General features: G+C 38.6%; 4 protein-coding genes across 5 annotated transcripts; 3 read left to right on the plus strand and 1 right to left on the minus strand.

Moving 5' to 3' along the window:
• Window positions 1–3,399: 3,399 nt before the first annotated feature.
• LOC143860729 (protein DETOXIFICATION 29-like) lies at window positions 3,400–10,850 on the plus strand. 2 transcript variants are annotated; one of them, XM_077371533.1, is made up of 9 exons: window positions 3,400–3,853; window positions 4,381–4,922; window positions 8,246–8,332; window positions 8,434–8,490; window positions 8,617–8,855; window positions 9,812–9,930; window positions 10,175–10,261; window positions 10,413–10,506; window positions 10,582–10,850. In XM_077371533.1, exons 1-8 carry the CDS (start codon window positions 3,557–3,559, stop codon window positions 10,488–10,490), a joined length of 1,506 nt encoding a protein of 501 aa, XP_077227648.1. In that variant the 5' UTR covers window positions 3,400–3,556; the 3' UTR covers window positions 10,491–10,506; window positions 10,582–10,850. The 2 variants fall into 2 exon arrangements, with proteins under 2 accessions (XP_077227648.1, XP_077227647.1); XM_077371532.1 differs by having other exon boundaries at window positions 10,413–10,850.
• Window positions 10,851–18,174: 7,324 nt separating this feature from the next.
• Window positions 18,175–33,852, plus strand: LOC143860679 (DEAD-box ATP-dependent RNA helicase 20-like). Its single transcript, XM_077371454.1, has 10 exons — window positions 18,175–18,366; window positions 18,458–19,164; window positions 25,975–26,154; window positions 26,325–26,486; window positions 26,629–26,783; window positions 31,368–31,460; window positions 31,537–31,622; window positions 31,704–31,930; window positions 32,961–33,182; window positions 33,440–33,852. The coding sequence occupies exons 1-10, from the start codon at window positions 18,308–18,310 to the stop codon at window positions 33,544–33,546; spliced, it is 1,998 nt and encodes a 665-aa protein (XP_077227569.1). The 5' UTR covers window positions 18,175–18,307; the 3' UTR covers window positions 33,547–33,852.
• Window positions 33,853–39,318: 5,466 nt separating this feature from the next.
• On the plus strand, window positions 39,319–50,680 carry LOC143860297 (isopentenyl-diphosphate Delta-isomerase I-like). The gene is made up of 6 exons (XM_077370869.1): window positions 39,319–39,659; window positions 43,421–43,476; window positions 46,180–46,271; window positions 49,263–49,365; window positions 49,452–49,589; window positions 50,137–50,680. Exons 1-6 carry the CDS (start codon window positions 39,415–39,417, stop codon window positions 50,385–50,387), a joined length of 885 nt encoding a protein of 294 aa, XP_077226984.1. The 5' UTR covers window positions 39,319–39,414; the 3' UTR covers window positions 50,388–50,680.
• A 2,856-nt stretch (window positions 50,681–53,536) lies between these two features.
• On the minus strand, window positions 53,537–60,353 carry LOC143860743 (putative 4-hydroxy-4-methyl-2-oxoglutarate aldolase 2). Its single transcript, XM_077371556.1, has 2 exons — window positions 60,161–60,353; window positions 53,537–54,255 (listed from the first exon to the last, which is right to left on the minus strand). Exon 2 carries the CDS (start codon window positions 54,231–54,233, stop codon window positions 53,730–53,732), a length of 504 nt encoding a protein of 167 aa, XP_077227671.1. The 5' UTR covers window positions 54,234–54,255; window positions 60,161–60,353; the 3' UTR covers window positions 53,537–53,729.
• Between the last annotated feature and the right edge of the window lie 595 nt (window positions 60,354–60,948).

Consider the following 60,948-nt stretch of genomic DNA (forward strand, 5'->3'; position numbering starts at 1 on the left):
GGAATGTTTACCCAAACAGAAAAACTTATGATCCTTTTTTTCTTTGTGTCTTTTGCAAGGAATGTTTACCTATGCAGAAAACTAATGCCTTTTGCCTGTTAAGCAACCAGTTACTCCCAAAGCTTAAGCTGTTGGAGAAGGCGTTATTTAATCTTTTATACTTTAACACTCACCCAAACGTGTGGCCCCTCTTTTTAGAGTTGGCCTATACGTGGCACATATGGCTCCTCTTTTGGGTTTGGCCATTGCCTGTGGATTTTTACTATCAAGGAGGTTTGAACTCAGGACCTTCTGCTCAGCTACCATGTTAAACAAACAGTTACTCCAAAAGTTTAAGCTCTTGGAAAAGGCGTTATTTAATCTTTTATACTTTGGCATTGCCATCCTTCAGTTTTTACCTTTTGAGGGCATGCAGCATCCCATCTAGTACAATGAACAAAAGACTGTTCGTTTCTATTCCTACTATAACCTTTTAAATGCACTTCAATGAACTGTACAACTTTCCTCTCTGTTGTTTTTTTCTACAATTTTCTCCAAACAGATGCAGTACTGTCTCTATAAGCTTCAAATAGTTTGCAGCAAAACTACTCTCTACTAGTTCCAAAGATCTCAGTAAAACCCAATAGACCCTTGACAAGGCCTCCTTACTCTCTAACTATTCTTCCATTTGAAACCCACTTTGACACAATATTATGTGTTTCTTTTTCGTTTTTGTTGCACAAATATTTCCTAGTCTAGCTTCATGGAGATTTGCCAGCATCCATTGCAGAAGGCATTTCGCGGATGGCCTGTTGCATTTGAGAGCAGCCACCTCATGAATCAAGACAAAATCTGGGGAAAAGTGAGCCGGTGTGGCTACTCTCATATGCAACAGACTATCTGTGAAACGCCATCTGCCACGTTAGCAAATCCCCTAGCTATATGCTTAGCCGAGAGATTTTGATGTTGTTGAGGCTAAAGAGTTGCTAGCTTCGTACCACTCTCTCACTACGAATTCAGTGATTTTTCCCGAAAAATATGAAGAAATATGAAGAAAGGCCTTTTCTGATGAAGTTCACTCTCCTTAATCCTTGAGAGGAACGTGACATTCTCATTTATAGAATTTGTATGGATGAGAATACATGTGCTCTACATGGAGTTATCTTCAAGATCTTTCACAAGGAATGTTTACCCATGCAAAAAACGAAAGATCCTTCGTTTCACTCTGTCTTTTACAAGGAATGTTTACCCAAGCAGAAAACTAATAATCTTTTGTTTCTTTCTATCTTTTACAAGGAATGTTTACCCAAGTAGAAAATTAATGCATTTTGCCTGTTAAACAACCAGTTACTCCGAAAGCTTAAGCTGTTGGAGAAGGTGTTATTTAATCTTTTATACTTTAACATTGTATACTTTAACATTGCCCTCCTTCAGTTTTTAGCTTTTGAGGACATAGTACAATGAACAAAGACTCTTCGTTTCTATTCCTACTATAGTACTATACCCTTTTAAATGCAATTCAATGAACTGTACAACTTACCTCTCTGTTGTTTTTTTCTACATTTTTTTTTCCAAACAGATGCAGTACTGTCTATATAAGCTTCAAATAGATTGCAGCAAAACTATTCTTTACTTATTCAAAAGATCTCATTAAAACCCAATAGACCCTTGACAAGGCCTCTTTATTCTCTAACTACTCTTCCATCTGTTGGTTTTTTTCTCCTCTTTTGAATGGTAGTTCTTGTCATCTGTTACGTATTTTAGTGGGGGTAATGATATGAGCACATGCATGCTTTAATAAGTGCACTAACTCTTCTTTGTCTTTTATTATTTAAAGAGCTGTCAAAGCCTTATTTACAGTTCCTAAAAGCTCTCACAAGACCGGTGTTTGTGCAATTATGAAAAAAAGAAGTCGTGATGATATCATTTCCCTATATTGGGTCAAATTGTATGTCTATTAATTGGGTCCCACGGTCTCAAGTGGGAGACCCCACACACACTGATTCAACCCCCTCCTAAAATGCCTGTGGAACCCATTTCCCGTAGCTGTAATCCAATCTAGAACATATAGACAAAATCTTCTATAAAGTTAACTACTTCTCTCTCCTTCAAAAATGAACTGCGAAGCTTTCTCGATAGCTTGTGCCTTGTGGATTGTTGTCTTCATTTATTGGCCGTTGGTATTCTGGAATATGTAATAAATGTTTTCTAATGGGTACGAAGAAAATAATAATAATTTTTTTCTAAAAGGGATTTGCTAGGAACCATCTCAGAAGGTATAGTTCACAGGCCGGCTGTTGCATGAGAGAGCAGCCCACATAGGCTTAGATTTTGTCTTATGCATTTATTCATCTTAGGTGGTCGCTCTCTCATGCAACAGCTGGCTGCGAAATGACTTCTGCGAGGGTCCTTATAGGCTAAGATCATTTAATCCATCTTTGGTGCCTGCTCTCTCATGCAACATCGAAATGACTTGTGTGATGGTCCCTAGCAAATCCCACTTTCAGACTTTTACAGGTATTTTGAGATTTCAATCTTTATGAAAACATGTGTCAAATTTCTTTTCCACTGTTACCAAAACGCCAAAACCCTACCCAATAAGCCATTTCGCGGCCGGCTTTTGCATGTGAGAACAGCCACACAGGTTGACTTGTTTGGCTGATTTTATTTTTTCATTTAATTCATTTGAGCTGGCTGTTCTCACATGTGAAAAAGCCAGCCGCAATGAGTCTTTCCGCAAATTTGGCTAGCAAAACACATGGGGTCCTGATATTGTCCTCTGAAAGATGAACACCCAGTGCAGGAAAATCAATATAGAGATAAACTACTCAGATTGTCGGAAAGTAACCCTGAGCTGAGATTCTTTTGTCGTTTTCCATCCTTATCATTTTGTACTAAAACAAACTTTTCAAACACTCAAAATCTCATACTCTTGGAAGGTTATGGCTTCGACAGAGGTCTCCTATCAGGCCCACACCAGAAAATAACATTAAGAGAGGAAAAACTCAACCAGTAAACGATAATCTATCTACCAGTCTTCACTGAATAAACATTCTTTTCTACTAACAAACTAAAAACGAACGGTAGTTGAAATTTGCATCTTAAAGAGGATGAATGTGTGCTTACGTAGAACGATAAACATGGAATGGAATTAAGATAATTATAGAAGGAAATAATCTTAATCAAACCTGCTTTTTTAATCTCTCTTGCTTGTCTCTTCTAATCGCCTAATTTATCTAGTTTCCTTGTTTACCCAACTTACCTAATCTTCCCCGAGATGATCCAACGGTGAGATCTTAACCCAATCCATCCGTCGGATCCCACATATTCTAACAATTTTTTTGGATTCTTTTTGTACGTTTCATATTGTTTACAGACTTCCTTGTTTATAAAGCTGCGTATGCAGTTAGGACTCTTAAAAATAGTAATAAATCTATAAAAAATAAAATCAAAGAAAATTCAATTTCACTACTTGGAAGAATCTCACCCAAGAAAAAAAAAGACTTGTCTTTCTCTTAAAATGAAGGCCTGAGAGTCTAAAACCATCATCTTTTATCTCTTCTTCTTCAAACCAAGTATGGAGAGTAGAAACGAGCCACTACTTTCAAACTCAGAAAATGGAAATATTGCTCTTTCTTCATTTACAAGAGAAGGAGATATACAGTCCATAAAAGGGCCTAGAGATTTTTTTAAAGAGTTTTCTGTGGAATCTAAGAAGCTCTGGTTTTTGGCTGGCCCTGCAATCTTTACCTCTGTATGCCAATATTCCCTTGGAGCCATCACCCAACTCTTCGCCGGCCATGTCGGTACTCTCGAGCTCGCCGCCGTCTCCGTTGAGAATTCCGTCATCGCCGGCTTCTCCTTTGGTGTCATGGTAATCTAACTTATTGATTTTTTATTTTATTTTTTTGGTATTGATTTGAATGTTCTTAGATTGAACACAATTGAACCCAAGAAAAATCTCAATCCCTAGATTGATAATTTCTTTCTGTTTTAGGTGATTTTGTAATCATTTGACTGTCCTTTGATTGAATCCAAGTAAGATCTAAATCCCCAAATGAGTAATTTTTCTCTTTTGGGTATTTTTGTATAGATTTGACTGTTCTTTGATTGAACCCAATTGAACAAGGAACTAGTTAAGGCTGGTGATTATTGATTGGACTGTCTAGTTCACTCTGCATTTACCTTGTTCCAAATAAAGAATATTTTTTTGAATATAAGAAGGATCTAAATCATCAAATGAGTAATCAATATGATTAATTTTTCTCTTTCGCGTACTTTGTACTAATTTTTTATTGAAACCAAGAAGGACCTAGTTAAGTTTTGTGATTGTTTACTGGACTGTCTACCTCACTCTACATCTACCTTGTTTCAAATGAAGAATAATTTGTTTCTCCGCAGTTGGGGATGGGAAGTGCCCTAGAGACTCTATGTGGACAAGCATTTGGAGCAGGACAACTAGACATGTTAGGAGTCTACATGCAAAGATCTTGGGTTATACTCAATACAACAGCTCTCATCCTATGCTTTCTCTACATATTCGCCACGGATTTACTTAAACTTATTGGTCAAACTGATGCCATATCCAAAGCCGCGGGGACCTTCGCGATATGGATGATCCCTCAATTGTTCGCGTACTCCATGAATTTTCCTATAGCTAAGTTCTTGCAATCACAAAGCAAAATGATGGTTATGGCTATAATAGCGGCTGTGGTTCTTCTTCTCCACACCTTGTTCAGTTGGTTGCTTATGCTTAAGCTTGGGTGGGGCCTGGTGGGGGCCGCGGTGGTGCTGAACACTTCATGGTGGTTGATCGTGGTGACCCAGCTAGTGTACATTTTTAGTGGCACGTGTGGGAGGGCATGGTCTGGGTTCTCGTGGAAGGCTTTTCATAACTTGTGGGGATTTGTTAAGCTCTCCCTTGCCTCGGCTGTTATGTTATGGTGAGTTTTCTACTAATTTTAGCTGTTATTGGTAATTGATATGGGCACTCCACGTAAGATGCTGACTAAATTGGGAGATCCATGGTGAACGGCCTTTTTTTCTTTTTACAGAAGGGAATGATATTTCCACCTCGTTTTGGATTTTTTTTGGAAAGACAGAAAAGGGGAAATGGTGAGAATATAGGGTGGGATATCAATAAAAGGGGGTGGAAATGGGGAGAAAGGAGGTGGAAATATCATTTAGGGGCCGTTTGGATACGCGGCTGTCCTAACAGAGTTTCTTGGATTTTAAATAAAAAATTCAGGTTTTAAAAATCTCTCCTGCATCCTAAGATTTCTAAAACCCGGAAAAATGGGAAGTATGCTACTCTCTTGCTGTCGGAAAGGAGGAGTGAGAAGTCAAAAAAGACGGCTGGTACAACTTCTTCTCTTGTCTCTTAGCTACAATTTTGAAGAAATCCCGAATTCTAAAATCCGCATATCCAAATGGCCCCTTACCTTTTTGGTAATTGGACTATTTGAATCTAATCTTATTTGCAGATGGAATATTAAGTAGCAAATTGGGTCGGGCACAGCCAGAACCTGACTGGTTTAACTTGAATTTGGGTCGCGTTGGTTGCCATTTCTTCAAGTTACATTGGGTTAGGGTTGCGAAAAGTCTACCTAATTTAATTTTTAGAGTTGGGTTAGGGTTGAGCCATTGGGCAACCCAACCCAACCTCGCCCCTGCTCCATCCCCCTAATTTTATCAATTTAGTGCATTTTCAAATACTTCGGATTATGGATTTTTTTTTTTTCATTTTTTCACTTTTTACCTTGGGCCAACCCAAACCCAATTAGAGCCAACCTGGCCCAATTTGAAAAAAAAAAAAAAAAAAAAAGGTTAGATGGGTTGGGTACTTGGGGGTTGGAGCTGAGAGATCAAAGATAGGTGGGTTAGGGTTGACCCTTTTGATCCAAGGCTCAAGTTGGGTCGGGTCAGGGTTGAGGTTTTGGGACCTTGGGGTTGGGCTAGGATTGACCCAACCCAGCTCGAGTTGCATCCCTCATATTAATTCCTATTTTGAAACCATTTATATCTCAATAAAAATTACAAGAACCCCTATTAGAAAAGGCCACTAATATTGGGACTACCCTGTTTTGACAATTACACTAACTCATCTTGTATTTTATTATTTAAACTGCTGTCACAGTTCCCAAAATGCTATCACAACTCACAAGCCAGTTAAAACAGAAAAAACAAGTTGAGTTTGTGCAATTATTAGAACATGGTAGTGCCAATATTAATAGACATACAAAATTATTGCAACTAAGATTACACATGCAAATAATTTCAGAAGGTCTCCGACGAGACCCTATTTGTACTTTGTTCATTCAATTTCCTTCTACAAGTTTTTTTTAGTTGACCCAAGACACAAACGACAAACTAACATGCGTATAAATCCAAAGTTTGGGTGTCTATATAGTAAATACCAGTCCCCTCCGTTCTTCTTTCTTTTGGTCTCCTCCTCCATCCCCATCAAAGATTTGGCCCAGGTAAAAAATTTGAATAAAATTATATCTGCACTCTATTGTTTTGATAATTACACTCCTAACTTATTAAATAGTTCTACACAAGTATACTGCACTCCCTTGTTTTGATAGCTGCACTACTGTCCTATTGTTCCCCACCCAACATGTGATCGGTCAAAACTAAAGGTGTGGCTGCCGATTAAGACCAAATACCGCCTGATTTTGGGATTTTTGTATTGGATTTTGTTGAATGAGTCAATTATTTAAAACCTTATAATTACAAATTATCTGTCTATCTGTACTATAAAATTGGAAGAACTTTCTTGTTCTTGGAAAAGTCCCAAGTTAATTAAAACCTTAATTATAAATGTTAATTTCCCTTCAACTATTAATTAACTAAATAATGTAGATTTCTATGTAGCTAATTCAATTTAATTATGTTTCCACGTTGTGTGTGTTAGTTTCCTGTGTACTTTAAAACCTCTGCGTTTGGAATTTTGGGTTGCAGGAATCAGGAATAGGATTCAGCATCCTAGTCTGACTCCTATTCCGATTCCCCATAAAACATAACGCCAAAAAATTAAAATACAAAATTTAATTCAAAAAATCTAATAAAAAATTCATTCCGGCCGGAGTGGAATCAAATTACCAACTTTTGGAATGGGAAACAGATTCCGACATTTTCCCCCCTTTAACTCCGCCCTGGTGTCATTTTTTGCCTCCTTGATTTTGTTAATTTTTTTTTGAAACAAAATGGCAGAGTTAAGGGCCTGTTTGGATGCCGAGAAGATTTTGATTTGGACCTCTCACATTTGCAGCCCTTTTTGCGTAGACATTTGGGTCCCGATCAAATCCTTGAATTTCCAATTCAGCAACTGACAGTGAAAAAAATCAGATTCCAAATAAGCTGTGGAAATAAGAAATTGGAAATCCACAGATCTGGCAGTTTCCTTCATCCTCTTGGCTCCTCAACCTCTCCCCTGCAGCATGAATTACCCTCTCCCTTTCTGTCTCCCTCAATATGAGCTGGCAGATCTATTCATTTTGTACTGAAAACTCAATTCCAAATCCAAATACAAAATTTGAGGTATCCAGACAGGTCCTGGGGGGTGTGGAATGTCGGAATCTGTTTCAATGAAATCCATTTAAATGGATTATTTGAACCAAACTTTGGATGCATCGAAAGTTTTTTGCGGAAATCAATATCACTCTCGAGATTTTTTCTTTAAATTTATATGGTTTTAGATAACCTCTGACATGTTTTTTCTTTACATTTATAAGGTTTTAAATAACCACTTGTCCTTGGCCACCAAAATTTTCTTATTGTAGAATATAGATGTACCTTCTAAGGAAAACGGCATACAAAAAACTATACTCAAAATAAGATGAGGAATGATCGATGCAAGGGCTCTCTTTATGCAAGGGCTAAAGAAGGGCCCTTGAATAGATCCACGTCATTAAGTGCAACCAAATTCAGTTTCTCAACCGAATAACGAAATTCCAATTGAAATGAAATCTTTAGGAGGAATCAATGGAAACTTTAAAAATGACGTGATCTATTAAGGGCCCTTCTCCGGCCAATCCTCTCACCTTCTCCCACGGCTCTCCCCACTTTGAGTCACCGATTTATCATGAAAAAAAGGTCATGGCTACCCAACATAGCCTAAAGCTCTATTTCTGTCGACATAAAATGCGCTTAACGCCCCATGTATAAAATATGTGTTACGCCCATTTTACATCGAAGGAAGAAATAATGGGGCTTTAAGCAAAGTAATTAGTGTATTGATTGAAAAATATATTATTTTTTGCAGCCTCGAGGTGTGGTACTTCATGGCTTTGATCCTCTTTGCTGGATATCTCAAGAACGCAGAAATCGCAGTGGATGGCCTATCCATATGGTAAGACACAAAACTGAAAAAAACCTTATGCCATCTTCAATCCCTTCATTTTTTTTCGACAATATATGTACTGTTTCACTAATGACTAGTTGAATGGGCAGCATGAACATATTGGGTTGGGCAATAATGGTGGCCATAGGATCGAACGCAGCCACAAGGTTTGTTACACAGACACTAAAACACTCCTTATATGCACTCCCCACAAGCTTTGTATCTAACAAACAGTAATTCAATTGGATAAATCCTCATTGGAAGGAACTCTTTAACTGAATTTCTTCATACAGTGTGAGGGTATCAAATGAACTCGGAGCGGGGCATCCAAAGACTGCAAAGTTCTCAGTAGTGGTGGTAGTGATAACTTCATTCATGATTGGTCTTCTAATTTCTCTCGTTCTCATTATCTTCCGGAAGCAATACCCATCTCTATTCACAAGTAGTGAAGAAGTCATAGAGCTTGTCTATGAGCTCACACCATTGCTTGCAACCTCCATCATTATCAACAATGTACAACCAGTTCTCTCAGGTATCATCTGGTTCTCCAATATACGAAATTCTGTTCTTTGCCAATGAATAATATGATTTTAAATTTCCACTAGAACCGACACAAAACAACCAAATTTTTTTGGTTTCAATCCCATTGAAATGATCCGAAATCAATACCATGCGTACATTTGTGGAATAAAGTATGTGTTACATAATTATATTTATATATAGGGGACACTGTTCGTGCGTCAAGCACATATAAGCTTATATGCACTTGAGTGCCCCAACACATGGGTCCCACATTTTTTGTGGTGATCCAAACCATTCATGTGCAAGGCCCCATCATAGATAGGGTGCATACCAAAAATCAGGTTCATTGGATCATCCTTACCCCTTCAAAATTGGAGGGCAAAAATGGGCAGATTTGTCGACAAACAGTGTCTGTCCATCTTCCCCTCCACTCTTGGATGGGTTAGGATGATCCTATGGACCTGATTTTTTGTACCCACCTTATCTATGTAAAGGTCTTCCAAATGAATGCTTTGGAACACCCCAAAAAATGTAGGACCCATGTGTTTGTGGCACTCGAGCTAATATAAGCTATATGAGCTTGAGCTCACAAACCGGTTTCCCTTGCATGTAAAATGTCGTGTATCTATTATCTATAATTATTTATATGAATTACATGTGAAATGTAGTATTCAATGAATAATCAGACATGTGTGAGAGCACATGTCATGAGTTGTTCAATCTTGTTAAACCACCATGGATGGTTCGCTTGTTTATGTGATGGTTTTCAAGTGTGTGTTAGAATTTCCTGAAATTTTATCTTTAAACTCTATCATTGGCATATTTTTTAATGATTCAACCGGATTTCCACCGAAATTTTCAAACAAAAGCAAAATGTTTCTGTTTCCTTGGTGGTCAAAACAAAATTTTAAAACCTTGATGAAGAAGACTGTCTTGGTTATTGATGGATGTGTATTGTATTTGCAGGGGTAGCCATTGGAGCAGGTTGGCAAGCAGTAGTTGCTTATGTGAACATTGGATGCTATTACATATTTGGCATTCCCTTGGGTCTTGTTTTGGGTTACAAGATGAACATGGGTGTCAGGGTATAACTACACTTATTTTCTCTCTTTTATTTTTTCCAATATCCTATTGATTGAGTCCCAGTTGAATTATAAATTCTACAAACGAGCAACTATCTAACCATTAATCCAAAGAACTATAAAGACCAAGATGTTGATTATTGAATTAACATGGGAAGATTAAGTATACATGATTGTTGGTTATGCCATGAGGATCATGTTGATTCTACAGTGACATGACTTAGATTAATATTTGATTTATTTTCAGGGAATTTGGTATGGAATGCTTTCAGGCACTTTGCTGCAAACATTTGTCCTTTTCTGGATGATTTACAGGACAAACTGGAATAAAGAGGTAATTAGAATGAGATTAGTTGAGAAATTAGATTCTTTGGGAATGTTTGTCACTCAATGGAAGAAATATATATATTTTTTGAATGGTATTCATTGGAAGAAATATTGGACTAACATACTTAATTTTTACTGAAATTTGGATTCTTTTGCAGGCGTCTGTCGCTGAGGATAGGATAAGACTATGGGGAGGAGGATTGGGAGATAAAGGAAACGGTGATGCAGAGAAATAAATACTTCAAAATGCAGGCATGTATCCTTTACTATTCTCTGGTCATCTTTCCCTACAAATGTTGTGAATTTTATACATTTCAATCACAACAGGGAAAAGGAAGAGCTATCAAATATTTTCCCTTTGATCCCTCATCCGGGGCCGAAGTCATTAAAGGGAAGCTGTCCGTGAACTCGAATAAACCTTTTCATCGAGATTTATGTTGTTGTTTTGATAATCTCCTCCTAATGGATATTCCATTTTGATTGCTTACCAAAGAAACCAAACCTTTTAATGGTGACAATAAAGGAATGCTCTATTCCATTTTTGTTGATTATAAATATCATAAATATGATGAAACATTGAAAGCAGTCATGGAAAATTCATCAAGGCTTCCCTAGTTTGTATTGTAGTGGATGACATTTGAGTTATTTGTGGCTCCAATATCGCTTCAAGGGGAGTCGAAGGGTGCACCTTGGGTCTTCTAGGGTTGTTCTTCTGCTAAAATATGAATTGGATTTCACCCAAACCCCATTTCATTTCAAGGCCAGAGCTCCACTGTAATTCCCAATTTTCGATTTTGTAGTGTTAAACACCTAGGTCCAATCGCTGTCACTAATGGAAGTGGGCGGACTTCAGTCCCACTTACATTTTCCCAGAACAATGCTAAAAAGAAATTCAATTAAGCCATGTCTGGCAACCATGAATTTTTTTCATGATAAATTAATTTCTCCAAGTGGGTTTGGGGCGGACACCCCCCTCCCCCCGCCCCAGATTGGGTAAGCTATATTCTATGGAAAAAATTCATGGTAGCCAAATGTGCTCTTACACTCCTTCCTAAGGCGCTGTTCGATTTGGATTTTGAGAATCATTTTTTTTAACGCCAATGTGTCTTTAATGAAGGGGAAAGAATATACAAAGCTAATCGAGCAGGTCATCGAAAGAGAAAAAAGAAAGAAGAGAAGAAGGCAACAAGGAAAGCATACAACTCCCTCAGGAGGGAAGAAAATCAAAGAGTTCTAACTCCCTTCTAACGACTCCTCCTTTTGCCAACCTATCTACTTTTGAATTTGCTGATCTTTTTACATGATGGAATGAGACTCCTACTCCGCACCCTCTCCATGATCTCATTTATCCAAGGGGAAAACCGCCAAGGAGGTGAACTGCTACCCTTTAGCCATCTGATTACAATGAGGGAATCTCCCTCTACTATCACCCTCTCCAAGATGGACGACTCAATCAATTTTATGCCTTGGAGGGCCGCCCCGACCTCCGCTTCATTACAATTTTCAGTTTCTATAGGCCCAGAGAACGCCCACTTCATTACACCTTCCTTGTCTCTTAAAAGACCGCCCACCCTTAAAGACCGCCCACCCTTGCGGACAGGATTTTCCAAGCTCAATCCATCTAAGTTTAGCTTGAAAAAACCCCTAGGAGGAGGAACCCATTTTCGGATAATTTGCTCAAACTGGACTCCACCTAAGCACACCTCCCTACATCCGTGCCAAAGGTCATAAGCAGAAACAAATTGGATGGATTTTGAGAATCATTTCCGACCCCAAAACTGATTATTCGATTCAGAATTGCATAACCTTTTGCAATTTAGAAAGGAATCCGATTTTGTGGTGTTGCAAACTATGGATGCATGGTGGAATCACGAAAGTAGTTACTTTCGGCGGTCCCAAGTGATGCAGTATAAATTTGCAGGGCTTGTCCAAGTCTTTGAAGAGTAGGATTTGTCAAGGCTAGTCCAAAAATGGGTTCTACACTGGTTTTGGAATCAATTGAAGGGAGTTTCCGATGAATGTGAATGTCCACTAAGCACTAACAGTCAACTTCCAATTTATAGCAACATTCAACTTAACTATGCTCAAGAATCATGCTCTTAATTGGGTTTACAGGTTCTCAGTAATCCTAGGATCCTTCAAATTTATGGTTCTACTGTGAAAGTTCAGAATTCCAAGTAATTTTAGAAAGCCTCCACACAACAATTGTAACCAGCACCTGCAATTCAATGTCCTCTAAGCTGAACTAAGAACACTGAACTGTTTGAGTGCCTGACTTAGAAACTTAATTTTCACTTGATTCTTATGATAAGCATTTGTATCAGAATATACTTATGAATCCTGAAAACAAGTGAAATCCAATAACATATTAACTATCAGGGCCCGCTTGGATGCAGAGAAGAATTTGATTTGGATTTCTCACATTTGGAGCCCTTTTTGCGTTGTAAGTTGGATCTGGATCAAATTCTTGGATTTCCAATTCAGCGACTGACGGTGAAAAAAATCAGATTTCCAAATATGTTGTGCAAATAAGAAATTGGAAATCCATAGATCTGGCAGTTTCCTTCACCCTCTTTGCTCCTCAACCTCTCCCCTCCATTAGGAAGTAACCCCTTGCCTCTCTCTCCCCCTCAACATGAGCTGCCGGATCTATTCATTTTGTATTCGAAACTCAATTCCAAATCCAAATCCAATATATGAGGTATCCAAACGGGTCCTTAAGTCCATTAAATTCCGTCTCCCAAGGCATGCAATTTTTGCGGTTTCGTAATTCTTATGCCCAGTCACATCTACCAATGGGCAATTTTTAACGGTTGAAGTACATGGTTCAAATAACCAAGCACGCAAAAAGCTCTGAGTCTCAAAAGTCACATCCAGAAATTTAATTAATCTGAATTAAAGTGACTTGGTGTAGCATGCCAGCATGATGCACAAGAATAAAGCAAAATACCCCTTTAAGATCGGCTGGAACATAAGCATTTATCCCAAGCAGCATGTCTAGGAAGTTGATGGCCAAGCAAAAATGGTGAGCCTTTAGATAACAGCAAATTATTGGTATTAAATGTTTTGGAACAGAATCCCATTGAAACGATCAATTCTTTAAGACTCAGATCAGAGAATAAACACAGGGAATTCTACTTGCAAACCAGTGGACATAGAGGATGAAATTCTTTTCTTTTTTTTGGTAGGTAAATTGGGGTTAGGCAAGACCCCGACCAGATATAATTAAAAAAAATGGATTACAGAGGGAGGACTACACAAAGCAGACTGATGGAAGGGAACACACTCCCTTGAAGATACATTGAAATGAAACAATAAAAAGGCTAAAGGAGCACAAGATCAAGAGAGATACTAGTCGAGGGGGAGGCCCTGGCGACTTCAATATCTAGTATATATTTTCCCAGAGAAGTCTTCACTGCAGATAGATAAAAGGTCCTTTGGAAGGCTTTGCTTGGGGATGTCTTTTCCTTTGATCGGGCAGTCATGTTTGGATAGGAAATCGGCACCTCTATTCGCTTCCCTCCATATATGGGATATGCTCCAGTTCTGGAAACAAATTTAGCTCAGATATTATCTGGTGCAGGATGTGCTTTTTCTTCCAAATGCAGGGGATGAGGCCTCTAATGGTGTTAACTACAAGGAGAGAATCGGATTCGATCCAAAGATTTGTTATGTTTTTTGTCCTTGCCAGCTTAATACCATAGAATATTGCATCAATTTCTAACTCTTGGATTGTAGCAGCAGCACAGTTAATGGAGATGATAAAATTCAAAGATTTCTATTAATCTTGGATGTATTTACAAGAGGATCTGTGTGCTTATATAGAGCACTTACATGATAAAACATGGAATGGAATCAAGATAATTATAGTAGGAAATAATCCTCATAAAATCTACCTAATCAAATCTACTTTCCTAAACTCTCTTGCATGCCTCTTCTAATCCACTTGCCTAATTTATCTAGTTGCCTCGTTTACCCAACTTACCTAATCTACCTCCAAGATGATCTAACGGTGAGATCTTAACCCAATCCAACCGTTGGATCCCACATATTCTAACAGGAGAAGGCAGATAAGGTTACTCCATAATTATCTCTCAGAGGCCCTCCAATAGCAGCAAGGTCTCCAACCAAAGAAGCATTAGAATTAAGTTTACATCAGCCTGTATCTGGAGGGGACCAATGACAAAATTTTGGACCAATCACATTCACAAAAAGGGGGAGCTGAAGGTTCTAGGCTCTGGAAGAAGGGAGGTCATTTAGACCAAGATGGATACACCTAGTTCTGATAATAGAAGGAGAATCTCATTGAGGACAGATTTCTTGTGTTGGAATTTTTGTTCATGAATTCTCATGTTTCGTTCAGTCCAAATGTGGTAGATGGAGGCATTGAAAGCAATCCGAAGCCCAGTTGTTGATTGGTTTTTCCCCCTAGTGGTTTGCCTAATCCATTCCTCTTCCAATTGTAAAGAATGAAGGGGTTTTCTCTTGTAGTTGAATCTCCATAGAACGGATCTCCAGATCCAAGCGGAGTAGGCACATTTAAAAAACAGATGGTTTGTGTCTTCCTTTTCAACCAGACATAATGGGCAGTGAATATCTCTTGAGGGACCCTGGTAGGACAGTTTATCTCTAGTACTTAGCTTGTTAAGAATGGCTTGCCATCCTACGAAACTGTGCTTCGGGATATGGCCATGGAACCAGATGCTTCTGAACCATGGAACTCTAGGATGATGGGTTCGAAGGGATTCCCAAGCTGTTTTAATGGTGAAGGACCCATCGGGATTTGGCTTCCAGATAGCATGATTTCCTGATCCAGGAATGTGAACTACTTTTTCAAGCATAGGAAGAATCCCAGGCAGGCAATTTATGACAGCTCTGTTCCAATTCCCTGTTCATTTTAGAGGATGAAATTCGTTGCCTAACTGCCAAGGATTTTAGTTTCAGCTTCCATGATGAACAAAACTAGAAATGATTTAGCTCCTTCTTCTCTGATGTTCTCTTTGATGGAAACCTATTAGTGGGCTCAGAAATATGTTTAATTTAGAGCCTACTGATAGGTTTTGGGCCAGCAATCGTTTGTCATAATCTAAAATGAACAGGGCATAATTCACATTCCATTCAAAACTCCCTGAATAAATTTGCCCTGCAATGAGAAAATGACTAAAACACCCCTTAAGACAGAACTGTCTAGGTCATTGAACAATTGGACCCACGTACACTTTCAATTGTCGTGCATCCATTGCATAAGAATACCTATAATGTCCATGTTTGGCAATCATGAATTTTTTACATTGGATGTTAACTTAACCAATTATGAGAGAGTCTGGGGAGGGGGAGGGAGAGGAAGAGACATGAGAGGGAATGAGTGTGGAGAGGGTAAGAAAATGCTGAAAGCAAGGAAAAATCCATTCAAAGAAAAAAATTATAAAGAAGAATGTATTAGGGGTGAGGGGGTTAGGGCGTAGGTTCATAACCTTTTAAGCTAACTCTTTTTAGTAACCTTAATGAGCCACCACTACCATGGCCAGTAAGTGAATCTGAGACAGAATCCTCTTGATCATAATTATTGGGTTACTCCATTATTTCTTTCGGTAGGTTTCCTTAGTTGGGGAGCTCTCAATGACGGGGAAAGGATCATGCCCAAGAGTAGGATTTCTTTCTCAGGGTCATGGACCCATTTTGTAGGGAGATTCTTCATGGAAAAGGGATTGTTTCTTACAGTTATCACAAGTTCCCTCTCAAAGAATGTGGCATAAACAGTGAGTAGTTACAAACAAGAGCTATAGAAAGGAACATTGTCTCAGAAGAAGAGGTTCTAGAACCAACATAAAAAATGTCTTGGCATTTACATTGATCTTTACTTGTCGCACTGTACCTTTATTTTTCAGTAGTTGTAGTTTATCTTCTGAATTAAAGACTAGACGGAATGGGTTCATCTTCTCAGGTGAATATGTGTCGATCCTGAGTCGTCTGCTTTCTGCGTGCATTTTTTTTTTTTTAAATACGACAGAATTGTACTAGAGATCATACGAAGCTTACATAAGAAAGGGACCAGGAGTCCCCCCTTGTATTACAACATATAGGGGCCCAGGATATAACTTTCCGGATCATAAAGTAGAAAGGACAGAAAAATCAAAAAGGTATTCCATTTATCATTCCCCCTACACATCCATCCTCAAACCAGATGCGTTCTGAGTGCATTGATGCCTTCATTTTGTGTTCTGTGCGCATCCACGTTTAATGTGAGTTGTTCACGCCCTGCGTGTGTCGATGTGTCTTTCACATTCCATGTATTCGGCATTCAAAGCTACTACTTTGGCATAACGCCATTCTAGAAAAGTCTTTTTTGTCTAAGAGTGGTATTAGATCCTAAGGAAGAAGTGGCGTTCCTCTCTTCTTCTCAATCACCTGAAATCCAATCCCAGGGAATAGGAAGTCGGTCAACGACCCCCTATAAATGAATTTTAGACTGTTTATAAATTTGGCACGGGTGTGCATTCATCACTTACCACACATATCATTCTCATTGTCCGACCATGGCGATCACACCACTGTCCAAGAAACAGAAGTGACATATTCTTCAGATTCAATTTTGGTTGATCTACCGATCTCTTGATCTCTTAGATTATTGAATAAGTTTGGGTGTAAGTGGAGCCATTAGTTTTTCTATAATTGGGCCTCCATCTATTCACACCAATAGATCACTGAAGAGTATTCATGTAGTCTATGGTTTATTGTGGCCATTAGACATTTATGTAGGTTCCACCGATATATATAATTATTATATGGTAAGTGATATATTCGCCCCCCTTTTCTTCCCGGGCCACCTATTTAGTCTATTTATAAGGGGACTGATATTTCCCCCTTTGACGGATAAAATCCTTCCCTTTAATGTTATTCGTTAAGTTTTAAAGGCAAAGAAAAACATTAAAGGGGTGAATTTATCCTTAAGCAGTGAACCAATCTCACAGAAACCGTTGAAGGGGGGATTTTATCCGTTTAGGGCGGGGAATATCATTTCCCATTTATAATTAACCTTTTACAGTAGAAGGAGGTGGGCAGGTGGCTGAGGGAACCAACGAGGGCGAATATATCATTTGATTCATTTGCCTTAATTATATACACGGTCCGATGACCATACTATATCACTTTAGGCCCCGTTGTGATTGAAAAACAAGATAACTTAAGGAACCATATTCTATTTTCTTTTAGTGGCACCTTCAATTTATGACAATATCCCTCTAAAATAACCATTGCCCTCTACATTTTGGAAAGAAAAAATTTCTTACAGAAATATTTTTCTTGGAATCCAAGCCGGGCCTTAGTGAAGTCCTCATTTTTATTTTTCCAAGCAAAATGGTCCGAACAGCGCATGAAAGTGTTCTTTTCATGTTTACTGATGAACTATACACACTAAAAAAATTCCTGGAAAAAGAGAATGAAAAGGAAAAGACTTTCCTAGCAGGAAAGACCTTTCTTGCCGACAAAAGAAGCCCGAGGTGCATATAGGGCGGGATTACCTGATTTAAGCGGGGACGGGTACGGGGATTCCAAAAATTCCCTGAAGCAGGGACAGGGCGGGATGCCTCTGGACCCACAATCCTCCCTATAAGTGGATGTCTTTTCATAAATTGTTTTATTTTTGTTTAGAAATTTGGATTCTTATTTAATAAGTGTTTGATTCCGGGCGAGGAATGCAACATCCGCCTCGCCTTGCCACCCCTAGCCTCTAGGTCCTTTTTAGGCATTATTTATAATAAATTCGCACCCACTGTAGAATAATTCGCACTACTGTCACGTTAAAAAAGCGTTAAAGTCGGCGACGACATACGCTCCTTTCAAGGGGTGTGAATTATCTTACATGGGGTGCAAATTTATCTTTGCTCAAATTAAAATGAGAAGATATTATAAAAGAGAGAGAACAAAGTGAAAAGTAGAAGCAAGAAGAGAGGAGCGGAAGAAAATAAAAAAAAAACCCTAATTTTCTTCTTCTTGCCGCCTTAGGAGAGGAGATTTTCTTTCCTCCTTTTCCCCTTCTGTACCAGCTGCAGAAATGATGAACAATTTCGATCTCAGATATGCTGATCCCAATTCCTACCGTGAGAGAAGAAGGTAAACCCTAACCCTAACCTTAACTTTTTTCTCCTTCTTCTTTTCTCTCTGTTTTTATGATTTCAACTTTTCCTTCTCTGTTTTGTTGCAGTGACCTAATGATTCCTCCAGCACAACCACTCGGCGCCCCCAACATGGGCCGCGGTGGTGGATCCGCTCTAGGTCGGACTCCCTCCGGACCTTTCCCGTCCGGGAGAGGAGGAGGTGGCCTTTCTGGCCCACTCACCCCTAGCTCCATAGGCAGGGCTGGTGGCAATATCAATGGTTCCCCTCATTTCCCCTCTCCCGCTGGGAGAGGAGGGTTTGACCTAGGTCGTGGCGGAGGCCGGGGTTTTACCCCAGGAAGGGGCGGTGGAACCAGTAGAGGTGGGTTCACAAGTGGTGGTAGAGGCGGTAGAATTTCTAATGGGGATCGTGGTGGTAGGATGGGCTCCGGGCGCGGTGGTGGTGGTAGGGGATTTGATTCTGGGCGAGGAGGGGGTGGGAGAGGTTTTGATGGTGGGCGTGGTGGTGGTGGTGGGAGGGGATTTGAGAGAGGGCGTGGGAGGAGTTTTGATGGTGGGCGTGGGAGAGGAGGGGGGAGAGGAGGGGGGAGAGGAGAGTTGAATAGTATTTCGCTTCCTAAGGAGAATTTTGATAACTTGCCTCCTTTTGAGAAGAATTTTTATCTGGAAAGTGCTTCTTTACAGGCAATGTCAGAGCAAGATGTGATTGTTTATCGTAGGGCACGGGATATTACGGTTGAAGGTCGCGATGTTCCAAAGCCGATTCGGCATTTTCAGGAGGCAAACTTTCCAGGTATATGTTTCCCCTGTGCATATTCATATGTAGACTTGGTAGTTAATAAGAAAAAAAAGGAAAATGTTTGAATGGTTCATTAACACTTGTTAATCTTATTTTGTTGCATTTTGTTAGAAGGTGTATTGCATAGCCTAAGGGCATAGTGGTCTTTGTATGTTCTCTTTATATATAAATACTAAAGTAAGGGGGAGTAAACCCTAACTTCTTCCTTTTCTCTCTAATCTCTTCTCCTCTCAACATGGTATCAGACTTTCAGAGCCAAAGGTCTCGAGTTCAAACCTCCCAGATAGCTTCTTCTCTCTAATCTCTTCTCCTCTCAACACATTTCAAGCTATTATTTCGATTTGCAGGTTGGAAGCAAATTATAACAGTAAACTAAATCTTGCTTGAGTAGATAGCTAGGTTTAATGATTGCGGCAAGTATGCCTGCTTTTGGCTACTTCCAAGAATTGGGTCTGAGGATTACATTTATTATTATCTCATTCGAAGTGGGGTTCTCTAATCGCGTTCTTTGGGTTCTTGGAAATAGGGTTACTAATCACATTCTTTGGGTGCCTACCATTGCTTCTGTGTGGCTTTGAAATGCTAATATTCTTTTTAAATCGATTTTAAGTGGTTTTCAAAAAACTTCGCTCATCGTGGTTGGGAAACAACTGGTGGTTAAGAAAAGGAAGAGGAGATGGAGATATGGCTGTTCTTGCTAGCTTTTCTCTGCTCATATTTGTAGCCATCTCCTTTGGTTGGACAGGAATGGTACTCAATAAATAGGAAGGGTGGAGCTTCAAATGGATTGAGGTTTGGCTCTACTGGTTTCATGTCTAACAAGTCATGGGGCATGGATGGGCTCTTGATATTGGGGTTAACCCTAGCAGGAATTAGTTTCTCAGCTTGATCTGTCATCCTTGGAATGTGACCTGTGAGTAGATATCACTGATATGAAATCCACAAGGGGTGATGACAAGGCTCTCTTCAGTATGATAAGGATCAACATGAGCTCTTGTGACCCGCTGAGATGGACAATGGAAAATAATAAAGGGAGTCTCCAAAGATACAACAAACATATTCTCATTTACTGTTATAAAATCCTTGGGGTTTCTAGGTGGGGCATTCTTGCAATTTTTTGGGAATTGATTCTCGGTAGTTCCCTTGAAAAAATTGCATATGAATTTCATCACATTAAAATTTTAGCGTTCTTCATAGTTCCTACGCTAGCATGGCCCGTCTTTAATTTTTTGTTTTTTTTGTTTTTTGAAAGGCAATCGAATAAATTTAAAGGGAGGACCAAGGAGGTCACCCAAAGAGAGGAACAAGGAGAACAGAAAAGGCAAACCTTAGCCGACTAGAACCTAAGCCCAACCTTAGCCTAACCATGGCTGATATCCCTTTCCCTTGACTGTCCTACATCAATTGGTACCGGAGCTATATATATATATATATATATATATATATATATATATATATATATATATATATATGAGGAAAAGGATTGTACGCTCAAGCGTACCAAGCTTATGGTACGCTCAAGTGCCCAATCACATATGGGCCCACTTTGGTAGGATGATCCAAAGTATTCATTTGAAAGGCCCTATCATAGATATGGCGTGTACCAAAGATCAGCTCCATAGGATCATCCTAACCCATCTATTTGTGGAGGGCAAAATGGACAGACCACAAATCTGCCCATTTTGCCCTCCACTTTTGGAGGGGTTAGGATGATTCAATGGAGCTGATTTTTGGTACACACCTATCTATGATAGAGCCCAAGGTTTTAAATCTCGGTTTCGGTCATCACCGAAACCGAAACGTTTCGGTCATCACCGAAACCGAAACGTTTCGGTTTCGGAACGAAATTTCGGACGAAATCTTGTAAAAATTTCACCGAAATTTTGGAAATTTCCGAAACGTTTCACCGAAATTTTGTACTTCACCGAAACGTTTCACCGAAATTTCCGAAACGAAATATTTCGGCCGAAACGAAATATTTCGGCCGAAATGAAACGTTTCGGCTGAAATTTAAAACCATGATAGAGCCTTGCAAATGAATGCTTTGGATCACCACAAAAAATGTGGGACCCATGTGATTGGGGCTAAGGGTGTCAATTTGGCTCGGGCTCGGAAGCTCGCTCGAATCCTTAACGAGCCGAGCCGGCTGGCCAGGCTCGTTAAGCTTAACGAGCCGAGCCCGAGCTAGGCCAGGCTCGGCTCGGCTTGTTAAGAATTTAATATATTTAAATATATATTATATATTAATATATACACTAAAAGGGTTGTCCAGGGAGTGAAAGGGGGAGGCAAAATATGTCACTTCTTTTCTGGAACCCCATTTGTTACTTGGACCACCCCCTGTAGTGTAAAAAGAGTAGTCAAATTACACTAGATAGGGCTTTCCAGGGAAGATGAGGGGTGTGAACTTGATATAACCCGAGCTCGATCAGGCCGCCGCTCGCGAGCCTGGTCGAGCCCGAGCCGAGCTTTTGAGCTTAACGAGCCGAGAATGGCCAAGCTCGGCTCGGCTCGGCTCGGCTTGTTTACACGCCTAATTGGGGCACTCGAGCGTACCATAAGCTTGGTACACTCGAGCGTACAATCCTTTTCCTCTCTCTCTCTCTCTCTATATATATATATATATATATATATATCCTCCCTTTTCATCCTGCGTAAGGTAGCGTAGTATTAGTCGTTCGCTTATATCCCTCATTTGTCCTGCTTCATTTTCACTAGTTATCTTACCGTTGCGAGCCTTGGAGTAACGGTAAGGTTGCTCCATTGTGACCTGGTGTTCACGGGTTCGGGTCACAGAAACAGCCTCTCTACAAAGCAGGGGTAAGGCTTCGTACATCTAGCCCTCCCCAGACCCTGCAATGGCGGGAGCCTCGTTCTCTTTGCGGTTCATCTTCACTCTTGAAATATTTCAATTTTTTATTAGGATTTTATGAGTTCAAGAAATGAGTCGTTACACAGTTACACTTGATAGTTGCTGCACTATCAATCATGGTTTTAAATTTTGTCCGAAATGTTTAGTCGAAATATACCACTGGTGAAGTCTGCTTGGATTCAGAAAAATACCAGATTTCGCTTGAAATTTCGTGATTTCGTTAGTTTCAGTTGAAATATGCAAAAAACAAAAAGAAAAACCACTGGTGAAGGATCTTACCTGGATTTTGGCTCTATTTCTTATTGAAACCGAAATGTTTGCGTTTCCCTGATGACCGAAACCGAAATTTAAAACCTTGCTATGAATTATCTTTATTGGGACATGAAAGAAAGGAGATAAAACCACCAGTCTCACCATTCATGTGATTCTAAAGCACCCGAGTCAACTATCTCGAAGGTAGAGGGAGATGAAGTGGACCCAACATGAGCAAAAACATGAATACTTTACTGCCCTACCGTGGTCTTGGAGCTTGAAGATACTTCTAGGGCTGCAAGTTGGTTATGAAGATTGGCGATAACTTTTTCGCATGGTTCCATAGAAGAGTTACCTATCGTCAATTGTGGAGGGGCTTCCTGAATACCCCTGGAAATATGCATGGAAGTCTTCATGCCATAAGTAGGCAGTGTGTGCATTGAATCCTTTGAATCTTGGACAGACACAAATGGGGATGAAGGTTCCAACACGCATCTTGTATGTCTCTTCTTCCTACCCTGGTTACATTTTAGATTATCCGTATCTCATATGTCTCTCCTTCCTACCCTGGCTGCATTTCAGATTATTTTTCTCGGTTGAAGTTGTGCTCCCTAGATTGGCACATCAACCAACATCACGCCAATATTTGACCTTGCCTCTCAAGTAGGAGAACTAACTCCTTGGGGAGGCTTGTCATTCTCCTTATCTCATCCTTATTGTAATTGTGGAAAGCCTTAAGGTCAACATTCAGTAATGTTAGGAATTTGAAAATCCTTCTTTGCGCTTATGTCTTCAACATTCAAACCAATGAGTTTTACTGATCCTAACTCTTTCCATTTACTCCTAGGTATACCATAATACTTCTCTAGGGATGTCTCATCGGGAAAGATTTGCTGCGTCTTGATGTAACTAAGAGACACGCAATATCATGCTTTTAGGAATATGTCTTGCCGTCAAGATCCCTCATATCCTTGGAAACATCAAAGAACAATAAATTTCTAATGATGCTGGGTTGCATCAAGTGCAATAACTATTACATGTTTGTATAGTTCTTAGATTCCCATCTCAAAATTGGGACTATCCATCCTCCTTCGCTTCTTATAGTTCTTACATTAACATGTCCGGACAGGGAGTTGTTCCCAATGGGCATCTTAGCAGACTCGGGTCATTTTAGATAGTTCAATTCATCTCATCTGATGGTCATGATCTGGAATCCAAGGTGGTCCATCTGATTGCTTCCATAGGTCAAATACACATTTGAATCTTTCATAGAGATATTGCATGACATATCTCTCTAGTCATGATCTTAGTTAAATTATATCACTACAATTTCGAGATTTTTCATCTGTTTAAAACAATATTTTATTTAAAATTTTATATTACAAAGCATCATTTATGAACGAAATAGCCCTTGCGATGTGCTTCCAGCACATTCAAAACAGATCTGTTAGTCTAATATTTGTTTCATTCTATTCACTGTAAACTCATGATGGGATTGGAATGGAATTTCCCTTCAATAAATAAATTCTTATCAGAGAGAGGCAGTTCGAAAAACTTCATCAGGCTTCTCGAATTAAAAAAAAAAAAAACAATTCTTCAGATATTCATAAAACATGTTTACAATCAATCAAAGGCTATTTAAAAAGCACCTTAAGTAACTCCTGTAACTTATCATTCAAAAAAAAAGGTAACTCCTGTAACTTGCCTATCAATAATTGATCATCTCCTCCAGATCTAGTGGGAGATGTGCCATATGGCTGATGAGGTTAGCCATACAATCTTAGGATAGATAGATCTTGTCTCTTTAATTCTCCAAACCTTCTCTAGGCTCATTGATGTTTGCTTGGATCGGAGGGCGATGAACCTTGGCTCCTTGGGTCTAGAATCGCTCTGATGGCATGTAGACTTCTTTAGAATGTTAGAGAGTGAGGCAAAGAGAAGAAAGAGAGAGAAGTGAGGAAAGAAAAAGAAGGGAGCAACAATCATGGAATTGGGTACTCTGCCCATTGTGTAGCATCCCTTATTTGTGCACTTAGGAGGCATTCGGATATAACATTTTTTCTTCTGCACAAGGGTTTATTGGGGAATGTTTATTATGCATGGTTTGGGTAGCACATGTTTTGCAAGAACTATACTCGAGAGTGCTGAATTTGACATGAAATTCCATGAAAATGGCATCTCCCCTCCCCTCCCTATCGTGATTTCATTTGTAATCAACCATATAAAAACTCCCAGAGTCAATCATTGACTTTCTCGAGTTGACTCGGTTTTACCTTGTCCAAGTTCTCATCTGAGTCTGAGTTTTGCCCTACCATGTCAATGAAACTCCTTTGACCCATCCATGTAAATGCAAAATTGACAGTGTCAATCATTGACTCACATGACTTGACTTTGGCTCGTTTACCTTGGTCGAATTCTCATCTGAATAAGATTTTTTAAACAATGCTTGTAATGAAAAGAAAATCATGGTTGGGCTATATCCCCCCTTGACCAAAAAAATCTCACCACCCACCTCTCTTTCTCTACTCACGCCATCTATCCTCGCTCAACTCTTGGGGGTAGAGGGAAAAAAAAAGTTAAAAAAAGTAATACAAATTAATTAATTAATAAATAAAAATTAAACAATAAATAATAAATACATAAAAATAGGCAGTCATCTATTTACACTTCTAATGGGAAATGATATTTTCACCCCTTACATTAGGCATTCCACCCTTTTTTGTTGTCTTATTCACTCTATAATCCGTGAGTTTGTTGCCATTTCTCCCTCTCCACTCTTGGGCAGTCTTTGCCTTGTCTCGCTCAATTGTTGGACAAAGTATGTTTATTAGCCAAACAACATACAGAAATTCGAGGAAAATGCAGGATGTCATCTAAACAATCTAAAATTGCATTTTATAAAATACTGGGTGCCACCTAAACAATGATAGGCCTATTTCAGGGAGGACTTTTCACTAGCTTTCAACGAATTTTAAACTTCCAGTGAATACAAACTCACCTTATCCAAACGCCCCCTTAAGTGAAAGACCACAATATAATATAAATGTGAGAAAATGCGCCTAACATAAAAAGATGCATGAGAAAGTTAATAAGGTAACTTATTTCTCAACAGCAAGGAGTATTGATGCGTTCGAAGCTGAAATTTTGTGATAGGTTGATGTTTCTTATTATGATCCTTCCACAGCATTGTGGGGAAGACCCACTCAATGTTATCACTTTCCTTTTTCTGATTATGGGTGAATGATTACCCACTCAATGGCTAATGGTGGTTAAATCCCACCTTGGCAGTTGTACTGTAGATTTTAGGAGATAGAACACACTATCTGTACCTAGATTGTTGGAAAGATTTCATACAGTTAATGTAGGGGAATTCTTAAGGTAGATAAACTAGCAGTTTGGTAACCTTGAGGTCCTACTGCTAGATGCTTGGCGTACGGTTTTGGCAGCTTACTGCACCTGTATTTCTTGTATATGTTTCTTGTCAACAAAATTTCTTATTACTTTCATTTCAAAAAAAAAAAAACCAAATTTCTTATTACTTGATTGAGAAGCAAGTAAACAATTATGGACTGTAGCTTAAGTGGAGCATGGGCTGGGGTGGTTTCTACTTTTAGAATTGTTCTGATAGCCATTGTTTCTCGCTGTTGCTTTTATCTGACTGATATTATGTGCTTTGACAGATTACTGCCTTCAGATGATAGCTAAATGTGGCTTTATTGAGCCAACAGCTATTCAGTCTCAAGGTTGGCCAATGGCTTTAAAGGGTAGAGATTTAATTGGTATTGCTGAGACTGGTTCTGGAAAAACATTAGCATATTTGCTACCAGCACTGATACATGTTAGTGCACAGCCTCGTTTGGGTTAGTATATGTTTATGTTAAAAACATTGGGTCATTAAAGTTTCTTACATGTATTTGATATAAGCCTTCGTTTTGAATTCATGTTCTTATAATGTGATCTCAGTTTTTGTCTTTGTTCTGCTCCTTCTGTTTTTATTTCCAAATAATCTTTTTTTCATCACATGTTCCAGAGCATGGTGAAGGTCCTATTGTCTTGGTCTTAGCTCCTACCAGGGAATTGGCTGTTCAGATTCAAGAAGAAGCTGTAAAATTTGGATCTCATTCAAATGTCAGAAGTACTTGCATCTATGGGGGTGCCCCCAAGGGCCCACAGATCCGTGACCTACAAAGAGGTCTTGTTTTTTCTCTATAGTTCAAAACATAAACTTTTAGTTATCTGTGATTTGGAGTTTCTTCTGCATGTTAGTTAGTCCTTTCTATAAGAACTTCAATGGGCAAAATGAAATCTGGAGCTGATTATTCTACTTTGCCCAGGCGTGGAGATTGTCATTGCAACACCTGGTCGATTGATTGACATGTTGGAGGCTCGCCATACAAACTTGAGGCGAGTAACTTACCTTGTCTTGGATGAGGCTGACCGAATGTTGGACATGGGTTTTGAGCCTCAGATTAGAAAAATCATATCCCAGGTATGATATATTTCCATTGACTTCTCTCATTTACATAATAGTGTATTATTGTATTAGTTTTTCCTCTTGTTCATCTTTATTTTATTGTGGCAATGCTTTGATATGTGATTAAGTCAAGTATTCATTAGCTTGTCCAACTTGCCTGCCTAACTTTCGAATTGCTTTATGGGTTGAGCAAGATTTTATGCCCATTTTGTATACAATATAGGGGCTTCGTCTGAGCTATATTATATTTGACATTCTTATACTAGCCGGTTTTTTTTTTTTCACAATGCTCTTAGGTTACTGTTTAGTAACATTTTGAGTATTCTTGAGTTGTGGACAGTATACATCTGGTTCATTAAGTTCTTTTCTATGCAATAGAAACTTCTCTAGAAACGTACTCTAGTCCTACTTGTTATGGGATTGTTCTGATATTGCTAGGATGTAGATAACCGCATCTACCTGCGTAATTTTTGGGTTGCTATGTTGGCTGAACAAGATCTTATACCTGCTGTATTAGAAGATACTTTTAGGCTTTTAGCCCTGTTTTATTGTGTTTAACATGCTTAAGTTCCCAGCTCATATCTTGTAATTTGGGAAAGCACCCTTTTCTAATGCATATCTATCTGCTTTAAGGTGCCCTTAGGTGACTCTGATTTTGGGGAATATTCTAATAAAAACCGATCTAAAATTTTGTTGGGTGCATAAAAAATATTGTCTTGATATTTTGTCCTTTGGTTCAGCTTCTGCCTTATGGAGTCATTGCTTATGAATTGGTTTGTTATACTGCTCAAATAGTAGATTTCTTTCAGTGCTGATGCTACTTCGAATTAATAATTTTCTATGAACAAAATTTTGATCTAGACATACATGGATTTAAATTTTGCGCTCTTGGACATTGGCTTTTTGTATTCAGCTGTGTCAGATGTAAATTCTTCTCCCAAAAATGCAGTTAGATAAATTAATTTTCCATTTAGGTTTAATACCACCATTAATTTTTTACATGCAAGGTAAGTTTTATCTAATTTGTATCAAACACATTCATGTTGTCCATTGTTTATTTTGTATTCAACTTTTCAAATGCTTATGTTATAATTGCAGCTCTTTATTAAACACGTACCGTGTTGTATTATTTGTTAGGTTTAAAGGTGTAGAGGTATTGAGTATCCTTAATAACTTCCAGTTTCGCATCGTAATATTTGATACATTTATTTATTTTTTTAAAAGTCCTCCAAGATTGCTGTCTTGGTCCACCACCCCGAAAATATTGCAGTATGAATGTCTGGTTGTGGGGTGATGAGATATAGCTAGTTATCCAGTTTATAGAATGTGGAAATTAATGTAAAAAGGTTTATCTTCAGTGGAAAATATCCTAGCAAAGTACAGGAAAGGAAAGCTATGACTAGCGCTAAAGATAAGAAGAAACTAACTAACAGCGGGAAGGAGAAGCAGCCCTTCAGGCGCTGAGCTCCTGACACCCCTCACACTAATTTCAGACCTTTATTCGTGGGGGGAGGTGGGTTTTGATGTTCTTCCTGATTTTTGGCAAAATTGTTCTATTTTTCTATGTTACTTCTGGATTGCAGAGGTGGAGGAGAAGAATTCTCAATGGCTTCTATTATAGGTTGAATACTGCCATCATCATTTAACATAGCAAGCCTGAATGTATCTTCTCTGACCTTTTCAGAGAGGACTTTTATTCTTTCCTTGAAAAGGTCCATCCACTCTAGTAAACCTGCTTTGGATGGGAGATTTGGTGGGGCTCCTCCTGCCCATGAAGAGTCCGAAGGAGCAGTTTGTGTGCTAAAGGGGGCTGAGTGGCTCTTTTCAGCATCTTTTGTCCTGGATCTTCCGACCTTTGAATGTCCTGTATCTTCTTTAGTTTCTGCCCCTGTTTCAGGTAGCAAACATGCTTTTGAGATTTCTGAGTCTTGCTGTGCTTGTCCTAGTAGAAGAGGAGTATTGGCCTCGGACGACATTTCACAGCCTGATAGGGTATTAAGGTCAGACTCCTGGATAGAGTCGCTATGGGCCTCACTTCCTATCTGCTTACCGGCCTCCTCTCTCTGCAAGCTTTCTTCTATAGTCACAGTCAACAATCTTAACAAGGCTGTTGCCTTGTCTTTGTCAGTGAGAATAGCAAGCCTATATGATTCTTATGCTTTTTCCGATAATGCTCGAGTCTTTTCATCAAATAGGCCTTGACCCACTAGTAAGGCTTCTCTGGATGGAAGTTTAGATGGCATCCCTCCTACCAAAGGAGGACCTCCTGGGGGGTATGGGAAGCAGCTGTGATTTGGCTAGAGAAGCTTTGGAATGGGGAGGAGGTGGCTGTCCTTGATGATCTGTTTTCATGAGGGTGAATTCTGGATTGGGTGGAGACCAGAGTTTACTGAGCTTTTATAAGGGGTGCTAGGTGGTGGGTTATTGGTTGCAATTTGCCCCCATATGATGGTGTTTAAGGGTTCGTTCACTTGTTTTCTCGGGAAAGGAAAGGAAAGGAATTTGACGTGGCAGAAAGGAAAGGAAAGGAAAAGAAACTGTGCAGGAAAATGAATCTTGAGCCTTGATGGAGGTAATATGAACAACTCTTGAAGTTTGAGCACAGCACATAGGACCTTGTTAAAATATTTCGAAACAGTCGCCCTTGACCGTCTAATGGATACTCTAATATTATGGTTCCTTTGGCTGTGGGCAATTAATTGTAAGAAAATCGGCACTTGTTCCTCAACACAACAATGTATTGTGTCTTCAAGCAAGGCCATGCTTCTAAATATCGCGACAAAGCTGCGGAAGCACTGAACATCCATTCGTAGAAGCGCAATACAATGATTCTCTGCATTTGTAATCCGTGTAACAAATGTCCTACGAGTTTCGTACCCACTTTCATAAGGGCCCCTTGTCATATTTTCTTCAATGTAAAGTCTAACCCTAACCGTCACTGTAGCTACCGAGGCCATTACTAGAGCTGCAACTCGAATAATCGGCGTCCTCCTATTTGGTGGTAGCCCTACATGGAGAGATTCCGGTTCTAATCCATTAAAAACCCTACTTTGAAACCGAAATACTAGCAACACCAAACCACCAAGACATTATATCAGAAAGCTCTACAGAATATGCAGTAAAAGATCAAATTAGTACCCTAAACCAACAAAACAAGCCAGAGTTTTTGATGAAAACCAAACCCAATGCATGTATGAGAAACACCCATCCACCCGCCAACACCCATCCACCCACATATCATCAACACCCATCCACCCACCAACACCCATCCACGCACAACCAAGGCATTATATCAAAACCACCAATGAGAAGAAAGGCCAAGGAACCAAACAATCCATAAAATGTAAAGATAATTAGTAACCGGACATGCAAATGACTAAACAAAAATATTTAGATGACAAGAAATCCAAAACCCCAAAATCTGAAACCCTATTTGCAGAGAAAAGCAAACATACTACGAAAACCCCAAAATCAGAAACCTTATTACAACAAAAAACTGAAAAAAAAAATCGTAATACCTACCCCAAGAACTGAAACAAAAATGCAAGGAAAACCATAGATCCGAATTACAAAGAAAAATAACTTGATCTTCCAATTAGAACTTTATTATGAAAAACACACAAAACCCTAAAAATTCAAACCCTAGATCTAAAAAAACAATGAAAAATCCTTTGGTTTCACGAAATCCAAACCCTAGATCCTAACTTAGTGATAAAATCCCAAACAATACCAAACGAAACCCTAAACCCTTTGCTACTATTTCAGAAGAAACAAAAAGAGGGAAAAATGAGAAATGAACGAGGCTAAAGGGTTTCAACTGTAGATCTTGTAGATCAAGGCTAAAGGAGGCTGATCCTTCGAAGAAATGAGATTTTTTGACTAAGAAGAAAAAAAAACTTGCAGAGGAGTTTCAAACCACCGGATTTTCGGAGAAGAAGAAAGGAAGAAGTCGTACCTTGACAAGGGAAAGTTTTGTCGGAGTGTCGCTTTGCCGGTGAAGCTGTGCTTGCCGGAGAGAGAAAGGCCACCGGAGAGGGTGAAGTCAACGAAGGAACAAAATTTTCTCCTTTTTTGCCTCGAGCGTGCTTCTGTCCCTATCCCGATAAATTTTCTCGTGAGGGAAAATAACTCATTTTCCTATCGTTTTGGCGAGAAAGAGAATCACGCCTTTTGCGAGAAACCAAATTTTCCACGTAATTTTTTATCAATTCCACATCAGATATTCCATTTTCCAGAGAAAGTAAGCGAACAACGTAAAACGAGGGTTCCTGAGAAAATTTTGGTCGCTTTCCTTTCCTTTGCTCCCGCGGGAACGCAAGTGAACATGCCCTAAGGGAATGGATGGGGAGAAAACCGGGTTGTGTACAAGCCATGCTTGAAATTTTTTATAATGAAGTGAACTAGTTAAATATCTGACTTCTTTACCTGCTCTTCTTTGTCTCTTTGATGGTTAGAATCTACTAACCGGCTTTGCATTTTAAATTTTGGTTTCTGTTTCCCTTTTAGTTTTATTTATTTTTTGTTCTATGATTCTCATATTGTAAACTTCGATTAAATATAACTTTAGGACTAAATGTCTGGATATTTCAATAAATGCAGATTCGGCCTGATAGGCAGACATTATATTGGAGTGCCACATGGCCAAGAGAGGTTGAGACATTGGCAAGGCAATTCTTACGCGATCCTTACAAGGTATGTAGACTTGCATGCATGAGTAAATTTGGATGCTTGGATGGTATTCATGCTGAATAATGAATTGAGTTTGTAGGTAGTCATTGGATCTGCAGATCTGAAAGCCAATCAATCAATAAACCAAATTGTTGAAGTTGTCTCGGAGCACGATAAGTACCTAAGGTATGTCAAAAGCGACTACTCACATAGCTTGCTAATACGATGAAGTCCTTTGTTGAGATAATGTCTTGATTTTTTATGCAGGCTAGTCAAACTTTTGGGAGAAATGATGGACGGGAACCGGATCCTTATCTTCATGGAGACAAAGAAAGGGTGTGATCAAGTAACGAGGCAGCTTAGGATGGATGGATGGCCAGCTCTATCCATCCACGGTGATAAAAGCCAGCCCGAAAGAGACTGGGTTTTGGCTGAGTTTAAAAGTGGCAGAAGTCCTGTAATGACTGCCACTGATGTAGCTGCACGTGGTCTTGGTAGGACTAGTTTGTTAGGCCTCTTAAAAAGTCTTAGTTTAGTTCTCGAATGCTCAAGGTGGGCAAGTCGGCGGGCTGCTGACCAGTTTCCCCGGAATTGTATTAGTGGATTGGCGGTATGTTACAGGGGGTCATCATTCCAAAAGTTGTAGCCATGGAAAACAACTCGCGTCAATTTTTACACTTGACCCCCAAGAACAGGATCTTACAATTGGGTGGAAAAACAATTTTTACCCTTGACCCCCATGAACAGGATCTTACAATTGGGTGGAAAAGCAATTTTTACCCTTGACCCCCAAGAACCGTATCTTCAATTGGGTGGAAAAGCAGTTTTGTTACTGTCCTCTCTAACTGCTTGCGCCTAAACACTTACCTCTCCAGTGTCCCATTCTCACAGCTTATCTGTTACATGGACGGGGGAGCCCTGGAATTATTGTCTGGTACAATGAATCATTCTCTAAATTTTTGAGAGAAAGGTGTTACATTCTACATAGGTCATGATCATGAGTACAGAAAATACCTATCGGCATATGGAGAGGATACCTTGAAAATGTGGGTCATTAATGGCTTTAGTATTTGCTAGTAAGTGTTGGGATCTTGTTACCATGATCATGAGAACAGAGAATAACTTTCGGCATATGGAGAGGATAAAGTGAAAATTTGGGTCATCTAATGGTCATTAGCATTCGCTAGTAAGTTTTGGGATCCTGTTACCAGGTGTCTGTAACATGTAAGATTATCGCCGCCCATCCATATGGTTAAGGAGCTGGTTTGCACGGCAGCCCGATTGACTCGTGCAGCATATTTTGGGTTTAGAGAGAGGGGGTGATGGTGCTGGTTCTTATCCCTGCAGGGTCAAGGTGGGCACATTTACTTCTTGATGTGTGCTTTATGTTTGATCAGGAGATAGATAAGGGGTGCAGGGATAAGGGCAGTTGCATTTTCTCCTCTTTTTGGAACATTTGTTAGTGCATTCCACTACCAATTAATAAATGATAAGAAGGTAACCTAGTATCTCTACATTTTGCAGATGTGAAAGATATAAAATGTGTGATAAATTATGATTTCCCTACGAGCCTCGAGGATTATGTCCACAGGATTGGAAGAACGGGACGTGCAGGCGCCAAGGGAACTGCTTTTACCTTTTTCACTCAAGCGAATGGAAGGTTTGCTAGGGAACTGATTAAGATCCTACAAGAAGCTAGGCAGGCTGTAAATCCGGCACTGACCACCATGAGCCGATCGGGTGGAGGTATGCTTTTTCAGAGGCTCCTTTTTTAGTGCATTGATGCAGTCCTATATATAGGCAATTAAATTACTATGGAAATAAAAAAATCCCTAAATCTAAATAACATAGAAATAAAATAACGTGGAAAATAAAGTCCCTAAAAGCCCTATTGGGCAAATATGCCACTTATTGGGCCACATTGGTTCCTACGATCCTCATCATGTATGCTCACTATATTGGAGCTTTTATTGATGGTGTTTTGTTTCCATCTTTTCTTGCAGGGCCTCCCAACAATTTTCGTTCTAGGGGACGAGGTTTTGGCAATCGTTCTTTAATTTCTGGGTCTAATACTATCCCTTTGGGCAGCGTCAAGAGGCCGCAGTGGTAGTGCGGGCGTGGATTTTTCATGGACTAGACAGACGGGTATGTAGTTTAACATTTTGGCATGTTTTCACTTAAAGAGGTTTGGAGCCTTATGCTTATTTTTACCCCGCCGTGCCAACGGCATATCTATATCTAGTTACAATGGGCGTATCTCTAACCTATTGCAGTACTACTCTTGAAGTGTGTTCTTTAGTAGGTACACTCTTGAAAGTCTTGTAATATCTGTTTATTTATGGTGATTTTGTTGTAATGGTTACACACTAATTAGAATGGTAATACAAGCACACAGGTGTGTGGCTTAGGTGGGTTTTATCTAGTTTTTGCTGAAAAACTTGAATTGGGTTTGATCTGAACCAGACTCGATTATAAGGCAAATCTTCCACCACACGAACCAGATAATCAGAAAAGGTTCACCCAAATGGGAGATAGCAAGCTCGGCTTTATTCCATCCATGGATAAGTCTTACTGTCCTCCATTTCCAGCTGGAACAGTCCCCTTGTGTAGGGCAGCCAATCCACTGAAGATTAAATTATCCAACTGGGTAGCCAATTTCAGGAACAACTTGTCCAAGTATTCCTGTCCTCGTGGAGGACAGACCTAACACTGTGTAGATTGCAGGATTTTTTGGAAAGCTCTGAAAAGCAAAAGTTTTCGTTATTTTTTTTTGCTTTTCCATTGTTTTACTACGCATGAAAAGAAAGTAGCTTGAACCACAGCAATTCAAGTTTTATTTACGGGGACATTTCAATTTATAATTTTGAGATTTCATATGGTGTAAGCCCTTATAGTCCCTTATTTTTCAAAAAGTACTGTACGGACCACAATATAGGATGATCCAAACCGTCCATATGATGGGCCATAACGGAAATAGGTTGTACCCAAAAAATTGTTTCCATAGGATGATCCTAGCCCTTCGATCTGTAGAGGTTTCCATAATATACAGATCGGAGGGTTGGGATCATCCTATGGAAATGATTTTTGTGGCTCAACCTATTTACGTTATGGCCCATCATATGGACGGTTTGGATCATCCTATATTGTGGCCCGTACGGTACTTTTTAAAAAATAAGGGACTATAAGGGCTTACACCGAATAAATTCTCTTATAATTTTATCCCATGAATAACCTATAACCATTTCATTTCCCTCTAGTTGGTGGAAGTTAAAAAAATAAAGGGAAAATTACATTTACACCCCCTCTAGTTTCTGACACATCCACTTCCACCCCTATAGTTTAAAATGTGACAAATACACCCTGTAGTTTCAATTTGTATAAGGTAGGCCCCCTCAGTTGACGGTTCGTTCGTCCACAGATTGAAGGGTTAGGATGATCTTTTGGGCACACCTTATCTATGTAGGACCCATCAAATGAATGCTTTGGATCATCCAAATAATGTGGGCCCATACCCGAATCCAAACACTACCAAAAAATTATCCAAATAATGTGGGCCCACATTGTTTGGATGATCCAAAGCGTTCATTTGATGGGGGATTCAAGAGGAGCTAACAAAAGGAAAATCAATATAAATCCAAATAATGGTGTTAGTTATGCTCTGATCGATACAATTAGGCATAGATAGGGAGAGAAGAATCCAAGCATATACCAGCCAAATACAGTCTATATGCTCCCTCAATCCCTTTACAAGTACACAATCATAAGGTGGGTAAATCTAAGATAAAATTTGAGAGGAAAAGGTCACAAATACCCTCCCCTGTAGCCAACCACCTTAGGACACCTCATTTAGTCCCAAAGAACCCCAAAATTTTTCTTGAAAAAGCCTATAAATAGAGGCTCCTTTTCACACGTGAAAGAGACCACAAATTTGCTAATAAAATTTCTTAAACAGTCCTTTCCCGATTTCCGAGTTAGACAGCCTGATGGGTGCTGCAGTTCAAATACCTCTTATGAGTAGAGCTCCTTGTTCTATTTGAGTAGCTTGGTTTGGTATGAGAGTTTAGAATATTGTTTAAGCAAACTCAAATCCAAATTAGCATCTAGTGCTCTCAATTAGGAAACCTCTAAACTCTCAGTTAGGCTTAACCAAAGGATCTCTACGCAATTTCTTAGTTTAAACTCAAAACCCATTTAGCATAGCCTAAACGTTAGGATCCTACTCCCATTGGGTGTAAAACCCCTCTCAAAACCAATATTGAAGCAAATCAAGATATATCAAGCCGATGATTTCAACAAAGCTGTAGCTCTCCAATTTTATGTTTCTTCTTTCTCCCATTCATGGGTCGTCAGGGGCGATGCCAGAAATTTTGCACAAGTGAGGCAAAAATTATAGTAATTTTTTTTCTCCAAACAAATGAAAGTAATAATGTAATATTATAGTTTCCAAAAAAAACCCTCTATATATTCCATCACCTGCGGCGTAAACATCACTTCGGCTAAAATGCCCTTGGCTATATATTTCAATCTTGTTCCGGAGAACAAAACATATTCAAGTGAGGAATGATAGAATGAAGTGCGGCATACAAAAACCAGCTACAAGGGCGCCTCCATTGGTCCCATCTTAAGAAAGTGAGAAAGTGGATCACTTTCTTAAGATTGGACCAATGGGGGCGCCCTTGGAGCTGGTTTTTGCAAGGGCGCCCTTCAGTCTATCATTCGTCAAAAAGTGGATGTTAAATTCTCTTGCAAACCCCACTGGTGGAACGGGACCAATGTGCATTTATAACTTGTATAAGTCAAAGAACAATAAATGGATTCGGTGACATTCACCAATGGGGCGCCCTTTCATCTGTTTTCTGCTTTCGGTGACATTCACCAATAAAGGTATATTTGTTCTTTCCCAAAAAATTAAGGGGGGCAATTGCCCCCCTTCCCTTAAAAGTGCCGTCGCCCCTGGGTCGTACCTTTTGGTGGTTGATGTGTTACCATCATTGAAGAAAAGAAAGGAGAAAATAATTTAAGAAAGGGAAAGAAGAAAAATATGAAACGAGAAAAGAGAGAAGAAAAAGAAGAAAAAAATGTGTGGCCAACCTTCTACTAGTCCGTCCATGTCTCCTGACATTTCCTTGGCCATTTTCAACTTGGGATGTCTGTGTCATTGAAAAAAAGATCTCCCAACTCGCAGGTATAATGGTATATGGGACATGAGTCCAAAATCTGTTGGAAAGTTAGCCTATGTGGCTGCTCTGTCATGCAACAAACATTCCGCGAAACGCCTTTTGGGATGGACCCTAGCAAATCCCATATCAATATACATAATGTAAGAAAGCATATAAAAGAGGTAAGTTATCTGGCTTCTCATAGAACTGATTAGCTTATTCTCCAAGGAAAATAATGAGCAGCCAAATGTTGAAGCTGGGGTTACTTGTCCAATGATCCAAACCATTTAATTTTTAAGATAGTTATTAATTTTAGGCCATAAAGAAGTTAGATAGGTGATCTGCTAACAATCCAAACACACAAGTGTGTTTTTGGTTTATTGTATTAACATTATACAAAGTTTGCAAGAAGAAAAAATAATGAATTGGTAGACAATCACAAATAAAGTCCAATCGATATACATGATTCACCACAATGTGTGGGACATGAGTCCATTCTAACAACCTTCCCTTTCATAAGCCATAGACCTGACAATACATTAAAGTCCCACCTTATTTTGTATTTTGACAATAATGCACTCTTTTCTTTGACAGAATAACAAGCATATATACTATGAAACAACCAACTACTCCAAAAGTTTGAGGTTATTAGAGTTAGTGTTATTTAATCATTTATGTTTCAACGCTCCACCTCAAGTGTGACCCCTCTTTTTCTGGATTGGGCCTTACACGTGGTACATGTGGTCCCTCCTTTGGGTTAGCCCTACACATGAATTTTTAATATTAAGGAATTGTTGGGTTTAGATGTAAAACTTTGGATCGTGGTGTTCGGTCCATATTCTTAATATTAAGGAATTGTTGGGTTAGCCCTACACATTAATTTGTTATAATTATGCCATGATTATAACAAATTAATCTAAAGGATCTACCATGCAAAATACTAGGATACAAAAAAATAGATTGTGAGACTTACCTCGATCGGCCATGACATTGATTGATTAGGCTCGGTCTTCTACCGCCTCTTTGGTCTGCCCGATCTCTGGTGGGGGAGATCTCTTTTGGTCATGTTAGATGGCAACACAGACCAACCCCTATATTTATATAAAAAGACCTCCTAGGGTTCCACCCATAATAAATCCTAACTGGCTTAATGTATTTATCCAATGGATGTAGTTGAATCTAGGGTGACACTAATCATCAATGTCTTAATAAGGATGGGATGCGCTAATTACCCTTATACCCTTACCGATCACCATGCAAATAGGTAATTCTAGTAATTTCACACTCAATCTCATTCTTCAATCTAGACCATCGATCTTACATCAATTATTGCCCGCATAAGATCTTACATTAGAACCCAGGACCTGCCGTGAGGCAATAGCTCTGATACCAAGAGACACAATCAAATACTCCAGAAGCTCAAATGGTTAAGAGTTGGTGTTATTTAATCATTTAGAATTCAATACATACCATTATTTTAGTATTCATGGCAATATTTGGAGGCTGTGTTTGGAATATATCCCTAAAACAAGTGTGTCATCATATTGTTTTCATTGAAAGTACCAAACTCACCAAAAGCTTAAAACATTGATTTTTTTATTTTTATGAAATAGTTTGTAAGTTGTTTGGGTAAGCATTAAGTATTTTTATAAAGATGCATCTTTACATTGTTTAGTTTTTTCTTTTTTTTTTAAATGATGTTGTTTGACCGACAAGTATACCTTGTTCGATGACGCAAGGGATGAGATAAAGATGAGGAAAGAGTAGAGAGTGGGTGATGTCGCAAGTGGAGAGGAGAGATTTTTAATTTGAGGGATTGTAGCTTCATTCTAAATTTCTTTTTATTAAAACTTAAAAGGGAGAGGGTGGACACATTTTCATTTAATGGCGTGAAAAATTCAACACCCTAGAATATGGATTCTATTACAAAAGGTGGTACTTAGACTATATTAAACAAGCATTTCACTCAAAGTCTTATGGTGCCCACTTTTGGGGGAAATGATATATCTGGGACACCCCCTTCTAGCGTTAGAGAGCACGGTTTTAAATTTCGACCGAAATCCGAAATTTCGGAGGAGACCGACACCGAAACCACTAAAAACCGAAACGGTCAATGCGGAATCAGAATACGACTTCTTGGGCTGGGAAACAAATTCTGGCACCCCACACCCTAATTTCACCATGTGTCGACGTCAATTCTTCCCCTTTATTCCATTTTTTTTAACCAAACGTAAGAATCAGAATCCGGTAGAATTGGAATCAAACCCCGATTCCGCAGCTTGATTTCGGCAATCCAAACCATACAGTATCAGTTTTTTTAAAAATGCATTTAAAATTGGAGAAATGATAGAATGAAGGGCGCCCCTAATGGTTAATTTCTGCAAAGTGTGGCGCCAAAAAAACTGGATGGTGCCTAAAAAAGTGGAAACCGAGAAATCAACCAATAAGGACGCCCTTGAAGCTAATTTTTTAACAATGGCGCCCTTCATTCTATCATTCCTCTTAAAATTGTATCAGTTTCAAGATATAGTTGGGTTAAAGTTGGTCAAAAAGGAAAAAAAACGTTTAAAACGTGTTGACCTGCCCCGCCCCGCCCCGCCCCCCGTGAATGAAAATACGCCTATCTTTCGATACAGGGCATTTTGGTCATTTAAGCAAAAACCAGAAGGGGTGCCATTAATAAAATCACAGGGGGGCTGTGTAGAAAACACTTCCACTCCGTATAAATGTATAAGCAGGCCAAGGAAGGAAGGAAGGTCCATCTAGAGATTGTTTAAATCTAAATATATTGGGAGTGTAGGTATCAAATTAGAGCCCAAATGTCGGCCGCTTGTGCTCTATTCACCACTCTCTTCGCCACCACCACAACCAAGGCCGGACCAAGAGCTCTAGGATCCGATTTGATCCGATTCGGACCTTCTCTTTATAATAAATCTTCATCATCTCTCTCATTTTCCTCTCGATCTCGACCGTCCATTCGATCACTCTCCTCCTTAGTCTCCATGGGCGAAATTTCAGATTCCGCCATGGATGCCGTTCAGAAACGCCTCATGTTTGAAGACGAGTAAGTCCATTTAGGATCCGATCCGATCCGTATAATTGATCTTTCTTTTCCTTTTTTTTTTTTACTATGTTTCTATTTCTTTGATGATGATTTGGATGGAAAATTGTGTAGGGATTAAAAATGTAGACTCGATTTTGATTCTGTTGGGATTAGGGTTAGGGTTAGGGTTTTATTATCTTTGTTAGGTAAACCTTTCCCATACCAGTTTTTTTTTTTAAAAAAAAAAAAACTTCATTGTTCTCTTCAATTGATTACAATATAGGAGGATTGATTAATTTGAGATTTCGGCCGAAACAAAATTTCCTTGTAATTTATTTTTTTCGTCAGTTCCCGAAATTTCTGTTTAATTTCGTTTTTAACCCTTTTTACAAAATTTCCACCGAAATTTCCGAAATTATGGTGGAAATTTTATAAAAATGAATTTTAATAATCTTTTTAATTTTTTAACATTATTTCGGCCGAAATTTCCACCTAAACCGAAAAGTCACCCAAAAGTCTCGGTTTAGTTGGTGGCCGAAATTGACATTTAAAATCTTGCTTGTTGATGAGAATGAACTGGTTCAGTCCTTGAGTTTATGACAGACTCTTAGAGGGTGTGTTTGGCCACCCTGAATTTTTTTTCGACATTGATTATTGTTTCTTTAAAAAAATCCCATTAACTTGCTCCAAAAAAAAAAAAAAAAAAGGATATGGATTTCCTTTCGTCTATCCCTTTGTTGTTTACCAGATGAGTATGCTCTATTTCTCACTTCTAAGTTAGGCCATCTGTGTGCATGGTTACACGTGCTTGTCCTTGTTTCTTCAATGATATTTTCCTAGCTTCTAGAAGATAGGTTGATGTGCATAATAAGGTATTGGAAATGCACATAGGTTTTGGGTGAGTCCCAGAATCATTATTTGCCACAAAATGTGTTTTAGCTCTCGTATCATAATTTCCGACATTATTTTTCTGTATTTACTATTTTTTATGTTTGGAATTCTGTATAAAATATATTGGCAGACTAGTTAATTAGTGTGTTATTACTTGAGTGGCTTTTTCTATCAATAAAAAATGGATTTAATTTGTTTTCAGACCAATATGACCTCTTAGGTCAAAGGACGTGTAAAGGGTCCTGTCTGGTAGAATAGCTCAACTATCTCCTCTCCACAAGCTATTCTAATGCTATCCCGTTCAGTACGCAATCTCATTGTCATATCCATTCTATCTTGCTTAGGGTCCACTACCCAAGTGATTGAGATAAGTCACTCTACATCACGTGCATGTCAGCAAGATAGATGCTAGTTGTATATAGGAGGAGGTGTCCAACCTCAACCCCAACTAGGAACTATAAGGTCCGCAAAGAACCGGAATCCCATATCTCCTTGCCCCCTAGGATCTGTGAATCCATGAGCATGGGTTTCAGGGTATTTTTGGGAGAAAAATATGTGTCATGCATTAGACATGCTTCTTCTTATGTGTTTCGCTACATTGTTTTGTAAGACTAGTTAATTGGTTGCCATTTTCACTGCAGTCACAGTCGTTCCTCAAAAATGAAAAAAAAAGGAAAAGAGGAATAATAAAAGAAAAGAAAAAGAAAAATCTTTTCTGTTGGTAGAGATTGGACCTTATCTGGCCACAAAACACTATAGATTTCCTTTTATTTTTCTGTTGGATCCATCATCCATATTAAGAGTAGGATCATCTTCCCTTGGACAAAGAATGTATACTTTTAATTTCTGTTTGAGCTTCTTCTTCTTTTTCAATGTTTGACAGTCCTGTATGCTAGAATTTTTTCTATTTGTATGTTTTTGGTTTTGTATTTATTGTTGTAGCAATTAATCAATTCCATTATGCTATTTGATGATATTTCTTGCTCGATTAGCTGGAATAAAATATTGGACGTCAACATTATAATGCTTTTGACGCATGTGTCATAACCATTTAGGTACAACGCTCAACCCCTCTTTGGTTGAACAAGAAGGAGGAGGAGTTCACGTTCCATAACTAATTTACTAGGGGATTTGGGGACAAAGATGGTTCTTTGAGAGGCTGTTTTTATATTTTTATTTTTTTCTGTTTTGGATATAGTCCAAAAGCTTTTATGATTGAAGCCATGCCTTGTTATATGTGTAACTACAATAGCTTATGGAAAGCGTGTTGGTTTGCAAATTTTACATTCATTACCAGGTTCCCTATTCATGTAATCTCCCATCTTGAATAGCAAAGAAACGCTGCTTTTGCAGTCCTGTCAATCCTTGGAAAGAGTCGATATCTGAACTACATTATTGTGTTAGGAAGGGGAAAATGGATCATAAAATTTTAGAAGAGTTTTACTACTATTACAACTCTGTGATGGAAGGAAAACATAGCAGTCTGCGGCATAATACTCTCCGAAGATGTAAGCCTTTTCTCTAGCCTTGGCATGAGTCTAAAGGCCCTTTTTTTCCACCTCGTTGCCAGATGTATGCATTAGCCTAGATTAAGTAGCCTTTTGAAACAATGTATACAAGCTAGTTTTACTAACTAACATTTTGAGTAAGTAAAGTATGTGGATTTTATTCTATAAGTGCGTATGTCTCTAATGGTTGGCTAAAGTTTTGTCATAAATTGAACTAAAATATACATGAGACACCTGTCTTCCATACTAAAATATTTATAACGGCAATAAATTGGCATCACTTTGCTTTATTGTTGAAATGCATATGTGCTCCAAACTTATCTCAGCATAATAGTTTATTTGACATTCTTAAAGCGTCCAAGTTTAGTAACTAGTCAAAATGCTAGAATTTTTACTCCCGATTTTCTCTCCGTACAAAATAGCCTTGGCTTAGGTGTAGGTAATTGTTGGCTTAATAATGTAACAATCTCCTGGAAATCCAGGAGGCCCTGCATAGGGAGGAATCGTATTAAGGATCACAGAGGAGGGACCAGGTGGGTTTTTTTACCACTTTCATGGTTCATTCAAAGTGGAGCCTCATGCAATATGTGAAGTGGACAAGCCTTGGCTCGAGTATCCATGTAATCTTGCAGATTTTATGGAGGAAACTTTGAGCCTTCTTTTTTTTAATCACAGAAAATATAGTTCCACCATTTTTTGGGGTACTAATTTGGAGGCATCTGATACATTGCAAAACTGACAAACTGTAGAACTATAGATAGATTGAAGCTAGTTGCTAGAGATTGGTTTCCTATTCTTGATTTTTTTTATAGGTAAGCTGGATTGAACCCCTGACCTCAGGGTTGGAAAACAAAGCCTTAACCAACTGAGCTAAAGGCTCAACCCCTCCTATTGTTGATGTTGGTGTAACAAGGGTGGAGTGACAAAGTATTGTTTCAGTTGTTTCTTCTTCCATATTCTTTCTGTACTCCATGATCATCTGGTCATGTTTAACATTTTCACTTTTCAAATTTCATATATGATTACCTTTCAAAAGAAAAAAATATATAGCGACCTCTGTGTTTGGGAAACCTACTCCATGAATCTCTCTGTTTAAGTTAGGCATTTATGTGTAATTTATTCTTTGTCAATGGTTAATACTAGATTGTTCTTGCATTTTCTTTTCAGCTTTCCTAGTGAAATTTCTTTTAATCATGTCAATGAGTATTATATGATAGGTTTCCAGTTATGTGACTAGCATCTCTTAACTGTAAACAACTTAGTCTTTGAACATAGAGCTTGTATAACTATATTTCAAAGGGGTTTTTGTGTTCTCTGCTATTTATTTGGTTTCACTGGATTTAATGAAAGATTAAAAATAAGTTCATCGATGACTTTGTGCAGATGTATCTTAGTGGATGAGGAAGATCATGTTATCGGTCATGATTCTAAATACAATTGTAAGTGGGAACTTCTTTCTGTAAAATCAACTTGATGTTGTTTTATTACTTGAAGAATCTTTACTTTCATGTGATAACTGTTAATTTTTGTAGGTAACATAGCTTGTAAACTATAAAATCTTGGTTTGTCTACGAAAGAAAAAGGTCATTTTAGCACCCTTTTTATTTCCATTATTTTTGCTATAAGTGTTAAAATGTTCATTTTAAGAACAATTGTAGTAATTTCTATTATCTTTCCATTATTTAAGTGTGTGACCACTTTAAATAAACATTTCTTTGGATTGGAGTGACACGTTTTAACAATTTAACATTGATCTTACAATACTAAAATCAAGAAAGTCAGTGATACCTTTTTTCAGGGCAGCTTGTTATATTGATTGTTGATATAACAACTGTTAGATTGGTAGATAATGTCCGTTACTCGAGAATATAATGGCTTTTAATGGTTTTTCTCTTTAAAATTTTAAAGGCAAAAATAATGGTGTTAAAGATTGAAGGTTGAGAGGAATTCTTTGGAGGCTTAAAACCTATGGTTCATTTTTTCAAATTGGAGAATGCTTGGTGGAATCATTGTCCAAAATTTATTCTGATCTTTATAAAGTTTGAATGGAGGTCCCGTCCCTGGACTATGGTAACTTTCGTAGTTTGACAAATTGAGAAATTGCTTCTTGGTCCTTGTTCTTCTTTGAAGAGGTAAATATGTTGTCTTTAGCTTGAGTAGGATAAGGCTCCTCTTAATTCTATCACTTATCACAACTCAAACCTCTATCCCGACCATGTCTTTCATGTTCACAGCTTCTTCTACCTTGACCCTCTAGAAATTTGATGTATTTTCCACGCCCACCGCATGTTTTCTCCTTGTGGTCATGGGTTCGAGCACCACGGTGGGCAAAGTGTGTTTACTCAAAAAAAAAAAAAAGCTTACTCTGACGTAGCACCAAAAGTTAATACAATATATGAGATAACCTTGGAGTTATCCTATCAATAAGGCATTATTGCTCCTCTCATAAAGAGAGCATTTATTGGACATTATGTTCCAACCACTTGAAACCCATCAGCCAAGCCCATGTAAACCCAAACTTTCTGTTTGTCACCATTGAGTTGATAACCTGGGAGGCAATGCTCTTTTATGTTTAGTATTTTTCAATTTTTTAATTTCCAACTCTTGCTTAATTGATGATGGCAGGACCATTAGCAGTTTTAGAGTGAAGACAAATTAGCCAACATATTTGAGTTACTTGCCATTTCATCTCTTGTAAGTGTCAAAAACTGTTGCATTCTGAAATGTTGGAAGTTTAGGTCCCTTCAAGGTGGAAGGATTGGTTAAAGCAAGGTTGCCAGAGCACGAATCGAAGGCTCCCGGGATGGTCGGAAGCGGGAATTGTGAAGTCACTGGGGAGTTGGGAATCGTCAGGGAATCTCTGGGGAATCACTCGGGAATCGCGTTTCACATAACATTAAACCGCGGTTCCCAAAAGTGGGAATCATGTTTCCCATAGAGTGGGAATCGTGTTTCCCACGATTCCGAATCGGGATTCCTCCGAAGCACAAACGATTCCTCAATCCACGTAAAGATTCCTGCTTCCTTGGGTTCTAGGAAGCACGGGTACTCTCCCGGGGCTCCCGTACCCGTACCCGACACGTATGGGGGTGCGGGTACGTCCTGGGTACGTACCCCAATTATTTAAGAAAAAAACCTCAATTTTGGTTGCTGGGTGCGTACCCACGCGTACCCGACACCTCCTGCTTCTCTTATCTGGTTTAAATCCTTCATGTGCTTCTTCTCTTTCCCCTCCTGTACTTAGTATTTACATATAAACCATTGCTTCTGTTATCTGGTTTAAATCCTTCATGTGCTTCTTCTCTCTCCCCTCCTGTACTTAGTATTTACATGTAAACCATTTAAGTAAATGTCTAATAACGGAATGCCCCCCATTTGGATATATTAAAAATAGTTTCAAGACCCAAATCTAAAAGGAAAAAGAGTTAACTCTCCTGTTCTAGTACAAAATCCGAAGAAAAATGGTCGGGTCAAAATTTTAACTTTCTTAACTTCCAAACGGTGGGATATTTTTCAAATTTTAAAAATTCATAAAATCTATCATGTCCAAACATTATTAAATCCCAAAAGTCCGGTATTAAAAATCTCATAATTTGATCTCTAAAAATTATTCATCTTGTCAGGCACTGGTCAACACACTGGCGACAAACTTTTTTTTCTAATGAATGATGTATTGATGCCTCATGTTATGAAATATGGAACTTAATCACTTATGAAATGAAGAGTAATATTATAAATTTTCATTTTGGTGATGTTATTGTTATTTGATTGCTCTCCAATTTTTTTTTAATTTTTATAAATATATTATTATATTCGGCATACCCGAACGTACCCGCACCCCGATTGTTTGGAAAATCACGTACCCGTGTCGTGTCGTACCCGAACCCTGTACCCGTGCTTCATAGCTTGGGTTAAATAAGCCATTTATACTACTACTTTGATGCTCATGCATATCACCTGAATATCCTGCTAACGTTACCTATATAGACGTTTTTCTCAATGCTTTGTCATTTTCAGCTAATCCCTTGATCTTTTCATTGCCCAGGGGGCAACATGTATCTGGTTGCCCTCTAATTATTCAAAGAATCTATCTTATTATGGTTTATGCTATTGTCTTATTATGGTTGTATACTGTTGCACAGGTCATCTGATGGAAAAAATAGAATCTGAGAATCTGCTACATAGAGCTTTTAGTGTCTTCCTATTTAACTCAAAATATGAGCTGCTCCTTCAGGTAGGCCAATTTTTATGCTTGGAAAATGGATGTACTGGTTGACCTTTTTACCTTGAACTGAAAAGAGTATAATAGTTCATCAATTAATATATTGTCTTCTATCAATTTGAAAGGGCTTAAGGATCTAGTTATTGGCTATAAAGTACTTGCTTATAATGCTTACTAGAGGAAATACTTATGTTTCTTAAGATTCAGATAACTTTGACTGCAACATGAGAAACCAGTCATGTATTGCTTAGCATTGAGTTGTGTAACCATTTGATATCTCTCTTAAGAAATCTGCAGTGGCTTGTATTTGTACTTTGCTTTGACTCTGTAAAAAAAAAAAAAAAAAAGGGAGGCCCAATGCTCGAGGCTCCCGCCATTGCGGGGTCTGGGGAGGGCTAGATGTACGCAACCTTACCGGTGCTTTGCAAAGAGGCTGTTTCCGTGACTCGAACCCGTGACCGACCACCAGGTCACAATGGGCAACCTTACACATATACTTTGTTAGTAAATATACTTTGTCTTATATATATATATATATATATATATATATATATATATATAGAGAGAGAGAGAGAGAGAGTATTATATATGAGAATAGAGTTCCTGAGGGTGCCCTCATATAGCTTATATGAGGTGGCTCTCACAAAACATAAGGGGCCCACATTGTTAGGATGATCCGAAGCATTCATTTGAAAGGTCCCATCATAGATAGGGTGTGTACAAAAAATCAGCTCCATTGGATCATCCTAACCCCTCCAAAAGTGGGGGAAAAAATGGGCAGATTTGTGGACAAAACGTGTCTATCCATTTTTGTCCCCACTTTTGGAGGGGTTAGGATGATCCAATGGAGCTGATTTTTTGTACACACCCTATCTATGATGGGACCTTTCAAATGAATGCTTCGGATCATCCTAACAATGTGGGCCCCTTATGTTTTGTGAGAGCCACCTCATATAAGCTATATGAGGGCACCCTCACGAACTCTATTCTCATATATATATATATATATATATATATATATATATATATATAATACTCTCAACTGTTAGTATGTGTATAATCTTAATGATAGTGGAACATTAATTTAATTTCTAGGTGTAAATTTAATTTATTTGTTTAATTATTCTTCTTATGTGACCCGTCTTTTCGAATTAGTAAAATATGTATGTGATGGGCAAGTACTTTAACACCTACATGTTGTTTCGAGATTTTGATATTCCATCTTTGATTCCTATTTCGTAAGCAGACTCTGATAGCTTAGGAATCCAGTGTGATATGTCCGAAAAGATATGACCTACATTTATGCATTGAGTAGAATCACATATGGTAGTATTTTGGGTGGAAATCACAATTTTATGCACTATCCAGACACCCCAAAGAAACCAGGAAACTCTATTGGGCGTCTATGGCCAATATATCTAGACATGCCCAATGTATGCTTGTCCAACACATTATGGTACCAGTATTGGTATTGGTACCTGACACTTCCTGGCTACTTCTATTTGTCGAATTAACTATCATGCTGCAAATACTTCGCTCTCGTTGACTGACCTATCATGCTTTATGTTTGTTAGTGTTGTGTATTTTCAATTTTATCTGTGTATGTGATTATTCAACAAAAAAAGAAATCTTCATGCTACCAACAATTAGGAATCTTTGTTGGATTATTCAAAAAGTAATATTTGTGCAAGTGATCAACATCACTATTTGCCAATCGCCGAATATGCTGAAATGTCATGGAGTGCCCCTCAACCTTATTCAGCAGTCAGCACCTCCTTAGTGGCATTAACAAATCGCCAAGGGTAACTTTCCCCCTCATTTATCCAACAAATAACATTGAGTCACTGTCCACTACAAGAAAACCAAAGACATCTTGGTTTACTACTTGAATTCCAGCTAACACGGTCTGAATCTCCGTCATGTTAGAATCTTTCTTGCCAATTGAACCAGATGAGGCCCACCGAGCCTTGCTCTTTGCACTATGAAGAAGGCTCCCAATGCTTGTAGGGCCCGGGTTCTCCGGGCTAGAATCGTCAAAGTTAAGGTTAAAGAACCCGGTAGGAGGCAGAGACAAGTGAGGAGGAAGTTTCTCCACCGAAAACCTACTCAACGGGACCTCATCCTAGGAGTGCCGAAAAGAAGACTCTGAAATACCGCAGAACTCGGAGGATAGCTGCCCAATGCACAATGGTGGCAAAGTTTTCTTTTGAATGTTCAAAAATCCTTTTCGAAGAGCCCTTGAAGAAGAAAGTTAGAACACTAAAAATTCGGGATCAGTTGTATGTTTGACTTCTATTGCAATTTCCCGCATGTTGAGAATATCTCCTCAAATTCATTTGAAACATTACCCTAGCAAAAAATATAATGCTGCAACATGCTTTTTGGTTGCAGTAACAGTAGTAGCTGTGGTTAGTATTGCTCAAATGGGTTTCATTTCTCTTTTGCTCTTTGTTAAAGTATAAAAGATAAATAACACCTTTCTCCAACAGCTTAAGCTTTTGGAGAAGTTGGTAAGTTAACATGGTATCAAAGCAAAAGGTCTCGAGTTCAAACCTCTCGGATAGCAAAGATCCACATGCGATGGTCGGCCCAAAGTGGGACCACATGTGCCACGTGTTTGCCAAGTGGGCTACACGTGCGGGGGAGTGTTAAAGTATAAAAGATAAATAACGCCTTTCTCCAACAGCTTGAGCTTTTGGAGAAGTTGATAAGTTAACACTCTTGAAAAGTTAAGTTTTATTATGCAGTACATTAGTACCTGTTACGGCTTATAATCCTTTCTGATGTAAGGCATCTGGATTTGCCCAGATTTAGTTGGCTATACATTTCTCAAATTCTGCGACTATAAATTTCTCAAATTCTGCGACATTGCAAAGATATTCTTCTTCTATATCTGACACAACCTCATATAGCTCATATCTAATTGAGCCGTTTCAATTCATATAACTTGGGTTGTATAAGTTATTCTTTCCAATCATATATTCCTCTTTCTTTTCTGGGCAGCAACGGTCTGCGGCAAAGGTAACATTTCCTCTAGTGTGGACAAATACCTGCTGCAGCCATCCACTTTATCGTGAATCTGAGCTTATAGAGGAAAACTTCCTTGGTAATTTCTCAGTCAAGCACTTTGTAGTTTTCAGTTTCCGGGCTTCTCATTCGATGATATCAAATTAATTCTTTTTTCTTATACAGGGGTAAAGAATGCTGCACAGAGAAAGCTCTTTGATGAACTGGGCATTCCTGCCCAAGATTTGCCGGTTGATCAATTCACCCCCCTTGGTCGTATGCTGTACATGGCCCCATCAGACGGCAAGTGGGGAGAGCACGAATGTATGTCCAACTGGAACATAACCCAACTAGCTTAATTACTCATTTGCTATGTTGCATTAGTACCGATACGGAGTGTCGGAATCCGGCATGGGTATTGAGTGTCGGATTCAGCAAACCTAAAAAAGAACGATTCGTGGATTTCCCAAAATATTTTAATCAATTCTCGATTATTTACATAATAATATGGTTTTAACCATTAATATATTGAATAATTTAGGGAAATTTTGTCAGCACAGCCATATTTTGATGCTTGCACAAACCCAGCTTTCCTTTTTCTTTAATTAGCTTGTGAGAGCTTTTTGGGAAATAACCTCTTAACAGTATATATAATATTTTATTTACATTTAAGAAACTTAATATTAGGATATGGGTAATTGTAAAGTTGTGCTAGTAGTGTTCATAAACAACAGGAAAAAGAGATCTAGAAGTGCCTCAGATTCTCTTGCACGGATTCTTCACCCATTTAAAAGAATTCATGTAACAGTGCTCATTTGGTTACTAATGTATTAATTGTAATGCATTGTATTTATCTTTTGCTTAATTTCAGTGGATTATCTACTCTTCATTGTGCGGGATGTCACCGTGAATCCAAACCCAGATGAAGTTGCCAATATAAGGTATGTTAATCAGGAGGAGTTGAAAGAGTTGTTGAGAAAAGCTGATGGTGGTGAAGAAGGTATCAAGCTATCTCCCTGGTTCAGATTAGTTGTAGACAATTTCCTGCCCAAATGGTGGGATCATGTGGAGAAAGGCACTCTTCATGCAGCTGCTGACATGAAAACCATTCATAAGTTATGACTTAGAGCAGTTGCAGTCTGAGAGCAAGCGAGGCGAGATTCTCGTTCAAATAAGATGAGAGCTAAAGCCATTTTCCTGGCCCACGTGAAAACCACTCATAAGTTATATGAGTAAGAGCAGTTGGAGTCTGAGAGGGAGCGAGGCGAGATTCTCGTTCAAATAAGATGAGAGATGAGCCATTTTCCTGGCCCATTAAATTGTATTTGGTTTTCATGTAACTGAGTCTTAGTGACTGTGTAAGTATTGGATTCTGTTATGGTTTGGGTTTTCTTATATACATTGCCTTGTTTAAACTTGGGGTTGTCAAGGGATCCACTTCGGATCGGATCCACCTATATCTTGGTCAGGTTCCACTTTCACTTGGTCCCAAAACAAGCATAAATCTACTTTTACATGTGTATCAGGGGTGCAACTTGGGCTGGGTTGGATCAGGTTGAGGCCAACCCTAGCCCAACATAAGGTAGCATTCCCTCGACGTTAACCTGACCCGATACATAGCATGTCTCTAAATCTCTCAATCCTATCCCAACCCATCTAACCTGTTTCTTCGAAGTCGGGTAATGAAGAAAGATGCTAGACTTAAATATGGTTAAGATGAGGGTTTTACTCTTTAATTTGTAAAAGATGATGGAAGCAAGTAAAGAACCGAGAATTGAACTTACGTTGGATATTATGGATGATACTCAAACTCAATTGACATCGATTCACGACCCAACAATGTATTTTGTAGAAAAATAGGAAGGCTCGGTCCTTTAAAATTACTGAAAAACACAGAGATGAGTTGTGTGAAATCAAAGGTCATCTCATCTATGACTTAGGAAGAAAAAAATACAGAAGGATGTGAATGAAAGAATAAAGCTAAAGTTGGTTTCAAGTCATTATTCAAATTGGTTCCTCCAAAATAAAAATTATTCTTAAATCAAGTAAGATTTCTAAAGAGAAAATGTTTGAGGAAGGAAATTGCATGACATTCATGATTTTTGACCTTGAAATCGGATAAATCGGATTTTTAATTCTTAAGATGGTGGGTTATTATAGATGGAGGTGTAAAAGATGAAAGAACGTATCTACAATCAAATGCCTGTGGTTTTCAAAAGATAACATATGATAGTTGGATTACCATAAAAAAAAAAAAAATTTGGTAGTTAAGCCCGGATCGAACCTCCCACCTCTAGGTTGAAAAGCAAGGCCGTTACCATTGAGCTAGAGGCTCAATCCCAAAGTTGCAAGCTCGAGTACGAGTTCTTTTTAGACTAGAGGGACTGATGCATTGACATTAATAACCGATGTGTTATATATATAGATCGATGAGAATGCAAATAATTTTTGGGTTGTCTTGGCAATGTCCATATTGTCATGCTTACATCTAGGGGTGCAAGTTTGGCCCTGTCAGCCCTGAGCCCAAACAAGGTCAGGGCTGGATTTTCCAACCCTGAGGGAGGGTCAGGGTTCATTTTTTTAGACCCTGACTCAGGTCGGGTCGGGTTCTAGGTTAATGCCTCGGGTACCCTGACCCGGCCCGACCCTAAGTTTTCTATTATAGAATTGAACCATCTGTGCATCTTTCTTTTGCTAATGTTTTCTATTATCTTGGATTGATGTTTCTTTAGATTATTATTATTAGTTGTCTCTGTTGCCCGTCATGTTGTTGAATTCATATTGTCTTATTTTGTTCTCTTTCTCTATTTATTGATCATTTTGTTCTATATGATAAGTGGTTGCTTTATTTTTGGCACTCTTAACATGTATTTGCACTAGGGTCAATTAGGGCCGGCCCTGCCCAATAAGGGCCAATTAGGACTGGCCAGGGCCAGCACTGAGCCCTATAAGGCGGGCAATGGGTTGAGGTTTTTCGGCCCCTGACTCAGGGTCAAGGCAGGTAAGGGCCGAGATAATGGGATCCAAGGTTGGGCTAGGGTTTTGAAAAACCTGACCCTGTTGCAGCCCTTACATCCATGACTAATGAGTTGATGATGAGCCAATCATTTTGCTTGGGACTCTCAGCATGTAGTGAGGCTATCCAAAAGTTCTCAGTGAAATCAAACCTTATGACCGAAAGATCTGATTCCAGTTCAAGTTCTAGAACTAAAACGAAGTATCACAATTTAGCTACTAATGCTGTGGAACCAACTTGGCTTAAATATCTTCTCATAGATTTGGGTCTATATTCATGTTTAGTATGTCTCAACACTTGATCAAGTTGCTGATATTCTAAAAAGGGTTTCCCAAGTCCAAAGGTCAATCTTCTACATCACAAATTGTTTTCATTATCCCTATCAATTTGAGAGGAATATTATAATACCAATCTTTGTATATATATGTAAAATTGTTTGGTCTATATATATCTCCCAAGGGTTGTATATACAGAATTGTCTGGTCTATACAGCCCAAGGATTGTATATACACAATTGTTTGGTCTATTTATCCAAGGATAATCTTGTGATCATACTCATATAACATAATGAAGGTCCTAAAGGTCACTTTTTGACTATTCAAGGCTTTCCATCAAAATTAAATGTCTAAAAAAAACCAACAGATGTCTATGTAGATGTCTTGTATTCTAGTATTATACAGGACCCTGACGGACTAATGCGCGCAACGCAGACGCGGGTCGAGTTATGTGGTTAGCTCGCTAGGGGTGCCGGGGACCGCACGCCCCGGAAGGAAAATTTAATTTTTGAATTTTCACTAAAGGGTATTTTGGTATATTCCTTCACATAGTGGCACTGATATATAGCCACATGTTAGGGTTACGGGGCGAGGTTTTTTTCTCGGTGTTTTCTCGGCCAAGAAGAAGAGAGTTTGTAACCCTAGACCGAAATAGTGAAAAATCTTCCCTCAGTGGACGTAGGCACGGCTGAACCACGTAATTCTTGTGTTTCTTGTGTGATTGTATTCTTTGCATCGTTTCTTGAAGTTTTTTGTTGCACGTCGTGTTCGATCCGTGTTTAGAAGGTATTTCTCGGTATTTTTACAGAGAGAAGGGAGAACCAAACACATACAATGCATACCTCCTCCACACTCTGATTCAGACAGTAGTTGTAACATCATTAGTCATTCATAGCATTTTGATGACCTACTGATTGCTCAATGTCATCAGATAATCCACCATTATCAGTAGAATACTCATACAACAGAAACTCTTCACATTTCTTTCTTGAATCTTGACAACAAATGCCAAAGCTTATTCCTATTAACGTGAATATACCATACAGTTCACTTGCAGAAACCAAGCATCCAAATATACCGAAGTACCAAGTCCCGTAGTATCAGGGAAGAAAATGCTACAGAGAACATTAATACAAAGCAAAAATACCTGGAATATAACCTTAAAAGAGATTCTCAGGCCGATAACTCTCCTTGGGAAATTAGAATGCCATCTGTGTCTGCATAAAGCCACTCGCCATCACAAATTCGCGTTCCAGCAATGTGTACGGGCACATGTTTCTCACCAATTCCATTTTTTTTAGCTTTGAATGGATGAGAGGCCAGTGCTCTTACTCCAATATCACAACCATTTATCTCATCAACATCCCTTATACAGCCATTGACAACAACACCAGCCCACCCATTGTTCTGAGCTTGTTGAACAGGGTTCCCTCCTAATATCGCGCACCTCATACTACCACCTCCATCCACAACCAGAACTCTCCCATGACCTTTCTCCTCGAGGAATTCTCGCACCAAAACATTGTCTTCAAAGACCTTGAGAGTTACTATCGGACCAGCGAAAACTTGGCGCCGCCCATATATTTGGAAAATAGGCTGGAGTGCACGCAGGTCACCACTTGAGATTAGATGTGAGTTCGCATCGCAGACTTCAGCAGTTGCCAATGGCAAAGCCATGGATGAATGTCACTTTTAGCACCTTCAAAAAGATAGATACAAAGTGTTTTGGGTTAATTGACCGCAGTAATTGGTTTGTTCTCATTAATTAAACTCCCCTACATGAAAAATAAAAGAATTGCCCATCATCTCAACTTTTATTTTTGCTTTCAGATTCCCAAGATCATTAACATATTTAAAAATAGCGAAGGTAAATGGCGACTGAAACAAAGGAGAAATGATCTGCTGCGAAAAATGCAGAATGAATTCAATGTGCAGGAATCTCATTACAGGCAATCAAGATTGGATTGTAACGAGATATTTCTAAGTTTTTAGCAAGTGATGGTATGTGAGGAGCTCCAAATCTCATCATTACTATCCAAATCTTGATGGGATCATGACGAGATTCACATAGCTTTGATGTGTGTGTGCCTCACATGCTTGGTAAATAGAGACAGAAAGATAGTCACTAAATACAATATTAGGGTAACATGCTTGGTAAATGAATTCTCTGATTACAAAAGCTTGTGTTTAAAAACTCAAACTCGAACAATAACTCAACTAAGGTAAAAAGAAGTTGACTCGAGCGAGTCAACAATGCTCGACTCAACAATTGGCATGGTCAACTTTCATTAACTCTGGTGTGCTAAAAGAGTTATTGATTGAGATGGAAAGAAAATTAGAGACTCAGACGAGAATTTGGCCAAGGTAAAAGGGAGTTGACTTGGGTGTGTCGAACTGTTGATGATAAATATGGGGATTTTCTAAAAAGTGATATAAGAAAATTGTTGATATGTTATGGTAAAAGCCCTAGATCATATTTTTGCAAGAGACATGGACAGTGTTGAAATATAAATGATTAAATAACACCAACCCTAACAGCTTAAGCTTTTGGAGTGATTGGTTGTTTCACATGGTATCACTGTATCAGAGCTTTACAAGAATGGAACCCCTGCTATTCCTAAAGACTCCTCCAATGCCAGCAAAGCCGAGGTTGCCAAGATAGCAACCATCGAATTTGAGCTTCAAAAGATTGCGAGGCAGGGTTGCCACCTAGAAGACTTCTTCATCTTTGGAATTCTACCCATCATGACCCCATTCCTAAGTATGAAATCCACGAAATAGCCATGGAAGCCATTGAGCAAGACCACCCAACTAGTGACACTATAAGTTATGTTCCAAGCCACCCAAAGAGTGGTAGAACACCTATCATCAAAGGTACACTTATTTCTGTCCTTCCAAATCTCCCACATAACTACAAATGAGGTGAGGTTCCAAAGGATCACGCCTAAAGAGCCCAAGCCCCCTAGCGCCAAATCCTCATAAGATCTGAGACCGATTCCAAAGTGACACAATCTATGCCAAACCATTCACAAACCTGATGCCAAATAAAAGAAACCATAGAAAAATGAAGGCCGAGCACAAAATGCACATGTTCTCTAATAAAACGAATGCAGACGAGAAAGAATAGTCCGACTCCAGACCTGCGTCCAAAGAAAGGAAACTGTCGTAGCATAACCAAGAAATCTGTAGAAGGATCTAACCATGAAGGTTCCTCTAGGATCAGGACCAAAATTTCTGATTTCCGTCAATACCGAAATCGAAATCCATATTACCCAAAACGTTACATTATTTCGATCGAAATTTCGGTCCAAAATTTAAGGATTTCAACAAAAAAGCTGGAATTTATTCATTATTTAATACTTTTCCGAAATTCCTGAAATTTCGGCCGAAATTTTCTATGGAATAAAATATTATCTATTTGATTTCGTGGATTTCGTCCGAAATTTCAAAATTTTGGCTTCAGTGAAGGACCGAAACGCATTCCGAAACCGAAATTTAAAACCTTGATCGGTAGTCCACACCCTTCATCAAGCTAAACCTAAGAGATATAACATTTTTCCAACAGATATAAAAGTTTAACGAAGCGATTAATTTTCGACCCTTTTAGGTTACTATAGAATACTATGTCCCAAACTATAGAATACTATGTCCCAAACTATTATAAATCCTATAGAGGGTTGGAAAAACTTGGGACAAAGGGTTCTTTCATTACCAATTGTCATTCCAAAACCCCAACCTCTTCTCTTCCCCAATCCTAAACCTAATTCCTTGAACAAAATGTCAAAACTAGGAAAAACGGACATCTATGCCAGTCGAGCATGCACTTCTACCTAATCTACCATTATCCCAACGCTCCCACCTTCCCAATATTTCCCTTTTATAACCATCCTCCACAGAGTTTATTTTTCCTCACCAAATCTCCATAAACATTTGCTAAAAAGCATTGATTCCTTCTTACCAATTCACTAATGCACAATCCCCCTTCCCTCTTAAGAAGGCACATAGTCTCCCACTTAACCAAATGCTCTAGTCTCTCTCTGTTTTTGCAAAGAAAATTGCATTGTAAGTTATTCTAATTATTTTGCTTTCCGTGGAATTTTGAATGAGGACATGAAGTACAGTGGGATATTAGATGCTGCTACTTTGATAAGTGTGATTCGAAACATGCACGCGCGCGCGCGCACACACACACACAATGATAGGATTCCATAAGGATCCATACAGGATTCCCAATCCCAAATGAAGACAGAGATAGACAAAGGCAACAAGGAGATCAAACAACCCATAACTTCCACTAAAAGATAAATATGAGGGAGCTCCACATTACATTCGGCCATAGAATTCTTACCAAGGTAAACTCTCAAGTAAGACACCACTTCAAACCATCTCAATATAACATGAAGGTTATGGACATGATCATGGACTACTCTGCAAAAGATAAGGGTGTTGTCAGAACTGACAGCACATTGGAGATGGGTGATTGATCTCACTCCCCTTATGTCCACCCCTTAAAAAATTCAACAAATTCGTGCTGACCAGAAGTTGACTAAGGCCTTCCCAACCATGGTAAATAAGAATGGAGAAAGATGGTCTTCCTATCTCAAACCCTAGATCTTTGAAATAAATCTTTATGGCTACCATTGATCATCACAAAAAATATGGATTCTCAAACCCCTAGAGCTTTGAAAGAAACCTTTATGACTACCATGGATCATCACAAAAAAGAAAAAAATGGATTAGACATGCAGTCCTTCATCTGACTCCATCTTCCCCCAAAATCTATCTTCCTCGGCAAAGAATCAACAAAATCCCACTCCAAATAATCATAAGCTTTCTCCATGTCAATTTCGCACACCACCCCAAAAATTCTTTCCTTGTTCCATGATTGCAAACATCCATCAGCAATGAGCACACTATCTAGAATCTGTTTGCCTTCCACAAAGGCTCCCAGGAAAGTGAAATAATCGAGGCTTCGACCAGCACTGAATGTTCAACGCTTGTAGCAAATTACAAAGGAGATAAATGGGTTGGAAATAATTAGGAAATGCCAAAATCATCAGATGATGTCTGCAATGGAAAAGAATAAGCTTAAGTTCAACAGCTTTGGTAAACGAAGGCACACGAGAGCTTTTGTTGGGATATGAATCCGCATTTCATCCAAAAAATCTGCAGTAATGAAATCCAAGTGCAAATATCATTTCAATTGAGGGGGAATACAACCCTCGACTCCTACTATAGAACATTCAGCGTCGGACAAAAGGAATCGAGCAATTCAAGACCTTAATCAACAATTTGTTACCCTTAAGACTTCCATTAGCACTCAATCAAAGGATGAGATTTTAGGTAAATCAGTATATGCTTCTGCTCATCACACTTTCACCCAAACAAATTGTTCCATATCCTGTATTATTGATTTAGGAGCTTCATACCATATGACTGATAAGTTGGATGATTTTTTATCTATTGCTCCTATTTTTGGTGGGGTAAAATTTACTGACGGATCTCTCTCCAGTACATCTAGAAAAGGTAATTGTCGTGTTTCTCTCCTTCGTCCTTACCAGTAAATTTCATATGAGCCAAATTCTATGAAATAATAACACTAAATTACATTCATCCACTGCTTAGAATTATTAGGACTCCCATAGGGCATCATGAGAAACCAAGACAATGAGCATGCCACGAGTACAAAACCTGAACCTTCAAGTTTAGAAATAGATGAGGTGCAAGTTGGGTGCCCTTTTCTATAAAGCATGCCACGAGTACAAAACCTGAACCTCCAAGTTTAGAAATAGATGAGGGTGCAAGTTGGGTGCCCTTTTCTATAAGCACAACATGTGCATCATCAAATGCTCATCATCAACAAATAGAAGATATGGATGAGGAAGAACTAAAAATTGCACCTCAGCAAAAGTCACACTTCATTCTAACGGGCCTTGTAGACAAAGTTCTCAACTTTAACTTCTAGATCCACAAGAGCAAGCTGATTCAAGCTGCCCAAATAGTTGAATAAAAATCTGTCATTGATCAGGATAAAAAAAAACAAAGAATTCTAGATAATTTGATCCCCTTGGCAAAGCAGCAAGATTAGACAGGCCATATGATTTTTCTTCTCTATGCACATCTGAAAGCCACTTAAACCATCTCCCAAAGATCTAAGATTAGGCCTTCTGATCTCTGAAGATAATCAGATTGGTGGCTTATCCTCCTAATTAGATTTAATGAATCTCCTCTACTATAAAATAACCAAGAAATTATCCAATAACAAATTCACTCCATGTATTACAAGTAACATCGCCACTTCATTTACTCTTAGATCCCCATACGTCTTGACAAGCAATGCAGCATTTATAAAAAAAAATGTTTCTCACGTTAAGGGCACCTATAGTTGCAAAATTCTACTAAAAGTGGGAGACCTGAGACCTGATTCTTCCAATTTTGGACAAAGAACCAACAGCAAATAAATCGGAGACAAGATGTGTTAGAACCAGTTTTCCTTATTTAGATTGCCTTTCCTTATTTATGTTATTTCCATATTCTAGTAGATTTCCTTAAATTCCTTTCCCTATTTTTCCTAATTTATATTCGCCAATTTCTATATAATGTAGATGCCGTGTGGCTATTCAATAAGGAATAATCACAATTAGTGCAATTAGCACATTAGAGGTCGAGTTTCAACAAATTAACTCATTGGAGGCCTGAGTTTCCTCGAATTAACTTATATTCGCCAATTTCTATATAATGTAGATGCCGTGTGGCTATTCAGTAAGGAATAATCACAATTAGTGTGGTTAGCACATTGGAGGTCGAGTTTCCTCGAAATTAACTCATTGGAAGCCCGAGTTTCCTCGAATTAACTTATATTCACCAATTTCTATATAATGTAGATGTTGTGTGGCTATTCAATAAGGAATAATCATAATTAGTGCAGTTAGCACCTTGGAGGTCGAGTTTCCTCGAAATTAACTCATTGGAAGCCTGAGTTTCCTCGAATTAACTTATATTCCCCAATTTCTATATAATGTAGATGCCGTGTGGCTATTCGGTAAGGAATAATCATAATTAGTGCAGTTAGCACATTGGAGGTCGAGTTTCCTTGAAATTAACTCATTGGAAGCCTGAGTTTCCTCGAATTAACTTATATTCGCCAATTTCTATATAATGTAGATGCCGTGTGGCTATTCGGTAAGGAATAATCACAATTAGTGCAGTTAGCACATTAGAGGCCGAGTTTCCTCGAATTAACTCATTGGAGGCCCGAATTTCCTAAAATTAAGTCACTATTTCCCTCTTTATCTGTCATATTCTTCTCTAATTTCTATTTTGATAGAACAGTGTTCTATTAAGATGTTAAAATCCTAGTAACTTTGAAGGAGCAATTAAGTAGTAAAAGAAACACATTCTCTATGAGGAAAACAGAGGATTTGGAACGCATTCAAAAGATCGGAATCTGAACTTTTCGTTCATTTACCAAACAGATTTGAGCGAAACGGATTAAGGCTATTTGCAATCTCAAATAAACAAAATGAAGAAGAAAACATAAATGAAAACCAAAAATTAAAGAAAATCTGTCAAAGATGAGATCGAAGAAGAAGATATGAACTTACTGATCTGCGAAGCTCCTTATTCCGTGAGAGATCAGAGATCAGAAAGGGAGAGAGAGAGAGAGAGAGAGAGAGATCTGAGATTCTGAGATCAGAAAGAGAGATCTAAGTAGAGAGAGAGAGAGCACTCGATCAGTTGAGCCGAGTATTAATGGGACGAAAAGTCGGAAATGAATTTCACGGTAACACAAAATGAAGATAAAAATGTAGGGAGAAGATTTTCTTTCGCCCGATTGTAGGATAATGCGCCCCACTTAACGTGAATTGTGGGCAGAATTTAAAGCTTTTTGAAAGGGGGGACGAAAAGTCCGACGAGAATGGGATTTTTGTTGATTAGTCACTGCATGCCAAAATAATTGCTTAGTCTCTAAGAAAAGCATATTAGCTGAAGAATCCTACTTTTAGAAAATATTTGCTAAAGGGTACCTAAAACTCACAAACTTCATTTTTCTCCGTTAAAATTTTTTAAATGGCAAATTTACAGCCCCCCAAACCCATTTAATACATTTTAGCGTTTTTTGATTTCCCTTACAAAATTTTCCGAAAAAATCTAGGAAATGGAAATAAGCAACAATATTATCTCTTCCGATATTGACTTTCTCTCGGACATTCTCCCTTCTTCTCCCAGGATTAGAACCCAAACCCTAGTTTTTATTCCCAAAACAAAACTAAAACCCTACCGTATTTAATTTATAGAAGGGAAATGTTATCAGCACTACTGTATTTTGATGATGGCACTCTCACTTTATAAGCACGGTATGGCCCGCACCATAGGATGATCCAAGCCGTCC

The sequence above is a fragment of the Tasmannia lanceolata genome, unplaced genomic scaffold (genome assembly GCF_043159265.1).
Source record: "Tasmannia lanceolata isolate RefF3 unplaced genomic scaffold, GAP_Taslan_0.1 ptg000037l, whole genome shotgun sequence".
Lineage (NCBI taxonomy): Eukaryota > Viridiplantae > Streptophyta > Magnoliopsida > Canellales > Winteraceae > Tasmannia > Tasmannia lanceolata.

Coding starts and splice junctions, on each gene's coding strand:
- LOC143860729 (XM_077371532.1), top strand. CDS start 3,557: ATGGAGAGTAGAAACGAGCCACTACTTTCAAACTCAGAAAATGGAAAT. Junction 3,854..4,380: donor GCTTCTCCTTTGGTGTCATG/GTAATCTAACTT, acceptor GTTTCTCCGCAG/TTGGGGATGGGAAGTGCCCT. Junction 4,923..8,245: donor GCCTCGGCTGTTATGTTATG/GTGAGTTTTCTA, acceptor TATTTTTTGCAG/CCTCGAGGTGTGGTACTTCA.
- LOC143860743 (XM_077371556.1), bottom strand. CDS start 54,233: ATGGCTTTGCCATTGGCAACTGCTGAAGTCTGCGATGCGAACTCACAT.
- LOC143860297 (XM_077370869.1), top strand. CDS start 39,415: ATGTCGGCCGCTTGTGCTCTATTCACCACTCTCTTCGCCACCACCACA. Junction 39,660..43,420: donor CGCCTCATGTTTGAAGACGA/GTAAGTCCATTT, acceptor GACTTTGTGCAG/ATGTATCTTAGTGGATGAGG. Junction 43,477..46,179: donor TCATGATTCTAAATACAATT/GTAAGTGGGAAC, acceptor ACTGTTGCACAG/GTCATCTGATGGAAAAAATA.
- LOC143860679 (XM_077371454.1), top strand. CDS start 18,308: ATGATGAACAATTTCGATCTCAGATATGCTGATCCCAATTCCTACCGT. Junction 26,784..31,367: donor TTAGAAAAATCATATCCCAG/GTATGATATATT, acceptor CAATAAATGCAG/ATTCGGCCTGATAGGCAGAC. Junction 31,931..32,960: donor TGTAGCTGCACGTGGTCTTG/GTAGGACTAGTT, acceptor TACATTTTGCAG/ATGTGAAAGATATAAAATGT.